The sequence below is a fragment of the Alexandromys fortis genome, unplaced genomic scaffold (genome assembly GCF_014885135.2).
Source record: "Alexandromys fortis isolate MF-2015 unplaced genomic scaffold, M_Fortis_MF-2015_v1.1 scaffold_81, whole genome shotgun sequence".
NCBI lineage: Eukaryota > Metazoa > Chordata > Mammalia > Rodentia > Cricetidae > Alexandromys > Alexandromys fortis.
The window spans coordinates 1,345,915-1,417,766 of NW_026067960.1; the positions used below are offsets into that span (position 1 = coordinate 1,345,915).

Here is a 71,852-nt window from a genome sequence, read left to right on the forward strand (position 1 = left end):
CTCAAGAAGCTGGTTATGCACTGAGCCCTAACACCAGCTGGTCCTTGCTTAGTCTAAGTCTGGCGTTAACTGACTTGTACTGTAGCCTTGCTTTAGAGTAAAGCTTTGTTCTTTCTTTCATTTTTGTTTTGTTTCTGGACAGGGTCCCACTACATAGTTCAGTTTGTAGACCCAGACTGAAGTAACCAAGAGCCACCTGGCCTGCTTCTGCTCTGAATAAAGTTTGTCCCTTTGCAGAAGTAAATAAATACATACTTTCACAATTAAATTCATTCTCTTCTTTGAATAACCTTCTTTGCTCATCCTAGTGTGTTCTTGAACCATTTCCAATACATACATGATAATTTCAGGTTTTTTGTGGTTTTGTTTCTTAGTTTCTTATTGCTTCTTATTGCTTTTTTTTTTCCCCCTCCCACAAACTACCAGAGATTCCGGTTTGCCTTGCCTGGATTAAAGAAGCACTAGGTGTAAAGGAAAACGCACAACCATGGTCTCCCGGGTGCCCTCGCTCTTGCCTAAGTCCATCTGTCTGCCCGTGTCTAGCTTGCAGAAACGTGCAGTGACCTTCTTCGACCTTGGCTCCACGCAGAGGCAAAGCTCGCGAGTGGAAACGGAACCAATCCCAACCAAACCCGGCAGTCCCTGGGGACAAAAAGTGCGGTTGTGCAATTTTCTCAGTAAGATGACCCGAGGCCAGTGGCATGTGTGCCGGTCACACTGGAGACTGTTTCTGGTGTGTTTTGGATTCTCCACACTCAGCACTTAGGGCCTGTGACCGTCGTATTTGGCGACTGTATTTTGAGAACATGTGGTGGAAATTGGGATTTTTTTTTCTTCTTCCTCCTCCCCTCCCCACCCTTCTTCAGCCTTCAAAACAAGATAAGCCTGTATGCAAATAGATTCCAAGTAACCTTAGACACATGCTTAACCTTATTTATTGAATTACAGAGTCTTCCCAAATAATTTCTATTTGCATACCTATAACTGTTATTCCTTGGAAACTACAGCTCCCAGACTTCCCTTCACCTGTGCGCGCTGGCGCGTCCAGGTGAAGACCATCACTCCCAGATAACCTTGCGCCCCCCGTTAAAAGCGAAGGTCCACGAGGTTTCCCTCCTCTTGGCCCCTCTCTTGTTCCCTTTCCCCCTTGTGTGTCTTGCACGCCCCGCCCTTATCGTGTTCCCCTCTCCCCATTAAACGCACCCACGTGGGAGCTGCGTGTCAGTCTCTTCCTTTGCGTCCGTCTATCCCGTGTTTGTCCACACACCCACGCCGCCCCGCCGCCGTTTTTAAGGAATATTAATTAATATATGCCAATTTAAAGGACAAACTAGTGAACAACTCTATGACAAGAAAACTAGAAAAATAATAAATAAATTAATAAATAGAAAAACCAAAAAAGGAAAATAAAAAGAACGACAGCCTCAAAGCGTTTGTCAGAGAGAGACAGAGACAGAGAGACAGAGAGACAGACAGAGACAGGGAGACAGAGCCAGACAGAAACAGAGAGACAGAGACAGAGAGATAGAGACAGAAACAGAGACAGAGAGACAGAGCAGGAAGCCAGCAGGAGGGAGTGTGTGACAGTTTTCTTTTCAAGAGCCCACGTTTTCGGGTGAATGAACTCCCTCTGCAGGATGTAAACACGCAGCCCCGGGATGCCTGGCTGCTCCCGGAGCTCCTGGCTGTTTCAAAAGCTTCCCAAAGCCAGTTCTTCTCCAACGCCAATTACGGCGCTTTTCTGAAGGGAAACACAGACTCCCGCATGAAATCATCAAGATTTCGAAACCTGCTTACACCATTTTCTCTCTCTCTCTCTCTCTCTCTCTCTCTCTCTCTCTCTCTCTCTCTCTCTCTCTCTCTCTCTCTTCCTCTCTATGTCAAAAGCAGACGGTAGCCTAAACCTGGAGAGACTGTTCCAGCTCAAAACCTCCCCTCACCCTGCTGGTCCCCCACGGAGGGGCTTATCGCTATTTCTCTGGGGCCTGTGATTAACTAATTCTGGTGCCGTAAACTATTTGGCCATACCCCTGGCTGGCCTCCAAGTTTCACGGGGAACTGTAAATGGGCGTGGCCCTCAGATAGGCTGGCCTGTGTTCCTGGGAAGCCTCACATACAGCACAGCCTCACCCCTTGCTGGATTTGGCCAGGCCAGAGATGGGTTACAGGCAAGGGTGTGTTTGGTTGGCTAGGGAGTACTGACTTCTTTGATCTCTTTCTCACTACTGCCTGAGCTCAGGCTAGCACTTCGTGACCAACAGCAGTCGACAAATATTTGTGTCAGGAATAATCGTGAGAGAACTGGCTTTTAGCTCAGAACAGTTTCATCCTGTCTTTTTCCTTAAGGGAAGAGTGGTTTGGGATAGTTCATTTTATTTATTTACTTATTTGTTTATTTATTTTCGAGACAGGGTCTCTCTGTAGCTTTGGGGACTATCCTGGAATTCGCTCTGTAGACCAGGTTTACCTCAGAGTCACAGAGGTCTGCCTGCCTCTACCTCCTGACTGCTGAAGCTAAAGGCTTGTGCTACCACCATCCGGCAGGATACTTCGTTTTAAATACTTAATTTTGTTTATTTATTTTTGAGAAGTGCTGTCGTGTAAGCTCAGGCTGCCATCTATAATTTGATTTTAGCTGAGGTAGGCTTTGAATTCCTGATCCTTCTGCCTTCACTTGGAATATGCGGTGTCACCTTTGGGGCTTTATGGAATGCTGAGAATGGAGCCCAGGTTTTCCCACATGCTGAGCAAACAGTCTACCAACTAAGCTATATCCCTAACATAGTTTCTGTATACTTTTTTTTTTTTTTTGGTTTTTCGAGACAGGGTTTCTCTGTAGCTTTGGAGCCTGTCCCGGAACTAGCTCTTGTAGACCAGGCTGGCCTCAAACTCCCAGAGATCCACCTGCCTCTGCCTCCCGAGTGCTGGGATTAAAGGTGTGTGCCACCACCGCCCGGCTCTTTTTTTTTTTTTTTTTTGAAACAAGGTCTCTCTATATAGTCCTGGCTGCCCAGAACTCACTACTAAGTAGACCAGGCTAGCCTCAAACTCACAGAGACCCTCCAGCCTCTGCCTCTGGAGTGGTGGGATTAAAGGTGTGCACCACCACGTCCAGACCTTAATGTGCATTCTTTACAGGATTATTTTTATCTTATGTGTTCTGCCTTCAGTCACTATGCACATTCTTGGTGCCTGGGGAGGCCAGAGGACACCAGAACCCTGGCACTGGAATTCTGCATTGTTGAATAGTTGAGAGCCCAGATGCACAGGTGCTGGGAATTTAACCTAGGTGCTGAGTCTGAGTCTCCTTTATTCTTATTTATTTATTTATTTTTGGTTTTTCTCTGTAGCTTTGGGGCCTGTCCTGGAACTAGCTCCAGTAGACCAGGCTGGCCTTGAACTCACAGCCTTTGCCCCCTGAGAGCTGGGATTAAGGAAGTGTGCCACCACTGCCCAGCAAGTCTCTAATCTTAGAACATAATTTTGGGCCAGACATGATGGTATGGACCTCTAATTCCAGAAATAGGTGAGTAGAGGCAGTTTTAGGACAGCCAGGATTACATAGTAAGAACAAAACAAGGGGTTAGAGAGATGGGTCAGCGGTTAAGAGCACTGTCTGTTCTTCCACAGGACCGGGGTTCAATTCCCAGCACCCACATGACAGCTAACAACTGTCTGTAACTCCAGTTTCTGATACCTTCACACCAATCCACATAAAATAAAGTTAAATAAATTATTTTTTAAAAAAAAGAACCAAACAAGCCAGGCGGTGGTGGCACATGCCTTTAATCCCTGTACTCGGGAGGCAGAGGCAGGCGGACGTCTGAGTTTGACAAGGTCAGCCTGGTCTATAGAGCTAGTTCATTTTCTGGAGGGGAAAAAAAAAAGAACGAAACAAAACCATATTACCTAATTTTATGTAAAACAATGAGCTGGGAGGGGGAGATCCTGCAAAGCTGAGCTGCTGAAGTTTCTGAATAGTTGGTGCTGGAAGCTTCTGTTTTCCATCTTTAGCAAAGACTGTAAAGTTCCTCCTTCTTTGGATAGCACCTTCTGTTTGCATAGCAGTGTTAAGAGGATTTCACAGAGGACTTCAAGACTCAGAGAGAAGGAGAATGCCACCCCCCCCCCCCCCATAGACGGACTAACAGTGGCTCAGAAGAGACAAAATCAGCCCTATGGGATTCCAGGACTCCAGTCTCTTCTTTCCCCAAATTTGCATCTTCTTATCTTGAAAGGGAAACCTGGGAGTTTGTGTGTCTTGTGCTCCTATAAAACCTGTGTTAAAAATTCTAGGATCCTCAAGGAAGGTTTCTGCCAGTTTCCTTTCTGCCTTGAAGCTTCCTGTTCCTCCCTCTCCTCCCTCCCTTCGCGTTGCTCTGTCTCTCTGTGTCTCTGTCTCTGTCTCTCTCTCTTCCCCCTTACAACAGATAGATCACCTGTAAGAGAAGGAAGTGGTTTAAAGTATGGGCTTCCTGTGAAATGGCTTCCTCTTTCTTTTTTCTCCCTGAGTGCATTCTGGTATTATTTATCCCGGTTCCTCCCCCTCGAGACCCTCTGTCTATTCCATCCTTGTCATCCACTAACATCTTATTAATGATCCCCACTGGGTTTTAATTTCCTTTGTGTGGGTAGCTGAGTGTTTGATTTCACATCTCTAACAGTGGTGTAAGACTTCAGCTTTTCCCTATCATTGAGGGAGAAATGAAGAAAAAGAAAAAAAAAAAACCTCATCGTTTTTTCTAGTAATTCACCCAGTGGGTGGTTATACTGACACCATGGGAAACACACTGTGGGATTTGATGACAAACTTAGTATAATGCTTAGGTTGACAATCAATGACAATCGAGGACTGGGTTGGGGGGGCTATCTCAAGTGAGCATGTAAAACACCTGGGAGACTGGACTTTTTCTTTTTTCTTTTTTTGTGGTTTTACAATCTTGGGAAGGAGGAAGAAGGCTGTGTGGGGAGGAATTCTGCCGTGTTACTCAGCTAAAAGTCCCTGTGTCCTGCCTTCCTGCTAGGCTGGGCTGGGTGGAGTCAGCCTTTCCCTCGCCCCATGGCGTTCTCTCAGGCTGTCTTCCAGCCCAATCTGCCTTTCAAACCCTGTGAAAGAAAGCTCCGCTCTCCGGTGTGTGACGCGTCCCTCCGAGGTGGCAAACCCCTCCCCGTAGTGCTGGGCTTCTCTGGGTCTCATTCGTAGAGCGCTAGCCATTTGCAGGGAAGAAGAGGGATTGTCACCAACCATTGCCTAAGGGAGTCCATGGCTTCCGGGCACTCCTTCATTCCTGGTACCATCTTCTGAGCTTCCTCTGTATTCTTGTTTGTTTGTTTGTTTGTTTTTGTTTTTTTGAGGCAGAGTTTCTCTGTAACTTTGGAGCCTCTCCGGGAACTCACTCTGTAGACCAGGCTGGTCTCCTAGAGACCCATTTAAAGGTGTGCGCAACCACCACCCGGCTTCACCTGTATTCTTTTAGTTAATTCTAAACTATGAATGTCCCCAGTCACAGAAGGGGGAATGCAGGGTACAGGGATGGCAACTGACATGACTAGGATCGTACAGCTAAACCTAACAGCACTGAGTTGATGTCTCCGGGCTGGGGTGGCCACCCCAGTCTTGTCCTGAAGGCAGAATTAACGTGTCTTTCTCCCATCTCCTCTTTTCTTCCCCCTTCCCCAGTAGAAGGAAGTCAGGGAGAGTCAATTCTAAAAAAGTAGGCTGAACAGGGAATTGGAACCCACCTGAATGGAACTTCTCTCTGTTATTTTGTTGTTTTTTTAAATGTTGATCCCACAGGCAGGTCGTATCAGACATTCACAGTGGCTCTCCTGTCAAGTCAGGTCAGCCAGAACAGCTGTAGCTCCTTTGTTAAGAAACAGTACCGATTCTATTGCTTCATCTCTTTATGTCACTGTGCTGTTGTCTAATTCTCAGTTGTTCAGAATGATATATGTTGATGAAGAAAAATTAAACACGCTTCCTTTTTATTTTATGTATTAATAAAGTAAAAAAAAAGAAACAGTACCAAGGGCAAGCAGGGTGGCTGGGTCAGTGGCAACAGACACTGGACACTTGCCTCACAACCTAAATTCCATCCCCAGAACCCACAGGGTGGAAGGAGGGAAGTGACTCTTGAGCCACTCCCATGAACAGAAAATAAGCTTTAAAAAAAAGTAAACTGTGTTTCTTTGAGGCAGAGACTCTGTGTAAGTAGTCCTGAAGCTATTGTTATGTAGCAAGCTGGCCTTGAGCTCTTAGAGCTCTTCTTGCCACCCCTCCCCCTCCCCCCATCTTTCCTACCCCCCCAAGGTGTGGTCACCACAGCCTGCCCGCATGCCTTTAATCCCAGCACTCAGGAGGCAGAGGCAGGCGGATCTCTGGGAGTTCGAGGCCAGCCTGGTCTACAAGAGCTAGCTCCAGGACAGGCACCAAAGTTACAGAAAAACCCTGTCTCGAAAAACCAAAAAAAAAATCAGCTCTAGCTTTAATATGCTTGGAGGGCTGTTTCTCTTACTTGCAGCTTCTAGTCACTCAGCCACTAATAAAGAGGTGGGTGTTTTGGGGGGAGGGTGACGGGGGGGGGGGGCTAGAGAGATGACTGACTCTGGTCAAGAGCACTGGCTGCTCCTGTAGAGGACCAAGCTTGTAGGTTTCTGTCTGAGCAGCCACATGGTGGCTCACAACCACCTGTATCTCCAGTCCCAAGGGACAGAACACCCTCATTGGGCACCAGACAACGTGGTGCAGAGACATATAACCAGGCAAAATACATTCACAGGAAGATAAATAAAAAATAAATTGTAAACGTTTTGCTTAACTTTTTATACATTTTAACTACAAGAAAGTTTATCATACGCCCTTGTAAATATTTCCCATCTGTTTTCAGTGTACAAGAAATGCTTTTTCAATCTTTAAATATCCACAATATGGCAAAAATGCTATTTGTTATGAGGTGAGGCCTGAGGCTAATCACCTCAGCGGCAGGCAAATTGACGGGTCAATTTCCTTGAAGATTTTACAAGCCTTCAGTGTTCTCTTTCTGAATCCATGTGATTGGTGCTGGTGGACAGAGTCCGGAGGAAGCCCAGTTACACACACACACACACACACACACACACAGCCCAACTTGATAGTGTTCCGGAAGCTCCTTATTCTGGACCAAATCCTCACTATCACTGCCCTTCTGCTGATCTCTCCCCCACCTCCATCTGAAGAGGAAGTGAGCAACAAAAGGTTCACTTTTACACATACAAACACTCTTTCCTGTTCTTTTAAATCTTTCTTCTTTTGTTGATTGTATTTTTGTTGTTCCGTGGTTCTGGGGATAAGCCCGCAGCCTTGATCCTTATAAACAGTCTGCCGCCCGCCAAGCTACTCCACGGCTTTCTTTGTGTGGGCTTTCCTCACTCACTTTTTTTTCTTTCCTTGAGACAGGGAGTCTATGTAGCCTGACTGGCTTGGAATTCACCAGGCTGGCCTCACCCTCACAGAGATCCACCTGTCTCTGCCTCTTGAGTGATCTGATTAAAGATATGCACCCTGCTACTCACGTTTTTTTTAAGAAGCAAAGCACCTACTATGTGAAATAGCAATGGAATTTTTTTTTGGGGGGGGAGGTTCTTTTACTTTTTATTTTATTTATTTACTTTGCTTCTGTTTTTTATGACAGGGTCTCTTTTTGTAGCCTTGGCTGTCCTGGAACTAGCTCTGTATGCCAGGCTGGCCTCGAACTCACTGTGTCACCGAGTTCAGACTGCCTCTGCCTCTTGAGTGCTGGAATTAAGGTGTGCACCACCACTGCCTGGCTCGTGCAATGTTTTATAATGACAATTTAAATTTTTTTTCCTCATATTTAACAACTTATTTTATTTTTATGCATATGACAACTTTTCCTGCATGTATGTATGTATACATGTGTACTACATGCATGCCTGTTGTTCTTCGGATCCCCTGGAACTGAAGTTAAGAATGATTATAAAGGCCGGATCATGGTGGTACACGCCTTTAATTCCAGCACTCAGGAAGCAGAGTCTGGTCTATATAGCAAGACTCTGTCTCAGAAAAAAAGAAAGAAAAACTTTTTTTGAGAGCCAGCAAGATGCACAAATATACATAAATAAATACATAAATACAATTAAGAACAAGATTTAGTCTTTTATTTTATGTGCACAAGTGCTTTGCCTGAGTGTGTGTCTGTGCACCATGACTGTGATGTCTGAGGAAGTCAGAAGAGGGAGTAGGATTCCCTGGAACTGGAGTTACAGATGGTTCTGAGCTGCTCCATGGGTGCTGGGAACCAAACCCTGGTCCTCTGGAAGAACAATGGGTGGTCTTAACTGCTGATCTGTTTCTCTCAACTCTTTTATTTGAAACTGAGCCTCAGTGAGGTAGACTGGCCTTGAATTCCCCATGTAGCTGGGGATAGTCTTGAACTCCTGAACCTTTTGACTCCCAAACAGAGTAGAGGCAGGTGGATCTCTATGAGTTTGAGGCCAACCAGGTATACAACAGAGCAAGTTCCAGGACAGCCATGCTATACAATGAGACCCTGGTTCAGAGTGGGGGTGATGTGCCTTTTGGGGGTTTCAATCGAGGTAGGAGGGTCTATGAATGTAGCCCGGTTTGTGGAGTAACTGCTTAGAACATGCATCTCAGGGCTAGGCCTGAAATTCCAGCACTTGGAAGTAGAGGCAGGAGGATAAAAAGTTCAAGGGTATCCTTCCTCGTACAACCAGATAGAGGCCAGCCTTGAATAAACCAGAGAGAGAAAGAGAGAGATCTTATTTTTTTGGCTACATTGGCAGTTGAAAGGGATTTGATCCACCAGGATTAATTAATTTATTGCTACTATAGAAAGGTAAGCTCTATTTATTGAAACATAAATAAAATATCACTATAATTTATACTATGTAGATTATTCATGGAAAAAAGACTGGTGTGTGTGTTTGTGTAAATGGAGCCTTAAGGAAGACTGGAAGCCAAACTCTACTACAGACAGGACAGAGAGGAACAAGGAGGGAGGAAGTGGAAAACCGAGAGGTTCTCTAAGCCAGGGAAGAGAATATGCAAAGACCCTGGGCCCAGAAGGAGCATGAAATGTTAGAGAAATGTAGATGAAGAGAGGAGAGATTAAAAAAAAAACAAATAAAGGAAACAGCAAGGGACTGTTGTGAGCAGAAGCAACAGACTGGGAAGAAATGAGTTCTGCTTTTGCTGGGGAGTAGGTGGAGTTTTTGGCTTTGTACTTTCCCCCCTGATTCTCAGCTTTCTTCCAAAAGGACTCTGACCTTTCAGAAGCTATTTATTTTGTCTAACTGCAAAGGCTGGGTTTGCACTATTTGTAGACATTGTTACTACTACTAATTATTATTACATCATCTTTCTCTTTACTTTTATTTTAGACAGGGTTTCCCTGCGTAGCCCTGACTGCCTGGAACAGCACTATATACCAGGCTGGCCTGGAACTCAGAAATCTACCTGTCTCTGCTTCCAGAGTGCTGGGATTAAAGGTGTGTGTTGCCACTGCCAGGCTTTTTTTTTCCTTGAGTGAATCCATGTAAGTGTGTTTGTGTTTATGTGTGTGTGTAAGCGTGAATGCATGTGAATGTTTATAAGTGTGCATGCCCGTGTGTGTGGAAGCTAAAGGTCAACCTTGGGTATTGATCTTTCTTCAGGAACTATGTACCTTATTTTTGGGTCTTTCACTTGCCTGGAGCTCTCTGAATAGGCCAGACTGGCCAGTCAACAAACTCCCTCCAGTGTCCTTTCCCAGAACTAGAAGTGTGTGTGTGTGTCTGTCTGTCTGTCTGGGTTTCAGAAATCTGAACTCAGCTCCTCATGTTTGCAAGGCAAACTCCTTACTAACTGAGTCGTCTTCCCAGCCCTGTTAGTTTATTGCTTGTTTTGCGACAGTGTCTCAAACTGGAGGCGATCCTTCTGCTCCAGCCTCCTAGGTGCTAGGATTACAGGTTTGAGGCACCACGTCTACCTGTCTGTTCCTTCCGTTTTTCTTTCTTTCTTTCTTTCTTTCTTTCTTTCTTTCTTTCTTTCTTTCTTTCTTTTCTTTTCTTTCTTTTTTCTTTTTTTTTTTTTTTTACATACATACACTCAACATTTTTATTAGGAGTTTGAAATGAGTAGCCAGGGAACAATCAAGCAGCATCCACCAACAGTGAATGGAAGAAAATATTTGCAAACCATATTACTGATAAGTAGCTAACATCTAAAATATACAAGGAACCCATGCACCGTTTTTCTTTCTTTATCTGAGGTAGTATTTCACTCCTTAGCCCAGGCTTACCTCAAACCTTCTGCCACTGTCCTGCCTCAGCCTTCTGAGTGCTGGGATTTCAGGTTTGCTTTGGCTTTTGTTTTGTTTGTTTGTTTGTTTATTTGTTTATAGGCTTCTCACAGGACAGCCTTGGCTGTTCTGGAATTTACTTTGTAGGCTGGTTTGTCCCGCCTACCTCTGCCTTTTGAGTGACTGGATTGAATGTGTGCACTGTCACTCCATCTGACCTGTTAATTAGTCTTGAAGGTGTGTAATCATTTCCTTCTTTGTTCACTCCTTTGCTAGGGGTGAGGGATGACCTCTGAGAAAGAAGTAACTGCTCATTACGTTTCTGCACGCAGAGCAAGCCAACTTCTGTGTCCTGCAGGTGCCTTGGTCTTTTGTTTGCTTGTTTATTTTTTAAGACAGGATCTCAGGTGTCCCAGCTTGACTGTGAACTCAATCTGGAGCCAGAGGATGGCTTAGAGTTTCTGAGTTTCCTACCTTCACCTCTTGAGGAGCGGGCTTCCTGGCGTGGACCACACTTGATTTATGGGGTGCTGGGATGAAACCCAGGACCTCACTTCTCTGCACACACTCTGTCAAATATGAGCCCTCTCTCCAGCCCCTCCTTGGTCTTCTTTGAATATGAGGTTTGACACGAGGCTGTTTGTATTGGTTAGTTTTGGTGTCACCCGGACTGGACTGGGAAATGCCTGGAAGATTAGCGCAGCACACCTCCGGGTGTGACACGGAGTCCTCTGACTGGATGAAGACTTTAATCCACAGGCAGATTCACCTGGAGAGGTCCCTGGGAGGCAGCGGCAGGCCTCCCTGGTTGTGGCCAACCAGGTCCCTTCCTGTCTCCTTGATGGGAAGTCCTCTGCTCCACCCCCTCACTTCACCCCACCCACCCCACCCCACCCAAGACCCAGGAAACTGCTAGAACCAGAGCGAACACATCCTTCCTCTCTCAGGCTGTCTCCGTCAAGCATTTTGTCACAATGGAAAAATAGGAATTAATGCAATCATGTTGTTACCGCTGACCCTGTGATTTGGAAGATTCTCAGAAGCCTCATAAAAATCATTTCCTTGTGTTTGTATGGGGTTGGGGGGGGGCATGTGGAGGTCAAAGGACTGCTTTTGGGAGTCTGTTTTCTCCTCCACTTACCCAGGCTCCAGGGATCCAGTTTAGGTTGTCAGTCTTAGCGGGAAGTGCCTTGACCAACTGAGTCATTTCAGGGGCTTCGAACTCTCAAATGATTCTAAACAGATAAAGAGGGTTTTTGTTTGTTTGCTTGCCTGTTTGTTTTGTTTGTTTTTTGTTTTTTCGAGACAGGGTTTTTCTCTGTAACAGCCCTAGCTGTCTAGGAACTCACTCCGTAGACCAGGCTGACTTTGAACTCACAGAGACCCTCCTGCCTCTGTTTCCCAAGTGCTTGGATTAAAGGCACAGGCCGCCACCACCTCCTGGCATTTACTTTTTATTATGTGGTGATTATGTGGGTCCACATCTGTGTATAGTGTATAAACATGTGAGTATCTGTGCCCATGGAGGCCTGAGGCTTCATTTCCCTAGAGATGGAGTTATAGATGGTTATGAGGCACCTGACATGGGTTCTGAGACCCAAACTCTGGAGGAGCAGCAGGAGCAGCAAGTGCTCTTAGCAACTGAACCATGGCTCCAATCCCATCGTTTCTTCCTTTTATCCATTCCTGCATCTCAGCTCATGGAAAGACTATGCCCTTATGCAGGGTGGTCTTCTCCCATCAACCTTCGCGTCTAGCAACGCCCTCTCAGGTGGGCCCAGAGGATAGAGAGTAGAGCCTTTACAAAACTCACAGCCGGGATCGCTTCACCACCATGATAGTCACTGCAAACTGTCAGCTGGACAAGGTCTGGAATCACAGGAGAGACAGCCTCTAGGCATGTGTAGATAGCGTGACGTAGCTTAGGCTAACCTTGGGGCCCGTGAGGAGGGACTGTTGTGGTTAGGTTAATTCTTTCAGGAAGACCCATCTCTACTATGGGCTGCACTGTTCCCTGAGCAGGGGCTCAGGACGGTTTGGAGAAGTCAGCAAACATTCGTCCTTCTCTGTTGCCAGCTGTGGGTGCACTGAGAACAGCTGGCTCAAGCTCCGGTCTTCTGGACGCTCCCTCTGTAGTTAACTGTACAGTTGAACTGTGAGCTGAAATAAATCCTTTGTCCCTTGAATTGACTTTGCTAGGTGTTTGTTTGTTTTATTTTTGTTCTTCAAGACAGGGTTTCTTTATGGAGCCTTGGTTGTCCTAAAACTTGCTCTATAGATAAGGCTGGCTCGGGAACTTGCTCTATAGACCAGGTTGACCTCAGACTCAGAGATCCGCCTGCCTCTGCCTCCTAAGCACTGAGATTAAAAGCATGCACCATCACTGTCCAGCTAACCAGGATATTTCATCATAGCAACTGTTAAAAAAAAAAAACCCAAGACATTGCTTAGGAAAGAAACCCAGCTGGAGGGGTTACTCAGAAATGAAAAGTGCTGGCTACTTTCCCAGAGAATCTGGGTTCAGTTCCCAGCATCCACATGGCAGCTCACAATGGCCTGTAACTCCAGATCCAGAAGCCCTGATTCCCTCTTCCGGCCTCTGCAGGCACCAGACATGTGCAAGACATATAGATATGCATCAAGCAAAACTCCCAGAAACATAAAATAAATAATAATTTTAGAAAGAAGCCCAACACCGGACATGGCAGCACACACCTATAATTCCGGCACTCAGGAGGTAGAGACAGGACTGCATGGTGAGATACTGAAACACTGCTGGGGGGTGGGGGAATGGGTGGTGGGTGGTGATGCATTTTGGGAGGCAGAGGCAGAAGGATCTCTGTGAGTTTGAGGTCAACCTGGTCTATAGAGCTAGTTCCAGAACAGCCAGGGCTATACAGAGAGACCCTGTCTCAAAGAAAGAAAGAAGGACAACAAAAAGCAACTAAAGCAAACCAAACCATAGGATACTGATGGAAAATACTTGCTGACTACTGTCCTCAGGGCCACTTGAAGGGCGTTTTAACCAGCATTCTAGCATTTAGCTGGAGGTTCCTCCGAGTGGAAGTCACAGCAAATTTGGAAGCCTTGAGGCAGGACCGCGTCTGACGTGTTCCTAACGAGACAAGGGAGCTCATTGTCACCAGGGGAGAGCAGTGAGGTCAGAAGGCAGAAGGGGACAAGACCACATACAGTCCCAAGTGAGAACATTGGCTCCTGGTCCTGGGAGAGGGAGCCACAGCAGCCTTGAGGTGGAGGATGCTGTAAGTGTGGCAAGTGGGTTTATTTCAACAGGACTTCTGTGTTTAAGAACAAGCTGGCCAGACATGGCGACACTCTTCTGCCCTGGCACTGGAGAAGCCAAGGACGGAGGATGGTAAGATGCAGAGTTCTAGATCAGCCTGGACCGAGATACAGAGTAACAAAGCTGTTCTGACTCAAGAGACGGCTTCGCGGTTAAGGGCACTGGCTGCTCTTGGGGAGGGTTGAAGGTTGGTTCTTAGCACCCACATGGTGGTTCACAACCATCTGTAACTCCAGCTCCAGGGGATCCACTACCTTCTTCTGGCCTCCACAGGTACTGCACCTGCATGTGTAGTAGTGTGTGTGTGTGTGTGTACATGCATGTAATACACAAATGTATACAAACACATACACATATACAGAGGAAATCCATGATGAATGTTCAAAACAAAACAAAACAGAAAGAGGCCTGGCTGTGGTGGCACACACTTTTAATCCCAGTACTCGGGAGGCAGAGGCAGGCGGATCTCTGAGTTGGAGGCCAGCCTGGTCTACGTAGATAGTTTCAGCAAAGGCTCCAAAGCTACAGAGAAACCATGACTCAAGAAACAAAAAAACAAAAAGCAAAGAAAAAACTCAACACAAAACAGGAAAAAAAAAAAAAAAAGCAACGGAGCAAGCTGAGCTTAGAGGTGAATGCAGTATTGCGCTGGAGAAGTCCCAGCAGAAAGGCTATGGAGTCCGGGGCCAACCTGGGACCCTGTCTCAAAATGATAGTCAGGTATTGTGGAGCACACCTGTAATCCCACTACTTAAGAGATCTACCACCTGTGAGTTCAGGTGGTTCTCTGTGAGTTCCTAGGCCAGCCTGGTCTTTATAGTAAATGAGTCCCTATCTTTAAATCAATAAAACAAAATAATTAAAACCCTGTCTCGAAAAACTAAAAAAAAAAAAAAAATTAAAACCATTAAGATTAAGGGGCTAGGCATAGTGGCGCACACCTTTAATCACAGCACTGGGAGGCAGAGGCAGGGGGATCTCTGTGAGTTCAAGATCAAGACAAACAAGCAAACAACGAAAAAATAAAGCAAAATAAAACAAACAAACAAAAAAAATCAGTTACTAGGTCTGTCGAGACAGCTCAGCCGTTAAGAATGTGAGCTGCTCTTGCCCAGGAAGCAAATGCCTGCCATTCCAGCTCCAGAAATTAGGGGCCTTGTTTTGGCTTCAGGAGGCACTGTACACAAAGTGTCATAAACTCCATAGACACAGACATATAAATAAAAATAAGAATATATCTTTTGTTGTGGGATATTTGCACACCTTGTGAAGTGCTGTGAGTGATGTAATTACAAAGCTGAACGGCCAATAGCTAGGCAGAAGGTATAGGCGGGACTTCCTGGGAGAGAAAGGAAGATGGAGGAATCTAGGTGTGGGAGAGAGACATAGGAACCCCAGAGAGGAAGCAAGAGGTGCAAAATGGAAGAAAGGAAACACTACATGATAGAGCTTAGATAATATAAACACGCTAATTTAAGTTATAAGAGCTAGTCAGGAACAAGCCTGAGCTATAGGCCGACTTTTTCATAATCATAAGTCTCTGTGTCATTATTTGGGAGCTGACCTGCAGGACAGAAAAAGACTAGTTACAATCTTGAAGAATATAAAACACACCAGCTGAGCTGTAGTGGTGCATGCCTTTAACTCCAGCATTCTAGAGGCAGGGATGGTTGCATCTCTAGTGCGAGGCCAGCTTGGTCTATATAGCAAGTTGCAGCTACGGTGACACAGAGAGAGACCTTATCGCAAAGCAAAGCAAGAGAACAAAAGAAGAATAAATTGAAAGTGAAATAATTTGGGGCGAGGCGGTTTTGAGACAGGGTTTCTCTGTGTAGTCCTGGTTGTCCTGGATCTCACTCTGTAGAGCAGGTTGGCCTCGAACTCATAGAAATCTGCTTGCCTTTGCCTCCTGTGTTCTGGGGATAAAGGTGTGCTATGGAATGGTTTTTAAAAGCCTGCTATGATGCCTCCCGTGTGCGTGTGCGTGTGTGTGTGTGCACATATGTGAGCTCATACATGGATGCACTGGGCACCCGTGGAAGTTAGTTCTCTACTTCCACCTTTCTGGAGACGGTCTCTTGCAGGGATTCTCTGGATCTGCTGGGATTCCCAAGGAGTACTGCCTTTACCTGTGTTCCAGGGATTCGAACTTAATCCCTCACACTTCCACAGCAAACTCTTTGCCCTCCTAGCCATCTCCCTAGTCCCCAGCTTTGTGTTATTGAGTGCAGAACTTGGGAGGAAAATGGCCATTCACAATTGAGAGCCTAGGAAACAGAATGAATCTCTTGAGACAGGTGGAGAAGGAGGCTAACCCCTTTCTTCAATTAGAAAGGTCTCCACTGTTCTGGAATCTAAATAACATGTTGCTTTACTGGGGGGTCTTTTTTTTTGGGGGGGAGCAGGGTCTCCTGGCCCAGGCTGACCTTGAACGTGCTCTGTAGTAGAGGATGGCCTTGAACTCCTGTCCCTTTCGCCTCCGTCCCCACTGTGCTGGGCTACAAGCATGCGTCACTGCAGGTTTATGCGGCAATGGAGACAGGATCCAGGACTTCTTGCATTTGAGGTAAGTACTCAAGTATTCCACAAACTGAGCTGACTGCCAGACCCTGCTTCGGGTCTTTTGTTTTTGTTTCTGCAGCACTGGAGGTGAATCCAGGGCTTTGCACATGCACAGTCTAGGCTAGCACTGTACCGTGGAGCCAGACCTCCAAACCCTACGTTGCTGTTTGCATTTTTATTATTATTATTTGCTTGTTTATTCTAAGACAGGGTCTCCACAGGAAGCCTTTGCTGGTCTCCAACTTGTTTCCCACCTTCTGCCTTTGCCTCCCAGGTGCTGGAATTACAGCCATGTGCCGCCTCCCGCAGTTGTGTGTGTGTGTCTGTGTGTGGTGTGTGTTTATTTTGAGACATGGCCTAGCTGTGTAGCCATGTAGCTGCTTTGGAACTTTCCATCCTCCTGCCTCCACCCCCTAATTGTCGGTTTTTAATGCTCACTAGCATTTTGTTATCCCAAAGGAAACTCTCAGATCATACACTTAAGAGACACGAAAAGCTCAACAACTGACAAACCTCAGACTTCCTGTCTTTCAGTCGTGTGTTTCTGTAGCTTGCCCTTCCTCTTTCCCCTTCTTTAATTTGCTAATGCTCTCTGGGGCCAAGGCTGTGTCTGCAGCAGTTTCTATGTAGATCAGTTCACGGGCCGGGCCGTCTTTCAAGCTATTCAAAACACACCTGCAGGGTTTTCCAGAGACACCAACGTTTTAATTTGATAGTGGAACACTCCAGGAATGCGATCTATGGTCCACTAGGGCCAGCCGGCACGCCCAGCTTCTCTACAGCACTTGCTCAATCATTGTCTTAAGTTACTTTTCTATCGCTGTGATAAAACACACACAAAAGCAACTTGGGGAGGAAATAGATTAGCTCATTTTACAGCTCTCAGGACACACTCCATCACTGAGGGAAGGCAGGACAGGAACTCAGGCAGGGCGGAAATCTGGAGGTAGGAGCTAGTGCCGAGGCAGCCGAGGAATCTGCTTACTGGCTTACTCCCTATGACTTACTCCACCTCCTTTCTTTTTTTTTTTTTTACAGAGCCCAGGATCACCACCAGCCCAGGGATGGCGCCATGGGCAGTGCATCAGTCTCTAGTGAAGAAAATACACCACAGGCTTGCCCACAGGCCAGTCCTACCGGGCGTTTTCTCCGCTGAGTTCCCTCCTCCAGGTGACTCCAGCGTGTGTCAAGCTGACAGGAAAGTCTCCTGTGAAACAACAGTCCCCACAACCCACGCTTCTTTCTTCAAAAGGAATTCTGCCATGAGGTGTTAGAGAAAGAGAACAACACTTATTTCTTTTCCTAAAGATTTATTTGGAGCTGGGGCGATGGTTCGGTGGTTAAGAGCACTTGTTGCTCTTCTAAAGGACGCAGGTTTGATTCCCAGCACCCACATGACACTCTCTATTATCTGCACCTCCAGTTCCAGGAGATAACCACACTCTACTGAGCCCCTCAAGAACTGCATAGATGTAGCGCGCATACATACACGCAGGCAAAATACTCACATACAAAAAATAAATAGGCGGGGTAGGGCGGTGCACATCTTCCATCCTCACACTCGGGAGGCAGATGCGGGCGGATCTCTGAGAATCTGAGGCCTGTGTGGTCTACATAGTGAGTTTCAGGATAGCCAGGCCTATGTAGAGAGACTATGCCTAAAAAAAAAAATTAATAATAATAAAATAAATAAATCTAAAACTTTACAAAAGAATTATTTGTTATTTTTATTTTCTGTGTATAGGTAGGTGTCTTGCCTGCACATCTGTTTGTGCCCGGTGTTTGTGGGGGAGGCCAACGAAGGCATAGGATCCCCTGGTACTGGAGTTAAGGAGGTTACGAATCATCATGGGGGGCTGGAAATTGAACCCCTGTCCTCTGCAAGAGCAGCAAGTGCTCTTTAACGCTCAGCCAGCCCTGCAGCCCCCGAACACATTTCTTTGAAATGTAGTCTTCTAGTATAGTCTTTTTCTGCGCACCCCCCATTACACCCTTAAGAGTACTGCTTTTTGTTTTTTATTTTTTAAAGAACACGTTTCTAATGCAATCTGTTTTGAATGCCTGGAATGAGGAAACCTTTGTGTGGACAGCGTTGTTAAAATCTAGACTGGTGCCAAGCCTTGAGATAGTCATCCTGAGTATGGAAGGAAGTGACTCACAGGTGTCCTGCAGCCGGAAGTGTTAATCACTGAGGTACCTACACAGAACGGCTCACCAGGGCCCTCCTCACCTGGCTGTCACCTGCACAGGTCCTCATTCAGGCTTTTCAGTGATACTTCCTCAAACGAGTATCTGGGGGCTCCATTTCTACTTTGTGTGTGTGTCTGTATGTGTGTATATATGTATGAATGTCTGTATGTATGGTATGCATGTCTATTTGTATGTATGGTGTATGTATATATATGTATGAATGTCTGTCTGTCTGTATGTATGTATGTATAGTGTGTGTGTGTCCCTGTCTCTCTCTTTCTGTATATATGTATGGTGTGTCTATGTATATATGTATGTATAAGTGGTGTGTCTCTGTGTATGAATGGTGAGTGTGTATATATGTATGTATGTATCTCTGTAGTGTGTGTGTGTGTGTGTATGTGTGTGTGTGCATGCCACAGTCAGATGGCTGGTGGATGTCAGGGGACAGCTGTCATGAGTCAGCTCCCACCTCCCCTTCTTTCTGCTGCTTCCCTGTCTACTCCAGGCTGGCGAGTTATCGAGATTCCAGGCCATTCTCTTGTCCCCACCTCCTGTCTCCCTAAAAAGCATGGAAATGACCGCAGCATTTGCGTGTTCGCGGGTTTAGGGGTCACACTCACTGGTCAGGTCTTCACAGCTGCATTCACGTGTTCGCAGGTTTAGGGGTCACACTCACTGGTCAGGTCTTCACAGCTGCATTCACGTGTTCGCAGGTTTAGGGGTCACACTCACTGGTCAGGGCTTCACAGATGCCGGTTTCAGTCAGTGGACTTTCTCTACTGAGACAGACCTCCTGATAGGCCGACCTCACTGAGGCAAACAGCAAGGCTCTGGTGGCAGGATTTAGTTGAAAAGGTCCTGCCACGGGCGATGTTCCTGGAGTTCATTTTAAGGTTGCTAACGTGGCCAATGCGTCTCTTTTGGCTCTGCATAAAAGCAAGAAGGGAAAACCAAGGTCATCAATTTTGATGACGGAAACACAGTAATAAATTTTCACATTCTAAAACAAACAAACAATGAGCCTAGATCTACAGGGATGGCTCAGCAGCTAAGAGCACTGGCTGCTCTGCGAAGGACCTTTGTTCAGTTCCCAGCACCCACGTTGGGTGACTCACGACAGTCTGTAAGTAACTCTAGTTCCAGGGGATCTAACACCCTTTCTGGCCTCTTTTGGTGCCTTCATGAATAATAATAATAGCTATGTTGACCAACACTTTCCCACACCTGCCTCTACCTCCTGAGTGCTAGGATTGATGGCATGTGCTATCCCTGCCAGGCAATTTTTAAAAACATCCTTAAAAATAAAAGGAAGGAAAGAAGGGAGGAAGGAAGGAAGGAAGGAAGGAAGGAAGGAAGGAAGGAAGGAAGGAAGGAAGCAGAGTCAGTGAGATTGCTGCTCCTTAAGTAACCCAGAACTTGGTGTGCAGGCCAGGATGTCTGCTTCTCCTGGGAAAGAATGGAAGGGACAGTGATGGAAGGAGGTGCCTTCTGACGGCCACATGAGTGTTGTGGCAGGTACTCCCTCCCCCACGCACACAAAGCTTTTTTTTTTTTTTTTAATTAGCAAAAAAGCTGTCTATTAAAAAAGGAAACATTGGCCGGGTGGTGGTGGTGCAAATTTTAATCTCAGTACTCGGGAGGCAGAGACTGGCAGATCTCTGTGAGTTCGAGGCCAGTCTAGTCTACAGAGTGAGTTTCAAGATAGCCAGGGCTGCACAGAGAAATCCTGTCAGAAGAAGAAGAAAAAGAAGGAGGAGAAGGAGGAGGAGGAAGAGGAGGAGGAGGAGGAGGAAGAGAAGGAGGAGGAGGAGGAGGAGGAGGAAGAAGAAGAAGAAGAAGAAGAAGAAGAAGAAGAAGAAGAAGAAGAAGAAGAAGAAGAAGAAGAAGAAGAAGAGAAAGATAGATAGATTGATTATTATTTATTCCAGGAACTTCCTAAGTGGCAAGGCTTGAGCGGAAACAACTATTTTCCTGCTCCTGTGGAGTTAATTTTTGTTCTTTCTCTTTTCTTTAGAGTTAATTTTTTACAGTCACCATCTTTAGTTACATGAACTAGTCTGTCCCCCCCAGTGTTAGTTCTGGGGGGCGGGGAGATCGCTATCTAAATCACCTCGAGATTCTGTGAGCCTTGCCCAGATCGGCTCAGTGAAGCACATACTCCATCTATAACATTTGCTAAATCCTCGGCATGCAGCCTTCCGGTGAAGTTCTTTTGAAAAGCGAAGGGGGAGGGCATGTACCTCACATGCTGAATTAGGAGTACCCCTCCTTTTTAAACATGCATTTCAGTGGCTGAATACAGGCGCAACTTCAGCTCACTCACCAAACGAGAGATAATGCACTCTTGAATCTCCTGTTTGTTCGGAGGAGAAAACTGTCAGGCTGAGCCAAAGAGAAGAGTCCTTTTCTAAATATAGCAACGTCATCTGACCCTCGCTGGTCTTTGTACTCAGAAGGCTAAGGTATTAGGCACATGGCTTCGAGACTGGAGCGTGTAATTCCTCTTGGGGAGTGGAGACAGTTGGCCATAGCAGACCTAAATGCCGGGTTTGTGTCTGTCCTGTTTGATCTGAGGAAACAGACAAGAATGTTGTTGGGGCATTTCCACATGACAGCTTGTCATTCTGGTAAACTTTCCCACTGTGCACAGGAAACAGTTCTTCCAATTTTTTGGGTTAGTGTGTGTGTGTGTGTGTGTGTGTGTGTGTGTGTAACCCAGGGCAAGTGCTCGATGGCTGAGCCCACGTTTGCTTTTATATCCTGCCAAAAAAGCACTCCATGAAGATTTTTTCTTGATTTTTCTTTTCTTCTTCCTCTTCTTCTTTTTTTTCCTTCCTCTTCTTTTTCTTCTCTTCTTCCTTCTCCTTCTCTTCTTAAGACAGGGTCTCTCTACATTTCCCTGGCTGTCCTGGAACTCACTATGTATAGATCTGCCTGCCCCTGCCTCCCGAGTGCCATCATACCCAGCATGCCTTTCTTCTACTTTTAAAGTTACAAGTATATACCCATGTCTCTGTCTGAGTGTGTGCACGTGAATGCAGGTGCCCTTGGAGGCCAGGGGCAATGGACACCCTGGAGTCCTAGAGTTGTCTGTGAGCCATGCCACGTGGGTGTGAGGAACCAAATCCCAGTCCCCTACAAGGATAATCGTCTCACATTTTGGGATTACGAGCTGTGTACCACTACATCCTGCTTTATGTGGTGCTGGAGATATAGTTCAAGGCCTTTTCCCTCTGGTCAAGTACTCTGTTCACTGAGCTACACCCCAGCCCTCCCTCTGTTGACTTCACTAGCTGTGAAGCCTCACATTGAGGCTAAGCCAGTCCCCTCAGTTATGGTTGTCAGGGCTATGTCCCACAGATCACTGTCTCCATCTCCTGCAACTAATCTGTGTTCACATTGTTTTTTTTCTTTTCTTTTTTTTTTTTTTAAGAGTCTTTATTGGGTTTGGGTAAATGGCTTGGTAGGTAAAGGCACCTGCCTCCAACCCTGACTCGCTGAGTTCAATCCCTGGGACCCACATGGTGGAAGGAGAGACTCGACTCCTGAAAATTGTCCTTTGACCTCCACACTTGCACCATGGCGTCCGCAATAAATAAACGAGTGTATTAGAAACACTGAAAGCTCTTCCCGGGAAGCCATGCAAGTTCACGCTGACCGTTTACAGTTCTCCAACACGTCCATCTCTATTTTGAAGTTTCAGAGATTTTAGGACAAATAAAAGACTAAGTGAACGAGATCCTTTGAAGAGCATTTCTGTTTGGCCGGAGGTAGGTTTTTCTAACCAAGTAAGGGTTTGTCGAGCCTAGGCAGGGACATGGGGTAGGGCTGGGGCAGACGATGATATTAAAAAAGGGGGAGATCCTGCCCAGGCTGCATTCCCAATCTTGCTTGTAGAACTACCTGCTCATCTGGAGAAAATTTTACATTTGCTCCCTGAGCCCTGCAGGATGGGGGGGGGGAGGGAAGAGAAGGAGTGGGGGGGGAGGCGGGGAGGGCAGAGGAAGAAAAAAAAACAGGAGTGTCCAACACTTCACAGAGGCATCAGCTGGCTGCTTAAACATCAATTTAAAAGCATCAATAAATAATGGAGTCAGGCATGCAGCAAACTGGGGACCTTCAGAACCGACTCTGGTTTCTGGACCTTCCCTTGCATCCCCCTGCAGCAACTCTGACCAGTCTCTGGACGGGCTTGGAAAACACCTGACATGTGTCTATTGGTTTGTTTTGGACACTGTAAGATCCTTTTTTTCCCCCTAGAAAAATTTTAATACATTCTGAATTTCTTTTTACAATTAGAATGTATTTCTATATTGTTATATACTTAGGATTGCCTCTAAACTATGCATTTTTTCTTTGTCTGTTTGTGTATTTATATAATTTTCACAGTGTTGGGATGGAACCCTGAGTTTTATGCTTGCTAAGCAAGTGGTTCGGCCCCGAGCTACATCCTGAGCTTCCAAACTCTGTTGTTGTCGTTGGTTGTTTTAGCTTTATTTTTGAATCAGGATCTCTTTTTGCTACTCTGGGTAGTCTCTTAACTCTTGATATTTCTGCAGAAGCTCTAGAATTGTCTGTGCCATCTAGCCGAGTGTTCACTTTTGACAAAAAAAAAAAAAAAAAAAACCGCCCCCCAATTTAGCTATGCAATGCTGTAATTCATTTTTGCACCAGAAACATCCACACAACACTGGAACAGATGATCAATCACTTCTCAATTCCTAATGCTACAAAAAATAAAAAATTTCCCAGAAAACACTGTGTACGCCTCTCTTCAAAACATCCCTCCCTAGGCTGAATTTTAAACTGGAGTCGGTGCCTGTGACCTTTGCTTTTGCTGCTTCGAAGTGTCCCTTGCCAAATGATAAATCATAACCATCAGCTTCCCCGGAGACTTCGGCACAAAGAGCAAAGTCCTCTAGAGTCCCGTGGCTCTATAAATTCACACTGAAGGGGAGTGCTCCCCAAATGTGCCCTTCTGGGAGCAGGGTAGTGACCCCTCCACCCCCACCCTGAAAAGGCCATTCTTTTCCCTGGGAGCACTGAAGGAAGATGGCAAGCCAGAAGCAGCGTTGGGCAGACACGGGTCATGATTACAGGGGTTGCCTGGGTTTCTTCGGGTTTCAACTTCCTTAATTGCAGAACGGAGTAACGCAGAGCCATGAGTAAGGAAGCAACAGCCTAGGTTTCAAAGTGAAGGAAGCCATTTTCAAGGCTTGTCTTTAAATGATACCTGCTTCTAGAACAGCATCGTCTCCTCTGAGTTTCCTCTCTCATGAGAATTTTGTGGTTTAGTTTATTAAACATACAATACATCAAAAAGGCAAATGATCCCCCCAAATAACACTGTTTATGAAATACACCCACTCATCAGGCAATTGTTTTGCCTGCACGTATGTATGCACACTGCATGCATGCCTGCTGTCTAAGGCATTCAGAAGACGGGATCAAGGCCCCAGGAACTGGAGTTACAGACAGTTGTTAGCTGCCCTGTGGGGGCTGGGAATTGAACTCAGGTTCTCTAGAAGAGCAGCGGTGGGTGCTCTTAACCACTGAACCATTTCTCCAGCCCAAGATTTGTCTTTCTGTAGACAGGGTCTCACTCTGTAGCTCAGGCCAGCTTGGAAGTCCCTGTGTGGCCAGGCTGATCTTGAGCCCCAAATTCGTTTACCTCGGTCTCCTGAGGACTGGGATTACAAGCATTAGCTTCCACGTCTCTCCATTTTGAAGCAGGCTTTTCCTATATATCCCAGGCTGGCCTCAAACTCGCCCCTGCCTCTGCCTCCCAGAGGCTGCACCCTCTAGCTTCTATCCCTTTCTGGAAACTCCTTGTATCAGCTGGGGCTCACAGGTAGGTCAGAAGCACAGCTTTTTCTTCTCCTCCCTAGGTAAATCTTCTCAGTGAAAGGAGGGAGGGCTGTGGAGGACTTTTTGGCTTTTCGTTTTTAGTTTTGTTTTTATTTTTTGGTTTTTCAAGACAGGCTTCTCTATGTAGCTTTGGAGCCTGTCCAGGAAATTGTTCTGTAAACTAGGCTGGCCTCGAACTCAGAGTTCTGCCTGCCCCTGCCTCCCAAGTGCTGGGATTAAAGGCGCGTGCCACTACTGCCAGGCAGGTTTTTTTTGTTTTTGTTTTTGTTTTTTATCTCACTAATTTCCAAGGACTCTAGCAATTTTCGTTTTATCTTAGATTTGTAGAATTTAATTTTCCTTTGTTCGTCTGTTTGTTGTTGTTGTTTGTGTTTGTTTTTCAAGGCAGGGCTTCTCTGTGTAGCCCTGGCTGTCCATAACTAGCTCTCGTAGACCAGGTTGGTCTCAAACTCAGATATCCCCATGCCTCTGCCTCCCCCAGTGCTGGGATTAAAGGCCTACACCACCAACACCTGGCTAGGTATGCAGAATTTTAAATCTCAAGAAACATTCAGCTTCCTTTTTTCCCTTCATGTAGTCAGTGGGAAGAAGAGGAGGAGGAGGAGGAAGAGAGGAAAACCCACCCACATGTAACAGGAAGTAAATACACATTGGACACTGTTGAAAGCATTTCGTCTGGGTGTGGTGCCTCATGACTGCACTCCCAGCGCTCTGTAGGCTTGAGGCAGGAGGATGCTGCAAACTTGATGTGTACAGCAGGTTCCCAGGCCACGTTGGCCTAGAGAGTGACACCCTGTCTCTAGAAACAAACAAAAGCAACTCAGCCTTATAAAAATCACTTAAACTCGAATCCCTTCATCTTTCTGTAGTCCCCGCGGAACATGGAACATTCCCTTTGGCCTAGGGGTATAGCCCAGTGGGTAGTAGAGCACATGCTAATACGCCAATCGCTGCAGACACAGAACTTCTCAACGTGTGATGTTTTCATATTTGTAGGTCTATAATAGAGACACACATATACTCGTGTTTATATACACATACATATAAACACATATGTACACACATATATGCACTTAAACGCATACACATGTATACATAAATATATATACTGGAACATATACAATGCATATGACATTGATATGTTTAAGTAGACACAAGTAGACAGGGAAGTTACAAAGAAAGCTGACCTTGAGTCTGAGACACTGAAAGCGCCACGGGTTTTGAGTGGGAAACTGTACAATTTTGTTTATCCCAGCTCTTTAATCATGTAAGAAGATCTTTGGGTCCTGGAGAAGCTGTTTGGTTTGCCCGGGATCTTTGAGACTCCCCTTCTGGACATGCTGTATAATTTTGCACTTAACCTCATGGGCTTCTGTGCCCTTATCGCTCAGACAGGCTCCCAGGGAGCCGGGATCCCAAAGGCAGTGAAATGTGCAGGCTTTGACTGATTTTTTTTTTTTTTTTTTGGTTTTTCGAGACAGGGTTTCTCTGTGGCTTTGGAGCCTGTCCTGGCACTAGCTCTGTAGACCAGGCTGGTCTCGAACTCACAGAGATCCGCCTGCCTCTGCCTCCCGAGTGCTGGGATTCCACCATCGCCCAGCTATGCGCAGGCTTTGAAAGGGTAAGCTTGGGAGCAAAAAAAAAGAACATTTAGGAGTGCAACTGGCTGCTGGAGACTCGAACTTGTGACCAGTGTGGATCAGTGTGTTTGGGCCCTGGACAGCTTCTAAGTGTCTTTCACTAAAAGGGTAAGAAGTGGGAGGTGGGACTTCCTTCCTCAGGGGCTCTGAACATTTTTCACCAGCCCCCAATCTCAGGAGAATCCAACTTGAACCGCTTCCTTTCGTCCAAGTGGTGGCAGATGCTACCCCATCCCCAACGGCCCTATCATGCTTCCTGCCTCCTCCAGCCTCTTCCAGCCTCCTCAGCTCCACTTTACATAGTTTTGGGCTTTGCCAGAGTGCGGCTGTTGTACTTTTTGGATTCCCCTCCCCCCAACACTTATCATTTTAGGCTGTGCTTGTATTAATGACTTAGCCAGTGAGGGTTATTAAAATTGACTACAGTCTCCGAAGAAAGGGTAGTTTGTCAAAGCTACATCCTAAGACTAATTGGATACATTTTGCATGAATTGTGATTAATGCAAGGTAATTTCGGAGGATGGTTTCTGCTAATTAATAACTCGGTCACATTTGACTCCTCTTGATAGAGCAAACTTCACAAGCGCATTGTGAACGTGGTCAGAACAGGGTCCCTCGCATACAGGTCAGTGTTTTGAGGTGGTTCTTAGGAGAGCTAACAGCTTGAGCAATCTTTTAATTCAGAAACAATTGCTTAATGTAGGTCCTCTAATAATAATAATAATAAACAAGCCCAGGACGGGAAACTGTGGAACAGCCCGGCGTTCCAACACCCTTTCATATCTTGGTTGATTTAACATTTACGACAAAGGTCCTGGTCTCAGGAAGGCTTGGGAAAGTTCGGTTAGAGGCTTCACACTGTCAACAGCACCAAGGGGACAGAAGAAAGCTACAGGGCGTTTGAGACAAAAAAAGACTACAAAGGGTCCCAAAGGCTGGCAAGAAGGCTCAGAAAGTGCTTGATGCGTGACAACCCCGAGTTCGGTGCTCAGGACCCACATGGCAGAGGAGACAACTGACTCCTGCAGGTTGGCCTTGGACCCCCACACATACACAGTGACACACGAGTGTTCTCATACCTACACACTACTATAAAAACTCAGAACAAAATAACACTGCTCTGAGAGGTTACACGTCGCATCAGAGCCCTAGGATGCTTCTAAAGCAAGTGCAGGTGAACCCTGTCCTTCCCTCAACCAAATTTTAGTGAGCCGGAAAGGCACCACAGTTACAGCTGCTGGAAGGGACATGGCTTGTGCTTTTCCCCGCAGGCCGGAAGGGACACAGAAAACAGCTGTCACTCAAAACATCTTGCTCCTCTCTACCTAAGCAGTGGGGAAGTCTGACTCAGGCATGCTCACACTTATAAACCGCCAGGACCAAATCAACAGAAAAGCAAAGTTCGGTGGCCGCTTTGCCGCGCCCCTGGACAGACTAATTCCACGCAGACCAGTTTAAAGAAGGAGTATTTTCTGTTTCCAGCTTCCAGGATTGGGAAAGCTTCCTCAGGGAGGAACAGGTGTGTAATGAATATCCAAAATACAAAAGAGGGTGGAGCCTGGAGCCCGACCCTCCCAGGGCTTTCTAATCTCAGCAACAATGGGAGAAGAACACACCTCCCTTTGAGAATGTACAGTGATGTCAGGCCCAGGACTTTGTCCACAAATTCCTTCCATACTTCAGATGGATCCCAGTTAAAATGTGACCGGGAGATAGATGTGCACAGGTTTTCTGTGGAAGGGGGTGAGGCAGGAATGAAGGGCACATAACTACATAAAGGGGAGGAGGGAGGAGGGAGAAGAAGGACCAGAAACTCAGCAGGACCCTGAGCCCCAAGCCGCTCCCCCATTTCTCCATTCATTTGACCATTCAGGTATGGGGTTTAGTTAAGTCAATTTGGTAGGGGGATGGGGAAGAGGGAGAATAAAGAAAAAGTAAAAACTAAATGTTTAAAAGAACCTGTAGAAAGTTACATTGTTTTTGAAAGGAGCCCGTTTAAATTTTTTTTATTTATTTGCACATGTACTTATTTAATTAACTTAACAAGGATCAGAAGCTTTGGAGTTTGTCCTGGAACTAGCTCTTGTAGACCAGTCTGGCCTCGAACTGGCAAAGAAAGATCCACCTGTCTCTGCCTCCCGAGTGCTGCTGGGATTAAAGGCGTGCGCCACCACACCCAGTCCTCTTTTTTTCTTTTTAAAATTATATTTATTGGTTGCATGTGTACGTGTGTGTAAGCAGGTGTGGAAGTCATCGGACAGCTTGTAGGAGTCACCTTCCACCCTCTGGGATCCAGGGTTCCAACTCCGAGCTTCAGGCTTGGCAGCTCGCTCCGAGCCATGTCGCAGGCCTGTCACTGTTCTTATTCTTGCCGGCAATCTTTTTCATTGGACTTCTCAACAACCAGCGATTGCTTTTCTCGGTCAAAGGTACTGGCTGGTTATGTCACAACCTTCAGATTTTAAGTTGATAATACCTTTCCTCCTATTTATAGCTCTATATAATGGGCATATCTCTATGGCTTGGACGCCTACCAAACAACACCCGTTGGGGTACGGGGGAGGGGGTGAGGGGATAAGGGAGGAGCAGAGTGAGTGAGGGGAGGGGTAGAGGTGGAGGGAGGGAAGGAACAATACTAGCAAGAAGTGACTTTACAGGCGCCTTTTTGTTTACACGAACATATTTAGGGCTGACCGGAATAATTAAAAATACTTGGAAACGCCTCCAGGTTCCGGGAGTGCACTCCGCTCGCGGTCCTCACCTGGGGGTCCAGGGAACAGGACCCCGGGTTGCGGAGAAGGGTGGAGTCGAAGGATGTACGAGGACGCCTCAGGGCGAAACGCAAAGGCTAGGTTGGGCTGTTAGATTCTTGTTGGTTCTCTATACTTTTTTGACCGACCCCCCTCGCCCCGGCCCCGCCCTCGAATTTTCCCCGAGTGTGCAAGCCTGTCAAGCTGCAACACGCAGCCGCAGAGCGTTGTGCAAACGGTGTGGCGGGAGGGGATGGGCTGGGAGAGAGTAGTGAAGGAGGAGATGGGGGAGGGAGGCACCACGTGATTTTCTGGAACGCAGCCTCCTGGCTTCTTTATTTCGATATGGCAGTAAACTAATTTCCTCTCTCCAGAACGAGTCGGGTGAATGGAGGAATTGAGTCGCGTTCCTCTGGAAAGGCTTTCCTTTGAATGTCGTGAAGGAATTTGAGTTTGAGTTCCTTCCTCTCACTGAAGAATCGCTCCCGGTTCAAATCGAATGATTTATTTCTTTCTCTGTCTCAGAGACGCTTTCTAGACGGGATTCCCTTTCGAAAGAAAAGCTAAAAGTTGGTGTTTTTTTTTTTTTTTTTTTTTTTTTTTTTGTCCTGCAAAGCATTTCTGAATGATGGAGGGACCAGAGAGCTTGAAAAGTCACTTTGACATACTCTGTCCCTTAGTAGCGGAATCCCAGAATCCAGAGGTGCAGGAGATACTGAGTTCTCAGTCATCCTGAACTACATAACAGAGTTTGAAGCCAGCCTGGGCAGTATGAGACCCCACCATAAACAAGAAAACATTCAACAGTCTAGAACGGAGGAAACGTAGTCCGTGATGTCCAATGCACTTCCTTCCTCAAACTCATTCACAGAAATAAAATCGCTTTATAGACAGATAACCAACCTTTTTTTGTTTGTTGTTTATGGTTTTTTTTCTTGTTTTTTCGAGAGCCCTGGCTGTCTTGAAACTAGCTCTGTAGACCAGGCTGGCCTCGAACTCCCAGAGATCCACCTGCCTCTGCCTCCCAAGTGCTGGGATTAAAGGCGTGCGCCACCACCGCCCGGCTGGAATGCCATCTTGTGTGTCATATTCTTTCATAAGAGACGTGGGTGAAAGGGAACAGTTTAGTGCTCTTAAATTATTAATTTATTTCTAAAATGTATTTTATTTCTATTTATATGCATTTGTGTATGTGCCAGAGCACATCTGTGTCCCAGCAGATGTGGGAAGACTGTGGGGAGGGGGACGACTCTGGAACCAGAATTACTGAGGTCGAGATTATCTTTCTATTAAAAGATACACACACACACACACACACATATATATATAGATATATATCCCTCTCTGGCAGTCTCGTGTAGCACAGGCTGGCCTTGAACTTAGTACATAGTGGTTGGATATCCTTCCTCTATTTCCTGACCACTGGGATTACAGATGTCCTCTACTGTGCCTGGTTTATGTGGCACTGGGGATGCAACCTGGGGCAGGCACTCCACAATTGAGCAACATCCCCAGCCCAAGAAAGGAAATATTTTATATTTTACTTTTTGTTGCTTCCGACTCTCTTGGGCAGATGTGTTTCAGCTGCCTGCTGTTGTGGCTCCGCATCTGTCTGTTAGAAATGACACAGGTTGGACTATATTCCACTGCTGGACAAGATTATGATAAGATTATGCAGGGAGTAGGCAGGCTCTGTCTATAAAACCTGGAAAGTATTTTAGCAGGGTCGTGGTGACACATTTAATCCTGGCACTGGGGAGGCAGATGCAGATGGGTCTCTGTGAGTTCAAGGCCAGCCTGGCCTAAATAGGGAGTTTTAAGAGTCAGGGCTATGTAATGAGACCTCATCTAAACCAGGCAAACAAACAAACGTCACCACCAGTCATAATCGCAATTTTTAAATTTCTTATTTTTTTTTCTTTTTTCTTTCTTTCTTTATTTTTTAAATTTCTTATTGACGGCCTAGTAAGATAAAGGTAAATTTGCCTCACAAGCCTGATAATCCTAGGAACTCACAGAAAAGGGAGGAGAAGACAACGGAGGCACAGATCGGCCTCTCAGTTCCACATCTGGGCTTTGGCACATTTATACACGAGCACATCACTAATAATAATAATACATTTTTGTTTTGTTTTGTTGTTTTAAAAAAAAAGACTTGGTGAATGAATGATGCAGCCTGTATCACCTGCTTCCCTTGCAGTCACGATGCAGGGAGAAACCGAGACAGCTAAATAATTCAGGCTTAAGATCAGTTTCTTGGATGCTGTGTATTTGTGGACTGCATTTATCGCTGTCCGTCCTTAAGAACTTTTGGACAGTGCTTTGCCTCAGGCACCCCGGAGTGTGGCGTGAAGTTGGTGCCTCTCCAACGTCCAAAACAATGTCTGCTTTATCCACCCAGCTTATTGGGTAATTCCTTGAAAAGCAGGAGCAGGCATTGTTTACTGCTACGAACTGCTCAAACAACATTTTCAAGTCTTTCTCCGGTCTGGGGTGTGTGACTTAGCAGTGAGCAGCTTGCCTAGCATGGGTGAGGCCCTGGCTTGGATCCCATGCACTGTAAAACATAAAAATACAGGTGTTTTCTTGAAGCCGAGTCAGGGTTAATGACAAAGAACTGATCTGTGTTCTTAGGTTGAACATAAAGGTGCATTGAGCCAGGCAGGCATGGTGGCTCACGTCTGGGGGCCTTGCGCTCAGGAACTGGAAGCTGAGGGGAAGGGGCTCAAGAGCTGGCTACCTGAGACCTTCTCTCAAAAACCAAAATGGACTAAACAAAAGCACTGGGCTCACCGTCTAACTTCTGAGTGCCGGCAGTGGAGGTGCCAAGAGCATAGGATGAATCGATGTGCCGAGCGTGCGTGTGGGCTGTTGGAGGAAGTGGGCATGCCCCCGCGTTGGCGGAGGGTGCTGTTCACATCAAAGGCCTCAGCTTACTGCGGTGGGCTGTTGTAAACCAAGCTCTGGTGCCCTCCACTTGGGAAACTGAAGTCCAGTTGAGCACAAAGAGCCTCGCCATGAAGTAGGGCATGAATATGGCTGCCCAGGGAGCCTTTGCTCTCCGCCTCCCCTGAACTACCTTCCTCCCAGCTTTTCAGGGTTAGTGTCTAAGCCTCGAGTCAGAGGACCTCGTCCTAACCCTGTCTTCTGCTCACTACTGTGTGACTTTGAACAACTTCTCTGGACTCCCACTTTCTCAACTGTATAATGAACAGGCTTGTAGGGCTTTCGTTCTTGTAATTTTTTTTTTATTTTTATTTTATTTTTTTTTACTTTATGTGTATGAGTGTTTGGCCTGCATGTGTATATTGTGTGCTTGCTGCTCAGGGAGGTCAGAAGAAAGTGTTGTATTCCCTGCAGATGGGGTTATTGAACCTGGGCCCTCTGTATGAGCAAGGAATGCTTTTCCGGTATTTTGTTTTGTTTTGTTTTCCGAGACAAGGTTTCTCTGCATAGCTTTGGAGCCTATCCTGGAACTTGCTCTGTAGACCAGGCTGGCCTCAGACTCACAGAGATCTGCTGGTCTCTGCTTCTTGAGTGCTGGGGTTAAAGGCATGCACCACCACCACCCAGCTGCAAGTATTCTGAACCACTGAGCCATCCCTATGGCTCAGTTCTTGTAATATTTAAAATATTAGTTTTAAATTTTTGATTATGTGTGTATGGGTGTGTCTGTGTGTGGGCATGTGCACTTTAAAGCGATACCCTCAGAGGCCAGATCCAGAGGATGTGAGATCTCTTGGACGTACATCTGTCTGATTCCCTTAAGCCAGCGTCTCAAGGACCTGGAGCTAGGCTGGTGGTCCTCCTGTCTACACGCCTCACCACCCTGCGTCATGGGTGCAGAGCCACATCTGACTCTTTAGCGCGATTCTGGGGATTTGAACTGAGGTCCTCACGCTTGCATTTATTCCCTGAAACATCTCCCCAATTTGCTTTTTGGCTTTTTTGGATAGGGTTTAGCCGTGTAGGGCAGGCTGGCCTCAATCTTGTGTCCCCAGAGTGCTAGGATCACAGACAACTGTCACCACACCCCTCCTGCTCTGGGGTTGTTTTAATCAAGTTTAATCAAGATTACCATCACCATAAGAATAGTGATGTTTGTATAGCACTGATTATTACAGGTTCTGGACTTTGACCCAAGCTTACAGGTCAAAATCTAATCTCCTGTGTGCTGGTAGGTAGGGCCTTTGGGAGGCAGTAGGTCATGGGAGTGGGGTCTCCTGAAAGGGTATGAAAATGCACTCTTTTATAAGACAGACTGTCATGTTGACCCCTGCCTGCAATCCCAGCATTTGGAGAGGTAGAGGCAAAAGCACCAGGAATTCAACACCATACTCGGTTACATAGTGTGTTTGAGGCAAGCCTGGGCTACAGAAGATTCTATCTCAAGAAGACAATGAAGGAGAGGAGGAGGGGCGGGAGGAGGAGGCCAAGAGAACTCATTTGCTTTTTTTCTACCCAGTGGAGATACAAGACGTCGGCTGGCTGCAGCCTGGACGAGGGTTCTCAAAGATGCTCCCACGCTGGTCTTGTGTTTTCATCCTCCCTGGTGGGAAGAAACAGATGCATGTTTTAGTAGAGGCCCCCGTCTATGGTAAGGTATCAGTTTGAGCCAAGGTAGGGCGTTTTATGTCTCAGATAATTCCGCACTTCAGCCGTCACTTCCAGAATCCATCGAGGTAGGTGAGTTCAGTCTGGAGACAGGTTCGCATGGAAAGATGGCGTGCACCCCTGCACACCTCCCCTCTTTCTCTTCTTCCTCTCTCCCCCTCCCCTCAGTCCGTCCCTGCCTTTTCCTGTATGCAGCAATCTGTCCACATTCCTGTCTAGGACACAGAGGGAAACGAATAAAAGAACAGCTATGGATTAGTAGGAATATAAAAATATATATAAGGGGTCAGAGAGACGGCTCAGTCAGTGGTTAGGAGTACCGGATGCTCTTGGAGAGGACCCAGCTTGGGTTCTGGCACCCACATGGCACCACACACCTATCTGTAATGCCAGTTCCAGGGGATCTAACATTTCTGGCCTCTGTTGGCGTCAGGCACACATGTGGCTCACATACAAACACTCAGGCAAAACATTCGTACACATAAAAATAAAACTTCCTGAAAAATTATTATGTTTATTTGTGTTTGTGAGGGGGCATGTGCAGAGGTCTGAGGTCAACTCGTAGGAGTCAGCTGCCTCCTTCCACCCTGTGGGTTCCAGGGAAAGGAGCCAGCTCAGGTCACCAGGTTCGGCTGCAAGCGTCTTTACCTGCTGAGCTATTTTGCAGGCCCTCAATCATTTTCCTACTCATGCTTGTGGTTATGTGTAGATGTGGCTTCAGGTGTGAGTCTCACAGGACTGAGGACCTGATGAGTAGCTCAAACCAGGGAGAAAGAAGAAAAAAGATGCTTTGTACTGCACCGGCACAGACAGCACACCCTGAGTGAGAGGAAACCTCAGCCGGGGCTGCCACTTGGTGTGAGTCAGTGCGGTAAGGGAGCCGAGAAAGTTGTAATTCAATTCTTTTTTTTTTCCCCTTCATTTTTAGAGACTGGCTTTTTCTGTGTAGCCTTGGCTATCTTGGCACTTGGCACTCACTCTGTAGACCAGGTTAGTCTCCAACTCACAGAGATCCGCCTACCTCTGCCTCCTGAGTGCTGGGATTAAAGGCCTGTGCCACCACGCCTGGCTATAATTATTAATTATAAGAATAAATATTCTAATAAATCTTTTTTAAAAAAATATTTATTTATTTATTTATTATGTATACAATATTCTGTCTGTGTGTATGTCTGCAGGCCAGAAGAGGGCACCAGACCTCATTATAGATGGTTGTGAGCCACCATGTGGTTGCCGGGAATTGAACTCGGGACCTTTGGAAGAGCAGGCAATGCTCTTAACCACTGAGCCATCTCTCCAGCCCTCTAATAAATCTTATTAACAGATTTTTTTTTTCAGTCCCACTGTGCATTCAAGTTGTTTCTGGGCTTCATGAGGCTTTAGTTTAAAACAACAGAGTTCAACTTTAAAGGAAAACACAAAAGAAAATGAAAATCACCTGAGATTCTGTCTCCTAGGCTATGTCTCCACATCTTACTGAATGTCACGCCACACTTTTCAAATGCTTGCTGGAATGTAGCAAGATTCCAGTTCAGTTCCCAGCACCTACATCAGGTGGCTCACAACCGCTTGTAATTCTAGCTCCAATTGGCACTACATGTACGTGTATACAGACACACACACATGTGTGCACACACACATACACACATACATGTGCGCATGCCCATGCATTACCCCCCCCATATATCCAATTAAAAACTAAAAATTTTTAAAAGGAAACTTTTAAAAAGGATTTTTGGTATATTAAAAAAAAAGACCTTAAAATTGGCTGTCCTGGAAGTCACTCTGTAGACCAGGCTGGTTTCCAACTCAGAGATCCTCCTGAGTGTTGGGATTAAGGGCGTGTACTATCACTACCCGGCTAAAAAAGCTTTTTTAAAAAAGACAAAAGCAACATTTACCTTTCTCCTACTTGGTTCTGTGTGGACAATGAGACTAAATTATCCTCACTCTGCATGTGAGTACTTTTATTTACTCGGTTGTTGGTTCTGAGACTGAGTGTCTCCAGAAACTCGGGCTAGCCTGCAACTCCCTGTGCAGCTGGGGCGGGACTTGATCTCCTGGCCTTCCTTCCTTCCTCCCTTTGGTGGGATGGTGCTAGGGACAGAACCCAGGCCTCCTGCATGCCAGGCCTGGGTTCTGCCTACTGAGCTACACTCCCCCAGCGCTCACCGCTCAGGAAGAAGAATGTCTCCAGCACAGCAGACGGCTTAGTTTTCCCGCTTTGCCCATGTTACCCTCGAAGAGAGATGTAGATCCGAGTTCGGTGTGACCCTGTGACCTGGAGGTAAAATCTGCCTTCAGCACTAGAACAGAGACACAGGAGAAGCCTTCTTCTTTTCCAGCTCTTCGGACACCACGAGTCCAGGAGATTTAAGATTTAATCGTGTGATGTATAATGAACGGCCTGCTCCTTCAGTAGACGGTAGTGCCTTCCCAAGTTTCCTAATTCTTTCAAGTTCCTGTATTTTTTTTTTTTTTTTTTTTTTTTTTTTTGAGACAGGATTTCTCTGTGTGACAGCCCTAGCTGTCCTGGAACTAGCTCTTTTATTTAGACCAGGCTGGCCTCGAATACAAGTGCTGGGATTAAAGGCATGCACCACTACCACCTGGCTCAAATTCCTGTATATCTTAATAAGACCAAATGAATGGGGTTTAGAGCTGTGTTCTGCACAGACAAGAGCACGCTGAACAGCCCTGATTCTCAGGAAGCAGTAGACATTCAGTTCAAACAAATAAGCAAAAAACAGTTGCTAGGCGTGGTGGCTCATTCATGCTTTTAATCTCAGTCAGTTACCCAATGAGACTCCATTTCAGAGAGAGAGAGAGAGAGAGAGAGAGAGAGAGAGAGAGAGAGAGAGAGAGAGAGGAGAAAGAGAAAGAGAGAAAGAAAGAGAGAGAAATTGTGGACCAGTGTAGGCTCCTGAGGTGTCTTAACCAGTAAAGGCACGGGCTGCCATGCCTGTTGTCCTGAACTGAGTTTGAGCCCCAGGACCCATACTATAGAAAGGTGTGCCCTGACTTTCACACTCAGGCTGGTGGCGTGTTCACTCCTAACACACACACAAACACACTGAGAATATACAAATAAATGAGTTATTTGAGACAGGTGTGTATATGTACAAGAGTATGTGTATGTGAGAATATTACTAAGTGTGTGTGAGAGAGTTTACTGAGTGTGTGTGTGTGAGTGAGTTACTGAATGTGTGTGTGTGTGAGTGTTACTGAAGATGAGAGTGTGTGTGTGAGAGAGTGTTACTGAGTGTGTGTGTGTGTTAGTCGAAAGCCCAAGGTAGAGGTGTATTCACACTTGTAATCAAAGTATTTGGGAGGGTGAAAATGAGGAATCAGGAATTCAAAGCTAACTCTAGTTTTAGAGCAAGTTTGACACTAACCTGGACAACATCCCACGCACATGCGCACGTGCGCGCACGCGCACACACACACACACACACACACACACACACACACACACTCACACCACCCAAATTGAATAAGGTAATGTCATGTCATACAGCAAAGCTAAAAAGCACTTCCCAGTTTTATCAGCCATAGTGAATGTAACGAGACAGAATTATTCAGTGACAATTAACAGGTAAGCTGTGGTATGGAGCATGCTTTAAATAGCCCCAGGCTTTGCAAAAGCCGGGACTTGTAAGCCAAGGGCTACGGGCGCCTTCTCAGGTTTGGTTCACCTGAGCCGGTATTTAAACACTTTGAAAACGGTGCTCGGCATCTCTAACGGAAGCTCCGGTTTCTGGCTTTCCTTGACAAAACGGATGTCCTTCGAGCCACGCAGAGTCCAATCCCCAATCTCTGTGGCTGTGGAGGGGCTAGGTGCACTGCCACACACACCTGTGAGGCCAGGGCCTCTTACCTGTAGCTGCCCGCCCTCTTACCTGTTTGGCCCCAGTAGGTGTTTAGACTTCGCCACACCCTTTTCAAGTTGGAAGCGTGTGCCGGGGCAGGTCTCTTTATGGCAGGCTGTTCCTGCCGCGCAGAGAAGCTGGCCTGTTCTCACTTCCACTTTGTGAGACCTGAGAGCTTGTACTTTGTTCTTTGTGTTCAGAAAACCAGCCAGGAGTAGAGAGGAGTCTCTCTCCTGCGAGTTGGTGCCATCGGGGACATTGAAATCCTGGCTCCCGAGCACATGGGGTGGGGGAGGGGAAGAATGGCAGCCAGGAAGAAGGGAGGGTGTGGGGATTAGGGAGTAGCCGAAACACTAGTACTCACCACATTTTTATGTTCTTTTTGGGGGAAAAGACAAATCTCGATTCGACTGCTTGTATTCATTTAGTTTTTTAAGTTGTCCCCTTTCTGTGTAGAATTAAACACCAGGACGTAGTTTTGCTGCTGTCAGAACAGCAGACGTTTTAGACGTGGCAGATTCTCTCTTAGATAAACACATGGCTCTGCCTCCTGAATAAATGTAAGGACAACCGCCCAGCTTCTGGCACGACTTGAAGGTGGCCTGGTTGGCCTTGCCGTATTTTCTTCTCCAGCGGTAGGTGCTGGCACCAGAGTCTGCCCTTTCCTGCTGTAATCCTACCAAACTCTGAATTTTGCTTTATGAAGAACGCACCCCCCCCATTATTATTTAGTTTGATTGTATGCTAGTCTCATGCTCTGCCTTCTAATTTAAATGGAACTGCGCAGGAAAAAATGCAAATCCCCTCCATTCAAATCCAAAAGAAAATAAATGGATTTTTTTATGGCCTAAAGGATCTATTCAATACCAAATCATTTATCTTTTCAGGAAACGCGGCTTATATATCCCATAAGCTGGAGGGCTGTCTTTATTGTCTTCATTTCCCTCCCCCCCTTTGATACATTTGCTTGTTCTCTCAAATCGCCCCAAATCTCTGCCGATAGGGGCGGCTTAGATCAGGCAGAATAAGAATGTAATTAATATCGCTGAACGGAGAGCAAAGCTTGCATAAAAAGCTGCCCGTGCTCACAGTGGAAACAGTAATAAACAGACCTAAAATTTGGTAAGGGGAACTTCCTTCTTCCTTCAGCAATCACAGTGTTTAAAGGGGCAGACACTTAGCTTTACCAGAGCAACCAGGCTGGTAAAGGTGTGTGTGTGTGTGTGTGTGTGTGTGTGTGTGTGTGTGTATGAAGAGAGGGCGTGTTTTTAACTGACTGCCTTCTTCCCTGGCACGGATCTGCAGGAGAGCTAGGAGGTAGCTTACTGTTGGGAGTCTGGCGTGTGTAAGCCAGCCTGGGTTTTTACTAAGTACTGCCTTATATTTATCTCTTGATTAAAGAATCCAATGTGGAGGCAGGGCCTGGAGAAGGTGCCCGGGCACACAAACAGCTGGGGTACACCAAGCGGTTACACACCTCTCGCCTTACTGGACCTATAGCACTTCTCCTATTATTGTGTGTGTGTGTGTAAAATCTTAAATCTCACACATATATGAATATAACAATATAGATCAAGATTTAATCTTAAAATATTTTTACTATCTGTGTGTGTGTGGACATGAAGCCAGGGCCCATATGTGCAGAGGCAACGGATCAGTTCTGTCCTTCTACCATGTAGGCTCTGGGACCTGAAGTCAGCCGACTGGGCTTGGGGGTAGTGCTTTTATCCATGGGGTATGCCATTGCAGACCTGACCCCCGTTTTTCCTTTTCCTTTTTCTCTCTTAAGACACGGTCTCATTACGTGGCTTTGGCCAGCCTGGGACTCACAGAACTCTGCCTGCCTCAGCCTCCCAAGAGAAAGGATTAACGGTATGTGTCCTCACTGGCCAGCTTGGAGATTTACTTTTATTAATTTAACTTTTGGATCTAGAAAGATGTCTCAGTGTTAGAGTACTTTCTGCTTTTCCAGAGGACTGAGTTTGATTCCCAGCACCTATGTTTCTACTCACAATTGCTTATAACTCCAGCTTCAGGGGATCCAACACACTCTCCTGGCCTTCTCAGGCGCTGTGCTCACCTGTACAAACCCACACACAGATGCATTCATATACACATAATTAAAAAATAAAGTATTTTGGGCTGGAAAGATGGTTCAGAGGTTAGGAGCATTGCCTGCTCTTCCAAAGGTCCTGAGTTCAATTCCCAGCAACCACATGGTGGCTCACAACCATCNTAGGAGCATTGCCTGCTCTTCCAAAGGTCCTGAGTTCAATTCCCAGCAACCACATGGTGGCTCACAACCATCTGTAATGGGGTCTGGTGCCCTCTCTTGTGGCTTGCAGGCATACACACAGACAGAATATTGTATACATAATAAATAAATAAATGAATAAAAATAAATAAATATAAAAATAATTGTTTAAAAAAATAAAAAAATAAAGTATTTTAACACCATATGTTTGTGGATGTGCGTGTAACCAAGTGTAGGTACCCATGGAGGCCAGAAGAGGGTGTCAGATCTCCCGGAGCTAGAGTTACAGGTGGTATCTGGCACCAGACACTGAATGCTGGGAACAGAACTCTGGTTCTCAGAAGAACAACAGGCATGTTTAACCCCTGAGCCATTTCTCCACACCCCCTTCCTCCTTTTGAGGTCAAGACGTCCTCAAATTCAGGGAGCCTCCCTTCCCCAGCCTCTGGAGAGCTAGCATTCCAGGCGGGAGCTGTCAAGGCTGGCTTCCTTCCAGAGCTGGAAGGTTTTGAGGAGAGACAGGGGGCAAGCACATGGCACTGGGTTTCATATTTTCAGCCATTCGCCTTTCTCTGTCGGAGCACATCTTAAAGTCCTATGATTGCCTTGACTTTCCTCGTTTGTGTTTCTGTAGTCACTGGGCTTTCGGCGCAGGCGCAGTGACGAGCACGCCTTTGTTCTCACTAGATTCAGCCCGATAGATAATCTGGTTTAGTTATGGCTGCATTGTTTAAATCTCACTAATTACAGCGCACTGCTATGCAGTGCCAGTGGGGGGACATTTTAAATGCTCACTGGAAGAAGGGAGAAGGTAGATCAAGCTAAGAAATGTACAGTTTCTCAAACCTGTCCCCCAGGGCCAATTTAAAGTTTGTCTTGCCAAGCTGTTTACATTGAAAGTCTTAAACACACTAGGCGTGTTTCCAAGCAGACAGGGGCTTGGAGGAAATTGGGAGATTTGGGGGGCTGATCCTGAGCTTCCCAAAATGCTTTCTGCTCCAGGTTACTCAGGAGGGAAGGACTGGGGAGTGGCCAGGCCCATCCACAGCTTCTGAGGTGAAAGGAAGACAAGGGGGCTGGAGAGATGGCTCAGTGGTTAAGAGCACTGCCTACTCTTCCAAAGGTCCTGAGTTCAATTCCCGGCAACCACATGGTGGCTCACAACCATCTGTAATGAGGTCTGGTGCCCTCTTCTGGCCTGCACGCGTACACACAGACAGAATATTGTATACATAATAAATAAATATTTAAAAAAAAAAGAAAGGCCAGGTGGTGGTGGCGCATGCCTTTAATCCCAGCACTCTGGAGGCAGAGGCAGGCGGATCGAGACCAGCTCTGGTCTACAGAGCGAGGTCCAGGACAGGCTGGAGAAACCCTGTCTCGAAAAACCAAAAAAAAAAAAAAAAAAAAAAAAAAAAAGGAAGACAAGGAGAGGGTCTGGAAAGAGGGGGAGACGGCGGAGGGAGGAGCTGGGTGTGTGTGGGGTTCAGCTGTGCAAGCACAAGGAGTGACTGAGGCTCACTGGCCTGCTGCTCTAGCATTTTGGGTAAACTTGAGGTACAGTGAGAGGTCTTGTCTCAAAATATAGAGAGTTACAGGGGAAGAGACCTGGCACGGACCTCTGTCTCCCCTACAAAAAACAAACAAACACACAAACAAACCAAACAAGAGGTGGAGGCAGGAACACACCGGGCCAGGCCACAGAACCAAGCGTCAGGAATAAACTAGCATTTAATGAGGGGCCTTGTGAAGTGCCCTGTTTCCTTGGGATTAGAATAGAAGGGAAAATAGGGGCTGGATAAAGCAGTGTTTAGCTATGCTACTTCTTTTGGCTTCTAGGGGTACGTTCTTAACCTCCTGTTGTCCTCCACTTTGTGATTTATCTGGGGAATTCCCGGGGCAGGGTAGAGGGCACATCTAGGGCTTGGCATGGGGAACTGAGCAAAGCAAATGTACATTGGAGTGTATTTAGCAGCGGACACTTTGTAGCACCGAGAAATAAGACCGAGAACAACTAAAAAGAAACACAAAGTGCCGGGCGGTGGTGCCTTTAATCCCAGCACTTGGGGAGGCAGAGGCAGGCGGATCTCTATGAGTTCGAGACCAACCTGGTCTACAGGAGCTAGTTCCAGGTCAGGCTCTAAAGCTACAGAGAAACCCTGTCTCGAAAAAAGCAAAAAAACAAAAAAAAAGAAACACAAAGTGTTGTTCTGGAATGAAAATCCTGGAATGCTAAGCCTAAGTGGGGCAGATTGTCTAGGAGCACAGATTTCTGGGCTTTGTTTTTTGTTTTTTCTATATATCATACATCATGAGGTTTAGTGGCTTTACTAGGTGGCTGGCAAAGGCAGTTGCACTTCAGGAGGAAGGAAAGAGATGACCGGAGAGTCACACAGCCGGTGCCAAGGTCGACTTGCTCACTTAACAAGTTGAAACAGTAATGCAGAAAACATTTTTTTTTTTTTAATTGGGAGCGTGGGGAGAGTTGACTTTAGCTGTCCCTGTGTTTCCAGGAATTGTCCAGGATTCTAGGCTCCAGGGGTGTCAGCTGGAGGAGGCCTCTGAGAGGCGAGATTCTGCTGCTTAACTGCTGGGCTGACCTGCTCCATGGCGCAAAACCTGGACAAACGAGTTAAACCTTCTGCACCTCTGTTGTCTAGGCTGTGAAATGTACCTGGTAACAATTCAGTCTGGCTGGCTGTTGGAGGGGCTGAATTCAATAAGGTTGGTTGGTTGAGCAATGGCTACACATAGCTTAAGGCCAAAGAAGTCTAATGACTTGCCTCGTGGGCATAAGAACCTTGACTTAATTCCTGGTACTGTCTACACACGCGTGTGAACTACACACACACACACACACACACAAGGATCTGGTATGATGTCAATGCATTTTTAATTATTCCTAGTGGAACATGCTGGCACATGCCTCTAATACCAATGTTTGCGGGCTGGAGACAGGAGGATCAGGAGTTCGAGGTCGTCACCATTTTAGGCCTGTCTGGGCTACGTAAAATCTGATCCCCCAAAAAACCAAAAACATAAAATTATTTTGGAATCTTCTACTTTGTTAGTTGACTTTTTCTTTCTTTTTTCTTTCTTTTCTTTTCTTTTTGTTTTTTGAGACAGGATTTCTCTGTAGCGTTGCAGCCTGTTTTGGAACTAGCTCTTGTAGACCAGGCTGGCCTCGAACTCACAGAGGTCTGCCTGCCTCTGCCTCCTGAGTGCTGGGATTAAAGGCGTGCACCATCACCGCCAGGCTAATTAGTTGGCTTCCGTGTGCCTGTCAGTAACCTGACATGGAATTACTTTCCCGTAAATTCATCCACGTCAGAGAAGTTCCAGTGCTCCAGAAAACAGGGTATTTAGAAGTTGAACTTAATTCCCCTGTGGTGTGTGTGTGTGTAGTTCAGAGAACCAGTGCTGGGAGGTGGTTCTCTCCTTCGACTGTGTGGGACCAGTAACCAAACTCAGTAAGACTTGTCTGCAAAGGTTTGAATTTGTTGAGCCATCTCGCTGGTTTCCACCTTATTTTCCAAGACAGGGTCTCTCATAAAACCTGGAGCTTACCAACTGGGCTAGACTGGCTGGCTAGTGAGTGCCAGAGTCTTCTGGTTTTGTCCATCCAGCTCTGGATTACAGCTGTTCAACATCAGCCCCAGCTGGGGATTGAACTCACATCCCTTTGCTTGCATGCACAGGGAACATTTATCAATCACGTCATCACCCCAGCCCCAGGCTACCTAGCTTAAAAACTTATTCTTCTTATCATTATTATTACTACTATTATTTTATGGGTGTTGGTATCTTGCTTGAACATATATCCGAGTCTGTGCACCATGTGTGCCCGGTGCCTGCAGTGGTCAGAAACGGGTTTCATATCCCTTTGAACTGAAGTTATCGATGTTTGTGAGCTGCTGGTGTAGGTGCTGGGACTTGAACCCGGTCCTTTGCAAGAGCAAGTGCTCTTAACCCCTGAGCCATTCTCCAGCCTCAGTCTCCTGTTCTGTTGTGTCAGGCTGGTATCTGAGTTGATGGTGATGACTCTGGTGGGTGGAGGCTACTTTAGACACAGCCGCACGGTCACAGCTGTCTGATGCATGTGCTCACAGACTCGGTAGGAAAGCGGTGGTTATGTATACCACCAAGGTACAGTGCTGTTACCCAGCTCCTCCCGTGGCTGGTCTTGAACTTCTCATGTCGTCCACGGTGACCTTAAACAGGGTTAGGTCCCTGGTAAGAAGAAAAGGGAGGCTGACGAGATGGCGAGCCAGTAAGATGGCTCAGCAGTTAAGAGTAAGTATTTCCTTTCCCTGGACTGAGTTCAGTTCCAAACACCACAGAGAGAGGCTCACAACCTGTAAACTCCAGAGGACCTGATGCCCTCTTCTGGCTTCCAGGGGCAATGTCTTCTCATGCACATATATGCATGCAGACACAGAAATTAAAAGAAAAAAACCTTAAAATAAAAAAAGAAAAGGGCTCATGCAATGGCTCACAGATAAAATCCCAGGATTCAGGAAGCCAAGATAGGAGACTCGCCATGAATTTGAGGCTAGACTACTTGCTGGCCCTTCTTAATTTTTCTTAGATCTGCCTGCCTCTGCCTCCCAAGAGCTGGGATTAAAGGCGTGTGTCACCACTGCCCGGCTGTTTGTTTTGTCTTTTAAGAGTATTATGGAGTATATGATTTTGTGTGTGGAATGCTGGAGAAGGCTGGTCAGGGACGTTCTAGATAAAACCCTGGTTGTTGGCCAGCCTGGTCTACTAGAGCTAGTTCCAGGACAGGAACCAAAAAAGCTACGGAGAAACCCTGTCTCGAAAATCCAAAAGAAAAAAACAAAACCCTGATTGTTGTAAAAATGAACGGAGACTTGAGGGACAACTTGGTCCTTCCCTGTTTGCAGTGCGGGAAAGAGGAGCCCAGAGGTGGTGGAGGGCATTGTGCCTGCACCATCGTCTAGCCCAGCCTGGTGCTAGCATGACTCTATGGCTCTCAGCTCTTCCAGAAGAATAGAGCCAGTCAAATTTATCCTTCTCTCCTCTGCCCACCCTTTTACTCTCCCAGCCCCAACCCCCTTGCTCCCACCCTCCCATCGTCCCACCCTTCCACACTCCCACGTTGGCTCCAAGGCCCCCAGCAGTACAGGGTAAGCGCTCTGTGGAGGCTCCACATTGCTTCTCTGCTAAAGTGTTTCCTTTAGTGTAAGAGTTACCACTGGCTTTTGCTCCTTCCATCCCTCCTTCCCCTCTTCCTTCCTTTTTTCCTTCCTTCCTCCTTCTCACTTTTTTGCTTTGTTTGGTTGTTTTGTTTTGAGTCAGAGTCTGTGTTTGCAGCAGCACTGGCTACCCTGGAACTCTACATCAACCAGGAGGTCTCAAACTCAGAGAGATCCACCTGTCTCTGCTGGGATTAAAGGTATGCACCGCTAGTCGAGTGTGTGGGTTTTTTGTTTTGTTTTGCTTTTGTCATTAAAAACAAAAAAAAAGCCCCGGGGTGGTGTCCCACACGTTTAATTCCAGCACTTGGGGGGTCAGGAGCAGAGGCAGGCAGATCTCTGTGATTTCAGGCCAATTTGGTCTACAAATTGAGTTCCAGCATAGCCAGAGCTGTTACACAGAGAAACTCTGTTTCAAAAAAGCCCAAAACAGAACAAAATAACACATACCAACCCCCCCAAAAAGAAAAATGAACAACACTCCTCCCCCAACAAAAGCAAAAACAAAAAAGCATTTATTTTTGTTTTCATGTTCCTGTGGTGGTGGTTAGGGATATAGGATCTTTCCTCCCAGTGACTTTGACAGAATCAGTACTTCAGTGTGGCTCTAGCCTGTCTCTTTGGCCAGCCAAGGTACCTGAAATAGGATGCCAAGGTGGCATTTTGGCTCTGCTTCCTATAGTGTGCAAGTTTCTTTCCTGCTTTCTGTCTACCTGAATGGAGCCGCATCACTCTGCTTCTGTCCACCATGAGGTGAAAGATCTTCTCTGCTGTGTGCTCCCATGCCCCATGTTCTTCCTTCCTTCCTTTCTTCCTTTCTTCTTTTCTCTTTTTTCTTTTGTTTGTTTTTTGTTTTTCTTTTTTTTTAAAAAAATATTAAAACATTTTCTAGAAGGTGAGGTTTTTATTTTTTTAAGACTTATTTATTTACTGTGTATATAGCATTCTGCCTCCATGTGTGCCTGCAAGCTAGATATAGATTATAGATTAACAAAACTAAGTTAGATTTAAAGAAAGAAAAGCAGAAGGACTGGAGAGACAGCTGAGCAGCCCCTTTGTCTGCCATCTTACCAAGGCCTGTAACTCCAGAGGATCTGATGCCCTCTTCTGGCCTCTGAGGGCACCCTCCTCCATGTGTGCAAGCATACACAGATACACACATTTGTTTAATTAAAATAGTAATAATAATAAGAAGAAAGGGTGCTACAGTGAGACTCTGACTCAGCCAGTCTAATAAAAGGGTCACCAGAGAACAGGCTGGGTACGGGCAAGAGCTCTGTAACAGAGGGGATCTGGGGCTTCAGTTGCTCCTGGAAGCCACATTGTAACCACCTGGTTCTGGTTGGTTTGGGACTTCCCTGGTTTTAGCACTGAAATTCCCATGTCTTAGGGAAATCCCCAAGTATTCAGCAGACTGGAATTGTTGACCACCTTACCAGGTTACCCTGAATGATTGATTGGGAATTCCAGAAGATTCTGAGATTCTGATTTTCTTTTTTTTTAAACAGAGGCTCGTGTTGCCCAGACTGGCCTTCAAGTTGATAGATAGTTAGAATGAGTTTGATCTCTCTCTCTCTTTATTTCTCTCTCTCTCTCAACAGGGTTTCTCTGTGTGATAGCTCTAGCTGCCCTGGAACTCACTTTGTGGACTAGACTGGTCTCAAACTCACAGAGATCCACCTGCTTCTGCCTTCCGGGTTCTGGGACAAAGGCATGTGCCACCCCCACCTCCAGCCTTGATCCTATGCCTCCACCATCCAAGATATAGTTGTACACCACCATGTGTGATTTTTGTGTTAAATTTCCCCCATACTTAAAACAATGATATATTTGTATTTTATGTATATGAGTGTTCTGTGTTCCTGTATGTATGTGTATCTCAGGGGTGCACAGTGTCTTTGGAGGTCAGAAAAAGTCACCCTATATCCTGGAACTGGAGTTATGGGTGGTTGTGAGTTCAAGGTTTCTTTTTCTTTTCTAAAAATATTTATTTACTTATTATGTATACAATATTCTTTTTGTGTGTATGCCTGCAGGCCAGAAGAGGGCACTAGACCTCATTACAGATGGTTGTGAGCCACCATGTGGTTGCTGGGAATTGAACTCAGGACCTTTGGAAGAGCAGGCAGTGCTCTTAACCTCTGAGCCATCTCTCCAGCCTCCCTCAAGGTTTCTTTTGGCATGCATGCGTGTGTGCACATGTGTGTTTGTGCGTGAGTGATGTAGGCGTGCCACAGAGAATGTGTCTAAGCCAGAGACAACTAGGTGGAGTCAGTTTTCTCCTTTTCCCTTTGCATCGGTTCCGAGGATTGAACTCCGTTTGCCTTGTTTTGCAGCAGCAAGCCCTTGTTTCTGCTGAGTCGGCTTGATAGCCCCATGATTTACATTTGCTTGTTTATTTGTTTGTTTGTTTGGGTCCCCTGTGCATCCTCCAACCCCCCCCCAGCCTTGAACTTGGAGTTGAGGGTGACTTTGGACTCCTGATCCTCTTGCCCCTACCTCCAGTGTGTTGAGATTACAGGCATGCTCCGCCATGTCCAGCTCTTCAAACTGCATATTTAAACCTCCTCGCTTGGTACTCATGCCAAAACCAGTTCCTTTTCCGGGTGTGGTTCTATTTAGAGACTGGAGGATACACAAGAGTAACTAACTGCCCACAGTCTCACGCTCGCCCGAGTCAGGCAAACTGTTCTTTCCTGAAGGGCGTGTTTACTTGGGTTTTCAAATTCCTGGCCAGTTCATAATTAGAGACTCAGTTTCCCTCTCGTTATCAGTAGGTAGGGGCCAACATTGAATAGTCAGTCTTTTGTTTTAGGACACACTTAGTAACTTTTCTGAGATTACATACAGCTCAGTCTCTCAAGTGTAATCAATGGAGGATAACGTTCTTTAGAATACTCAAAATATTTCACGAGTCTTAAATATTCTATTTCCAGATGGGATAACACAAGCTTCAATTCCAGGAGCCAAACCCTGCTGCTGTAGAATGTACTTCCTGTAAAAGAAGGAACCGCACCCTGCCTGCCTGCGCTTTGCTGGCTGTGTGTTCTAGAGCTGGAGGCCACTTTTTTTGCCTTCTGAGAAACGGTCTGTACGTTTCCTCTAAGCCTCTCCGTTGTGGGAGACTGGCTTCCACGGAATCAGCATTCTGCGGCAGAAACGTACTCGCTCACACTGAATCCTTTTCTGGGTGAGAGTCCAGATAGAGTTCCCTGCTGGGAAGACAGACTGCCCCTTACAAATTCCCCACCTAAGCAGGCATGCATAAGCCTCATTTGGAGTGACCTATAGGTGCATTCTTCTACTGAGTAACATGAATGACAGCCGCGTCACTTCTGAGCACAAAGGTGCAGTTCACAAGAACAGAAAGTGACTGTTTTGGGGATATTAGGGGCAGGCATGAACTTTTGACAAAGCTTTAGCCCGGGGCAGAAGAAGGGGGTTGGGAAGCCCATTCAGGGGTGCAGAAGGGGAGTCTCCAATTGTGTGTGCTAATTTTAACATAGGAAATATTTTGCATTTTACCTTTATAAAGCATAATGCATAAAACTGTGTTTTATCATTTTCATAAGCTGCGTAATGTATTTTGGCCATATTTACCCCAATACTTTCTCTTGTCCCCACCCACTCCCCATGACCCTCTTCCTCTCTCAGCCTGTCTTCGCCTTCTCTCCTGTTTTTTGTTTTCTTAGGGACTCAGTTACTTACATGAGCGTGAATGAGGGTTATTACAGGACATTCTATATCACTGAAGAAAATGTTCCCTCATTCCCTACCACCCTGAATGTCCCAGCAACCAACCTCGGGAGATTGGAAGCCTCAGGAGCGCCCCACCCCCATCTACTGATAACTGTTTAAACCCTCAGGGATGGGTGGCGCCTCACTCACCCCTCCCCTGCCACAGCAGTCTGATTTAGACTTCCCTGTGCTGTCCTTGCAGGTAGAACTGGGACAAGTTGAGTGACCGGGCCTGGCGGTGGTGGTACACGCCTTTAATCCCAGCACTTGGGAGGCAGAGGCTGGTGGATCTCTGTGAGCTGGAGGCCAGCCTGGTCTAAAGAGAGTACCAGGACAGCCAGGACTGTTACACTGAAATCCTGTCTTGAAAAAACTGAAAGCAAAAATAAAAACAAAACAAAACAAAAAAAGAGTGAAAGTTGTCTTGAGCTAGGGTCAGGGACTCCCGTCCCCTCCTTTGTCAAAAGACAGGAGGCCTCCAGCCCTTCGACTCATCCGCTTCCTCCTGCTCTTCCTGGAGAGAGTTAGACTTTCTTACCTCCAGGCTTTCTGTCTCCACTATCAAACCCCAAAGTCTCTGCTGATGCTTCAGAACTGTTTCAGAGTCCCCCATCAACCCAGGCCACTGTTCAGAGGCAAAAAAAGCCCAGCACCCCGAGATCTGAAACGGGTTTTTTTGTGAGCACATGCACTGAGCCCCTCCTTGCTACCTTCCTGATCTGAAACGAGCTGCTTCTCTCCTAAGTGATTTATTTCTTTTATTTTAGGTGCGCTGGTATTTCGCCTTGTGTGTCTGTGCTGTGAGAGTGTTGACTCCCCCTGGAGGTGGAGTTACAGGCAGTTGTGAGCTGCCATGTGGGTGCTGGGAAATGAACCCAGGCTCTCTGGAAGAGCAGCCAGTGCTCTTAACCGCTGGGCCCTCATTCCAGACCCTGAAATGACCTTCTTTAAAAGGGACTTTAGGAGTGATTTCAACAAAATGCTCTTGTCATGTTGATGGCAAGCTAATGACATGTCACAGGTGTCTTGTTCTCCAAACAGCAAACAGGGTGTTTCCACAGAAGCTGTGGAAAGGATGGTGTGTGTGTGTGGGGGGGGAGGCGGTGAGAGTACATCACACCTCCAGTACAAGGTTCTGGTTAACGCCACTATTGAAGGCCTTGCGTGATTCCAGTTTTGCAGGGAAGAGGGGCTTTCCGATTCCATGGTCCCCACTCAGTGCTTTTGGTCTGGGATGCCCTGCTTGACACAGCCACTCTAGGAGATGTCTGTGGAGCTTCTCTTCGATATTGATAATTCAAGGTCGGTATTACCAGTCTCTTGGTCAGGTTTTTCTTTGAATCCGAAGCCACATACAGGGGCTCAGACTTGCAATCTCTACATTTGGGAGGCCAAGGCAGGAGGCTTGCTTATGTTAACTCAGGTTTCTGTCAACCTGCCTGTTACATCTGGTCAGTGCTCTCTGTCTCTAAAGCTTGCCAGTATCCAGAGAAGCTCCAAGCACCTGGCTGTGCAGGGAACAGCACCATCAAACCTAAACAAGAACTGGAGGTTCAACTGGGAGGGTGCTTGCCTCTGACCCACAGAACCCTGCCTCCCATCCCCAGCCTTGCACACCCAGCACTCTGGAGGTGGGAAGTGGAAGGATTAAGAGTTCAAGGTCATCCTTGGTTCAGACTGTCTGAGGTCAATCTGGACTACAGGAGACCCTGCCCTCCTCCCCCCAAAAACAATGAAACAAAAACCTGAATTAAAACCATTGAGTCCATCATTTTACAGGTTCACCCTATGTGCGGTGCTCTATAAAAGTCCTGGCTGGGGTGGAGAAACAGCTCCGTGGAGAAAGGCACTTTCTGTCCTTTTGGAGGACCAGAGTGCGATTTCCAGCAAGTGTAGTGGGTTATAGATGAGCCCGGGGCTAAGTATGAGAGCTTATTTAAAACCAATTAACAAACTAGGAAGGGCTGGTGGAAAGAGCTAGAAAACAGACTGTGAGGCCAACAAGGGGCTGGAGAGATGGCTCAGTGCTCACGAGCACGCCCTGCTCTTGCAGAGGACCCCTGTTCAGTTCCCAGCGGCCACGTCAGGCAGCTCATGACCACCTGTAAACTCTAATAGGGGATCTGACGCCACCTTCTGGCTGCCTTGGGCATTGTACTTATATGTATACACACACACATGACATATACACAAAACTTTTTTTTTTAAGATTTATTTATTATGTATACAACATTCCTTCCATGTATGCTTGCACACCAGAAGAGGGCACCAGATCTCATTATAGATGGCTGCAAGCCACCATGTGGTTGCTGGGAATTGAACTCAGGACCTCTGGAAGAGCAGTCAGTACTCTTAACCTCTGAGCCATCTCTCCAACCCCTACACAAAACTTTTTTTAAAAAGATTTCTTTATTAATTATGTATAAAAATACCAGAAGAGGGTACCAGATTCCATTACAGATGGTTGTGAGCCACCATGTGGTTGCTGGGAATTGAACTCAGGATCTCTGGAAGAACAGTCAGTGGTCTTAACCTCTGAGCCATCTCTCCAGCCCCTACACAAAACTTTTTTATTTTTTTGTTTTGAGGTAGGGTTTCTCTGTGTAGCCCTGGCTGTCCTGGAACTTACTCTGAAGGCTGGAATTTGCTTGTAGACCAGGTTAGCCTTGAACTCAGAGATCTGCCTGCCTCTACTTCCCCAGTGGTAGGATTAAAGGGATGCATCACCACTGCCTGGCTACATATACACACACAGAGACACACGTATATACATAATTAAAAAACTATAAAAGAAAAACAAGATACACCCAGATGAGCAAGATGAGCAATTTGACACAGGATAGTAATGTTGTCATGTCTTACAGTAGTAATACACTGTCGTCTGCCGTGAGTACGGTCACGATGTCATCAGAATCATAGGTGGCTGAGGAAAATGAAGGTGTGCAGGTTGCTGTATGAACTCTGACCTACAAAACTGACAATATAGTTTCTTTCTTCTTCTTCTTCTTTGTTTGTTTGTTTGTTTGTTTTTCGAGACAGGGTTTCTCTGTAGCTTTGGAGCCTGTCCTGGAACTCCCTTTGTAGACCAGGCTGGCCTTGAACTCACAGAGATCCGCACGCCTCTGCCTCCCGAGTGCTGGGATTAAAGGCCTGCATCACCACCGCCCCGTGACAATATAGTTTCTAGAACAGTCTCTTGGAGAAGTTGTCCCCAGTTGTCCCCACCTAACACAGTCTGCCTCTGCTGGTCTCCAGCCCTGGGTTCAGCTTTTTTTTTTTTTTTTTTTTGGTTTTTCAGACAGGGTTTCTCTGTGGCTTTGGAGCCTGTCCTGGAACTAGTTCTGTAGACCAGGCTGAACTCACAGAGATCCACCTGCCTCTGCCTCCCGAGNTTTTTTTTTTTTTTTTTTTGGTTTTTCGAGACAGGGTTTCTCTGTGGCTTTGGAGCCTGTCCTGGAACTAGTTCTGTAGACCAGGCTGAACTCACAGAGATCCACCTGCCTCTGCCTCCCGAGTGCTGGGATTATAAAGGCGTGCGCCACCATCACCCGGCTCAGGTTCAGCTTATTAATTAATTACTTTTCCTTCCTGAAAGTTCCTCTTTGGAGTCCAGGCGGCTCTTGAACTTGCAGGTATCCTCCTGCTTCAGCCTAATGAGTGCCGTGACGGTTGGCTCATCTTGGAGTTGGCTTAATGTTTCTAAGGGTTATTGGCATCTTACACGATTTATCTGCTGTCTCCAAACACTGCCGTCGGTTGCAGGAGGGCGGGGACGTGGCCAGTGAGGTATCCCGATGCCTAGAGCAGTGCCCGGCACTCAGTAGGGTGTTCACTACCATCACTGACCGACTGAACTATTGGCCCTGTTACCTCTCCTTTTCATTTTTACTTACTCAGCCAGACCCACAGCCTGGGGACATAACCCCGGAAGTAGCAGGCAGTCCTGTCCCAGAGCCCTTTGGACAGATGCCAACCTTGTGCATCTGCAGCCAGCCGAGAGCCACATACTTTCCAGGTGTTTGGAATGGTGGAGCAAGGCAGGGGGTGAGTCACCAGCTCACGGCTCTGCCTTTCCGAGGATCTTGATGACACATGACCTCAATCCCAAGGTCCAGAGCCAGCTCTGACTCATGCGTGTTAAAGAAGGTCGCACTGAGGACAGTGTGTGACCAAAACAGACCCATCTCACCACCAGTGCTTCTTCCTGATGGCTGAATGAGAAAATGCTGCCTTGTGTAGTCTGCCAGGCCAGGTGGCTGCTGGCTGCTGGTTGCGTTCCTCACCTATTCCCCTGGAGAACTCTCAGCTTTTTACGGTCGTGCCTTCTTTCTTCACTTCCTTTCTCTCCCCTGGGCTCCATCCTTCTTCCTTGTCTTCTCCGAGGGCGTGACAATGATGTGTCAATCAAGACAGTTCAGATCAGCTATCCAGGCACATAGCAAAGCTTAAATCCCTCACAACAGGAAAATGAGACACTCCCCCTCCCCCCTCGGTCCTCTCTAACTACTTGGGCACTTTGTCTGAGGTCATTTGGGCAGACTGGATGAGAATTATCTATCTGATTATGTTGTAGCTGTTGAACTCTGATTCCTTACTGACTTCTGCTGGGATGTGACATCACTATTCTCTTTTTTTTATATTTATTTATTTATTATGTATACAGTATTCTGTCTGTGTGTATGCCTGTAGGCCAGAAGAGGGCACCAGACCCCATTCCAGATGGTTGTGAGCCACCATGTGGTTGCTGGGAATTGAACTCAGGACCTTTGGAAGAGAAGGCAATGCTCTTAACCTCTGGAGCCATCTCTCCAGCCCCCCGACATCATTATTCTCATGTCTAGGTTAAAGCAGCTAGGTAGACAACAACAAACTCAGAAGCATTTAGAAGTAACCAGAAAAGTGTTACAAGTGCAGGCACAGTATCCATGAGTTTGAGTCTTAGGAGAGAATCCATCACAGAAAAGCTGTCCCATGACCACCACGCGAAGACCCTGGCACACCCATGCACGCGGACACACGCAGAATCACAGACAACGTGCACACTGAATGAATGTAATAAAATCTCTTACAAATGTAAGGCTTGGGGCTGGAGAGATGGCTCAGTGGTTAAGAGCATTGGCTGCTTTTCCAGAGGACCTGGGTTCAATTCCCAGCAACCACCATGGTGGCTCACAGCCATCTGTAATGAGATCCGGTGCCCTCATTTGGCCTGCAAGCATACACGACAGCAGAACACTGTACACATAATAAATAAGTAAATAAATAAATAAATAGAATGTAAGGCTTGCCACAATATCAAGGGATACAAAGGGGTATTGGTTCTTTTCTTCCAGAGTGACCAGTATCCTTCCCTGGAGGAAGCTGGTGCTTAAAGTTTCTCACGTGCTTTCGCAGGTTTATTCCCCAGCCATCGGAGCGATCTGTGCGATGTGCGTGGGCGGGCCTCTTGTTTGTTTTCCATCTCCCATTGAAGTCTCAAGTAGCTTCCTGTCTGTGAGGCACAGCCTCAATCTTGTCATTGTATCGTAGTATTCCTTTGAAGGAATTCATGTGTGAGCCAGTGCTTCCTGAGAGGACATATAAAACCGCCGCAGGTGGCTGTGGGAACTACGTTTTGTCGTGGAGCTGGGGGAAGACGAGAAAGGAGAATATTGTGTTTGTTTATTTTCATAGCTTCGCCTAAAACACCTGACGTGACTCACTGGGGAGCGAGGCTTCATCAAGGATTTGAACAGCTCACCCCGAGGTGGGGTGTCGCTCAATGGGGGAGCAGTTGCTTAGTGTGCTCCAGCACCGCAGAATAAATGCATGTAAACTTGTTTCTCAACTGACCACAAATATCTCTGTAAAGGGGAGGAAGGAAGGCGATGCCACTCAGAGGCCTGACACTCTTGAGAACGGACTGTTTTCCCAGAGGCAACACATTTATCCCACGATGGACGCCAGAGCAGCCTCCACTGGCTCCACACGGCTTTCCGTGTGACCCTTGCTTGCAGTGAGACAGATATTTTTTGTTTTTTCTTCCATGGGAGAAAGGAGATTTGCTTACTTATTTTAAAATTATTCTTTAACTAATTAACACATATTTGAAGGGCTGGAAGATGGCTTAGTGATACAGCCCTTGTCTGTCTGCAAGATGCCCCTGGGCTGCATCCAGCAAGCCTCCCTACAAACCCCACAGGTATTTTAGATTTTTAGGTCAAATGTGTTTGTAACTACGTTCTGCCCTGTTAGAGTGCCGGCAGCCATATACAGTATGCAAGTGCATGAGCAGTCATGGTTCTTTTTTTTAGAAGGGTTTCTCTGCGAAGCCCTAGCTGTCCTGGAACTGGTTCTGTAGGCCAAGAGAAAAAGAAAAATGAAAATAGGTGCTGGAGAGATGGCTCAGTTGTTTAGAACACTGGTTCTTACAAGAAACTACCTGAGGCCAATTCTAACACCCAAATGGTGGCTCACAACCACCTGTAACTCCAGTTCCAGGGGACCCAAAGACCTCTTCTGACCTCTGAGAGCACTAGGCAGGCATGTGGTACACATACGTCCATATTTGCCAGCAAAACACTCATATATATAAAATAATAAGTCTGAATAAATTTAGGAAAATAAAATAAAGACTTAAGTGTGAGAATGCACATCGACAGTGCTGGCACGTGTCTGCAGCCCCAGGACCCCAGAGGTGAAGACCTGGCAGCCACGGTTGCTGAGTTATGGCTAAGTGTCTTACAAAGGACTTAAAGAAGAAAGGGTTAACTTGGCTGTCAGTGTTGACTGAGGTTTCTGTCCTGCCCAGTTCCTGCAGTAGTTAAGCCCCAAAGAAATCACACAGAGGTCTACATTAATTATAAACTGATTGGCATATGAGTTCAGGCTTCTTATTAATTAATTCTTAGATCTTAAACTAGCCCGTTATTCTTGTCTATGTTAGCCATGTGGCTTGGTATTTTTTGGCGAGGTAGTCACATCTTGCTTGTTCTGTGTCTGGGTGACAACTGTGGACTGAAACTTTCTTCTTCCCATAATTCTCATTGCCATGCCCCTACTTCCTGCCTGGCCACTGACACCCCACCTATACTTCCTGCCTGGCCACTGACACCCCACCTATACTTCCTGCCTGGCTACTAGCCAATCATTATTTTATTAAACAAGTACAAGAAGCAAATCTTTACAGGGTAAAACCATTGTCCAACAAAATCTCAGTTTGAGGGAACACAGTCCACCACAACAGGGAAGGGTGCAGTAGTGAGGGCAACTCTAGCTTGGCGACAGGAGTGTGAGAACTTATTCTGAAATCAAGAAGTAGTTAGAGGTAAACTTGCCACTGTGTGTGGAGCCCTGTATTCAGCACTGCCTAAAAAGTCAAACCTGGTGGTACAGAACTGTAACTTCAGCACTGAGTAGGCAGAGGCAAAAAGATTGGAAGTTCAAGATCATCCTGGGCTACACAGGAAGCTTGAGACCAGTCTGGGCTACATGGAATCCTGTTTCAAAACAAAAAACAAACAAACAATCAAACAATCAGAAACACCCCCCCCCAAAGAACCAGAATAAAAATCGGCCACCCAAAGAAGGAAATAAATAAAAATAAATAAGAAGCAGTAAGGAGGCTGTGGAGAAATAAAATATCAATAGATAGCAAGTCCACAATCCAGCAAAAATTCAAGAGAATTGCATGCCTCTGTGCTTACACAATCCTGTGCCCATGTGTTCTGTGGGATGCTTTTATACACTGTAAAGATACACTTGTATTGGTTTAATAAAAACACTGATTGGCAAGTAGCCAGGCAGGAAGTATAGGTGGGGTGATCAAACTAGGAGAATTCTGGGAAGAGGAAAGGCAGAGACACAGTCACAATCCAGACACAGGGAAAGCAAGATGAGAATGCCTTACTGAGAAAAGGTACCAAGCCATGTGCTTAAACATAGACAAGAATTATGGGTTAACTTAAGTATAAGAGCTAGTTAACAATAAGCCTGAGCTAATAGAACAAACAGTCTATATATATAATTATATATATATATAATTATATATATAGACTGTTTGGTCTATTATTATATAATAATATATATTTTATATATAATTATATATATAATTAATATAAGCCTCTGTATGTTTCTTTGGGATTGAACAGCTGCAGGACCAGGTAAGACAGAAACTTCTGTCTACATATGTGTTCACAGAGTTCCTTGTAAGAGGCAGAAAGAGTCTGTATAGTGTCAACTCCTGGGTGAGTAAAAAGGTGGATTATCTACCTAGTGGACTTTTACTTGGAAATAAAAAGGACGATCTAACACATGCCATGTTTAGTCTTGAGAACACACCATCAGGATGGAACCAGTCATGATGACTTGCCTAGTATATAATTCCTTTCATGAAGTATTCAAAAGGGGCAGAGACATAAAGACCCAAAGAGGATTAGTGGTTGCCTAGTTGAGAAAATCTTACAATAGTGCAGGCTTCTCTCTGGGGCAAAGAGACTATTCTTGAATTAAGAAAAGGTGCTGGTTTCACAACTTCCAGAACATTCTACAAACCACTCACTTGTATACTTTAATTAAAGAAGGTAACACTGGGCTAGCAAAATGACTCATTGAGTGAGGGTACCTGCCACCAAGCCCGATGACCTGAATTTGAGTCTCATAGCCCACACAGTGGGAAGAAAGAAGCAATTCCTCCACATTGTCCTCTGACTTCGATACGCATGCCTTGGCTCGCATGCCCCAACTCCCACACACAATAGATGTAATTTTAAGAGGGCGCATGTCGTTGCATGTGAATTATGCCTTGATTTATAAAAGGAGGGAGGGCAGAGATGAAGACTTGCATTATTTACTCATCAGGAGCCCCAAGGGAGGGTCCAGATAGAAGAAACACAGTACTCTTGGCACACCTGTGACCCAGGTCCTTCCACAGCTACCACATTTTGTTCTGCAGCATGATAGCTTAAACCTGTTATCTCAATACTTAGACAGTAGGGAATCAATAGGAGCAAGAGTTCAAGGCTAGCCTTAGCTACATAGTCAAATCCATGTTGGCCTGGGCTGCATGAGACTCTCAAATAATAAAGACAAAAAGGGCTTGTGGGATGGCTTGGTGAGTAAAAGGCACTTGTACCACAAGATTCGTGACCTGAGTTCCTGGAACCCACATACAGGTGGAAGGAGAGAATGCACCCCACAAAGTTGACCTTTGACTAACTCCACACAGTTGGTCTTTGACCTCAACATGCATGCTGTGCACTTGAATTCCACCCCCACTATGTATGCATTTATGTGTGCAGGCACACACACACACACACAGTAACAATAAATTTAAAAGTGTAAAAGCAACCCCATGTTTGTTGTGGAATATTTACTTAAGATATGTTGCATTTGTTTATTCTGAGGAGTATTTGTTTAATGATGCCAAGATGTGTTGTATTCTTTTGTGTTGCATTTGTTTAAGTCTGTGTTACTCTGCCTGTCTAAAATACCTGATTGGTTTGATAACAAACTGAAGGACCAATAGCGAGACAGGAGAGAGAAATAGGTGCCAGGCAGAGAGAATACATAGGAGAGGAAATCTATGCTAGAGAGAAAAAAGGGAGGAGAGGAAAGGAGGATGCCAGGGGTCAGCCACACAGCCACATAACCAGCCATGGAGGGAGAAGGAAAGATATCTAGAAAGGTAAAAAGTCCAGAGGCAAACATAACTAAAGAGAAATGGGATAGTTAAGTTAGAAAAGTTGGCTGGAGCCGGGCAGTGGTGGCGCACGCCTTTAATCCCAGCACTCGGGAGGCAGAGGCAGGCGGATCTCTGGGAGTTCGAGGCCAGCCTGGTCTACAAGAGCTAGTTCCAGGACAGGCTCCAAAACCACAGAGAAACCCTGTCTCGAAAAATCAAAAAAAGAAAAAAAAAAAAAGCTGGCTGGAATCAAGCCAAGCTAAGCCCGGAGATTCATAAGTAAGAATAAGTCTTTGTGTATTTATATGGGAGTTGGGTGGCGGGCCCCCAAAAGAGTAAAAAAACCAATTACACATATTTCGTCCAAAATGAAACAAATGAGGTTCAGAGTCTCAGAACTGAGGTGACAAGTACAGAGAATAGTGAGCACATGAGAGTTGATAGCCCAGCTCTGTGTGACATGGGACATATATGTCCTTCCTGGACATCACACACACACACACACACACACACACTGCAGGCCCTCTAGAATACAAGATGAGTGCTCTACCACTGAGCTAAACTCCCAACCATGGAGAGTGGGATAAATCATGAATTACAGCTGGATGTTGCTTACTGCAATATCTAACATGGGATTATGATCAACATTACTATGATCATTAGTATTATTTATGACACCCTGAGTTTGTGTCAAATTGACGAAAGAACTGATCTTTTTGTTTGTTTTTGTTTTTTGAGACAGGGTTTCTCAGTAGCTATAGAGCTGGCCCTGAAACTCACTCTGTACACCAGGTTGGTCTTGAAATCACAGAGATCCACCTGCTTCTGCCTCTCGAGTGCTGGGATTAAAGGCATGCACCACCACTGCCCAGCAGAACTGATCTTTTATATAAAAGATACATCCAGAATCTACGCAGCAGGGGAAGGAGAATTACGGAAAGCTGTCTTCTGATAATGACACGGCAGTTGTACTCAGGAACTCATGATAACCATGATGATCTGAACAAGACCTGCCCAAGATTGGGCCTGTCAACGTTCTGTCATGGATGAGGCTTCTGGTCTCGCTGAAAGATTCAAAAGCAGTTAGTTTTTGCTTCCTGAGGAGCTGAGTTAGTGGTTGTTGGGGGAGGGTGGGGCCCTTTCCTTCTGCGGTGTAGCCCCTGAACTAACTGCCTGTGCTCTTGAATGCAGCCCCCAACCCTCAACCCCTCAGCCCTCTAGCCTTACGTAGAGCAAGCCTAGTTAAACTCTTTTTTTAAAAAAATTTATTTATTATATATACAGCATGTTTTTCTGCACACCAGAAGAGGGCATCAGATCTCATTACAGATGGTTGTGAAGCACCATGTGGTTGCTGGGAACTGAACTCAGGACCTCTGGAAGAGCAGTCAGTACTCTTAACCTCTGAACCATCTCTCCAGCTCTTCCTAGTTAAACTCATCAGGCCACTGAAACAAAGACATGAAAGTAGAGGAAAGAGCTGGGAGAGGCTTGTGTGGGAGCGCCCTGGGAGAGGGTAATGGCGGATTTTCTGAATTTCAGTTCTGTTGCTGTGATGAAATCACCCTGACAGAAAGCACCCAGAGAAGGAAAGGGTTAATCTATCTGATGATTCCAAACATATTCATCATTTCAGGAAAGTCGGGGCAACCAAAACTTGAAGCAGCCAGTGCCATCACACACCTGCAGTCAAGGGCAGAGAGAAATGAGTCTGTGCATGCGTGCTCTCATACAGTTCTTCATCTCCGCTCTTACACAGTGCAGGATGGTTTGCCTAGGGAATGGTGCCACCCACAGTGGCTGGGTCCTTCTAAATATCAGTTAATGAAGACCCTCCCCAGATATGCCCACAGGCCTACTCAGTGTATCCAATCCCTCCCTGAAACTCTTCCCAGATCCTCTGCAAGGAGGGAGCCACAACTGAGAAAATGCTTCCCTAAGATCCAACTGTAAGGCATTTACTTAGTGATTAATAGGGGAGGGCCCTGCCTACTGTTTGGGTTGGTGGTTCTGTGTGCTATAAGAAAACCCGTTGAGCAAGTCAGTAAGCAGCACCCTCCACGGCCTCTGCATCAGCTCCTGCCTCCAGGTTCCGACCATGTTTGAATATTTGAGCTCCTGTCCTGACTTCCTTCAGTTATGAACAGTGATATGGACGTGTAAGCCAAATAAACCCTCCTTCCCCAACATGCTTTTGTTGTGGTGTTCATTGTAGCAGTAGAAATCCCGACTAATACAGCCACTTAGTTGTGTATGTCAGGGTATTTGTCATAGCAACAGGAAATGAAACCAGGGGAAACATATATGTATATATATACGCACACACACATTATACACATACATATATGTGTACACACACACGACTGTGAGACATGGATCAGTCATGCACTAAGCAGTGACTTTAATATTACAGAATTACATTCTGGAAGTCCAGATCAGCACGTGGAAACAAGCCTCTGCCTGCCTGAGACTTTGCCACATGGACGTGACGTATCTGATCTCCCCACCTTTCTCCTCTTTCCCCATCCTCTGTTCCTTCTCTTCTTCCCTTTCCTCCTTACCTTCCTTCCTTCCTTCCTTTCTTTCTTTCTTTCTTTCTTTCTTTCTTTCTCTTTCTTTCTTTCTTTCTTTCTTTCTTTCTTTCTTTCTTTCTTTCTTTTCTCTCTCTCTCTCAATTACATTGCTTGGCTGTGCATGTGTGTGAGTACCGGTGTGTACATGCCAGGCACACGTGTGGAGGATAGAGGCTTGCAGAACACGGAAGCGTGCATCCGAAAGTGCCTTGCTCCATATTTCCATCCACGGAGGCACAAGCTCCTTTAAGACATGACAAGCATCCTCCATAATTCACCCGCACACTCACCTCACACTGTAAGAGCTAAATAAGGACCCCTCTTCCCCCCAAATTTAATAATCCCCAGAAGGGAGCGTCTGCAGCCTCTCTCCCCTCTACCTCAGATCCTGGGGGGGGGGGCCAGCATGGTCAACACTGCCCTCTGGCAGCACTGCACTGAGAACACCACAAGCTCCTCACTTCTTATTCACAGAGGAAGTGCTGAGATCCTCCATTATCTATTGATCCCCCGGCAGAGTGATAGAGTCCTTAAGCCTAATTATGTGGGGGGAATGGCCGGGATGTTGGCGGAAAGGTAAAAACTCCTTTGGCTAACGCACGGCATATGCCAGAGGGCTCCGGCGAGCTCCCATATCTGTCTGTACTGTTAATAGAGTAGGTTACATGCCAATTACCCAGGCATCCATCAGCCGGGCCGGGTACAATGGAGGCACTGTTCATGCACTTATGGGCACATTCCTTCTCCGCATCAGAAGCAGCTGGGCCAGATAAAGACCACTGGGTTTCAAGATTTAGCGGCGTGTTGGGATTGAGATGAGACTGGCCCATCCACAACTCCTGCAGGCACCTTTCACCTGGATTCTTCTGGGGGGGTGGGGGGAAAGGTTGTGTTTCTCACTGTCTTCAGCCATTTCCTGCTCAGGCTGTGCTGGCTGGCTGGGTGGAGGTGCTGAGGATGAAGAGAGAAACAAAGCCACCAACAGACTCAGTGACAAAAGGCACAGTAACCGAAGTGGGTAAATAGATTCCCAGAAAGAGAGCTGACCGGCACATGCGCCGGTGTCTGCTTTCAGAATCTACAGCCTGAGACAGCTTCCTCCTAAGAGTTTGTCTTTCCGCTCTCTTCCTTTTGATGCTTCTTTTTCGTTCTTTCTCCCTCGGATGCAGAAAGGTGGTTTGGAAATCTTGCAGTATCATCAGAATAAAAAAAAATTCTGTTTCTGGTGATATTTTTAACCAAGCACGGAAACCAATGTGTCTAGAACCTGACTAGAGAAAGAAAGACCCTGCTCTCTTTCCCGAGGATCCTCGAATGTCGCGGGCAGAGAGCGCGGCACCAGAGCCTGGAGTCAAAATGGCAGATGTTGGAGATTTGGGCTTGGGGGTGGGGGAGGCAGATAATCTGAGCCTCTCCTGCAATTTCTTCCGGGGTTCCCATTCACTCTGCAGCTCAGTCCCCAAAACGAAACAGTTGCTGTCCACTTGCTTAAGACTACACAGCCAAGTGCCAGCAAAACAATAAACAAATAAACTAGTGGTGGCAGGACCAGCCTCCCTGGCCTGCCTTGGCACCCTGCTGGCCAATTACGGATAGAGCAGGAACCTCACGGTGGCCCTTTTTAAAAATCAACACTACCCACAGCTATTGAACAGGCAGATACTACATGCTAGCTGTCATTTGTGTGCGATTCCAGCTCCAAGTCTTCTCCCTCGATCTCCCAGATGAAAATACAGTAATTAACTCCACGCAGAAGGGGGAGGGGAGCTGTCCCCCCCCCCTTTCTCTCTTCCTCCTTAGGCTTGAAAAGAGATTCTAGCAGATAATTTGGCTGAACATGAAAAGGCAGAAGCTGGTTAGAGCCGCCCAAATGAAGTGCTAGGTTGGTGAGAATCGGAGGCCGAGCTGGTTATTCCACGACATGAAAAGCAGACATTTATCTGTTCCTATGGAGATGCAGTTTCTACTAGTCAGTCAGGCACGGGGCGGGGGGGGGGGGGGGGGGGGGGGGGGGGAGGGGGGGAGGAGGGGGGGGGGGGGGGGGGGGGGGGGGGGGGTTGTCAGACAATAACCAGTAGGTCCTTCTTTCATCTTGAGAGACACTCGATTCTGATTGTATTTGGGCATTTTACCCAAATGTAAAGGCATCAAAATGATTCCTGAGAAATAAATACCCGTGAGACTAAGCGCTGACAGTTTCAAGTGATCGAATTGAACTGGGAATCTCGGCTTCTCCAAGGAAGAAGTTGGGGTGTGATCGCCTCCCCCCTCTAGTTCCAAACCTGACTCCACCCTCCGGAATAAAACAGTCCAGGAGGCGATAAGAGTCCAACTTCTCCCAAGCACAGCTGGGGGGCGAGAAGGGGAGTGCCAACAGGAAAACACTCTGGAAACAGGAGAAAGACACGCTTGGAGAGAGCACAGCCCCGGAACTGCTGTCGGTTCAAGAAATTATAAACCAGCTTCCCGGTATTTCCTTGTCTGAAAACCACACAGGGACCAGGGGTGCTCTGACATTCTGTATTTGTTCCCAATCCCAGACACACACCTCGTGCTCATCTGCAGCCAGTGTTTATTGCAATAAATGCTTGGCGAGGTGAGTCCCTGCAACACATGGGCGCCGGCGCCCTAATCTCACAAGTGTCTTTCTTCCCACCCCCCCTTTCACCGTTTTTTACGCATGCCTGAGGCAAAAGAAAATGGAACAGAGGGCTTCCAAGAGCTAATTGGGGGAGGGAGAAGGCATTTCCAGAGGTCCTGTTTCTAAACGCTGTTTGCTGGTGCAGCCCCCAGTGGAGGGGCACACGACCTGATGCGACCGAAAGCACGATGGTGACGCAACAGAATGGCCCAGGCAAGACGGGATTTATCTTTAAGCCATTTCACTCTCGTTAATGGAGCCATTCAAGTGCCGCTCAAACGCACAAGTCAGGGAAGCAAACAGGAGGCTCTGTCCTGGGTTACAATCCGGAAGCTTCTCCGGCTCCCTCCTCCCCAGTCCAGGAGCCAGCAGGGAACAAAGACACCGACGGGGAGAGGGGAGAGAGAGAGAGAGAGAGAGAGAGAGAGAGAGAGAGAGAGAGAGAGAGAGGAACACCATTTGGAGCAATCCCAGTCAAAGCCCCCAAAGGTGCCATCCCAATGTGGGTGATAATGAATGACATCCCAGGTTTAGGAGGCAACAGAAACTCACCTGTGATTACCAGAAGGTGGACAGGGGCGCCGTTAATGTGGGGTATTTCCTCATGTTTGCCTGTATCTTTCATTTGATAATTTTATGATTAAACAATTATTTTTTTAAAAAAGGAAGTATACGGTCAACCTCCTCCTTAGTTCACAGGGTAAATTAAGCTCACCTCTTAGGTGTGGATATCACTGGAGATGGCTAGTAGCCACGTAACCAACGGTGACACTTCCTGATATCTCCCCAACCCGCATTGTCTTAAACAGGTACATACGCGCGTATTTAAATTTACACTGGTATCATTTAAATGCACTGTCGTGGTAAAAGTCTACCATAAGTAATTTTCAGTACACATGTTTTAAAGAATAAGCTTCTAGTTTGGGGGGGGGGGATGGAACATTTGTTACTAAGGGAACAGCAACTGTTCTTCCCCTCCCCCACAGGCAGTGACTGCCGTTTTCTGTGCTCCTTTTCAGGGTCACAAAGATTGCACCAGTGTGTATCAGACACCTTGGTTTTACACAAATATCTTTTGTCCTCATGGTAGAGAAACTTGGTCATTTTAAATGATGAAAGCCTATCTCTTTGGATGCTATTCCTTAGAGTATTTCCGGTGTCCCTCTGACGGGTTTTGAGGTGGCTCTCAGCCTTTTGATTCCGTAAACATCGCTGTGGTAAATTCTCTATTCTCTTGTGCACCCTGAGATTTTTCTGATCAAACCTAGTCCCCCTTTTCTCAGGACCCCCTTCCCCCCCAGTTCCCTGCACTTGGCTCCGAGATGTCCAAATCCAATGGAAAACTGTTCAAATGAACTTTTCGTTAAGTGACGGTATGAGCGTCCCATTGGGCAGCAGCACAAACGTGTCTCGTGGTGGTCGGTTTTTGTCTTTTTTTTATCATTTTATAATTTTTTTTTGCATTGTTCAGAGTAAAACCCAGCCCTTTAACCCCTTTAACCCACCTTTAACACCCACTCCCCACCCCCGCAGCGGCCACCTCTTCCGGCACTTTTAAATGTCTCCCCCAGCTTGGGCAAGAGAGAGACTAAAAAAACAAAGAAAGTGACTGTCCTCCAGGGGTCAGCCATCCCAAGATCTCCCTTCGGTAGCCTCTGCCGGCTTCGACTAGAATAATTCTTCCTGCCTTTCATCCCAGGCTCAGAGAGAGATCGAAGCCCCCACTAACAGCTTAGGTGTAGCTTCCCTCACTCTCTGCGCGCAAGAGTGAAGCCATTAGGATTTAGAACAAAAGTGCGTCCTTGGGAAAAAGTGGGTGGAATTTTATGCTGAGGAGGGAAGACATCTTCTCCGGGGGAGGAGTCTTCTTTCATCAAACTACTGAAAAACCTTAAAAAGAAAAAAAAAATCTCAAGTGCCCACACCTCATCCCTGGGTCAGCTGGTGAAGTGATCCTTTGTCTTCCCGTGTGTACGGCAGGTTCTCGGTAGTTCTGAGAAGGAGAAAATTTGAATTAAGGAAGAGGACCACTCCGTTCGCCTAGAAACAAATGAGCTAATTGAAAAATTCAATTCAGGAAGCAGGGAGTGAAAAGTGAAAGAGGAATTCGGGAGCCGCTGGGCCGGGCGAGAGCCCCAAGCAGCTGCCCCCGCCCCCTCCTCCCGGCGCCCCCCCCCCTCCCGCCCAGATAACGCTAGGGCTGGAAGAGGAGGATGGGAAATAAACTTCACAAGCTTGCTTGCTGTTTATTGTCAGGATTCCTGGAGCTCTCTGGACGGTTAAGAGATTGGGGGGGTTGGGAGAAACGAAAATCTAGGAAGCCAGTCCTAAGAAAGGGAGCTGTTTAGAGAGAGACCCCAGAGAGAGAGAACGGGGCGGGGGTGGGGGCGGGAATGTGTGAGTATTTGACACAAAGAAACAGGAGACACAGGGAAGCGCTTGATATCAGAAATCTTAAAAAAAAAAAAAAAAACAAAAAAAAAACACTTGAGTGAGAAAACTAGCCAAGGGCCAAAGAAGAGAAGGGTGAAAATTCCAGGAGTTTGCCTCTGCTCTGTGATGTTGCTTACTGGAGCAGATAGATGTGCGTGCGTGCGTGCGTGTGTGTGTGTGTGTGTGTGTGTGTGTGTGTGTGTGTCTGTGTGATACCAGCACCTAGGGCTTTATATATTCTGCCACCAAGGTTTGTTTTGTTGTGTTGCTCAAGTAAACACTGAATTAGAGACCATGTTTCACGTCTTGCTTCATGGCATAACCTCAAAGGCTCCCTCTAGGCCAACATGAACCTTAGGATAAGATGGGGCTCACCTGGAGGCCCTTCCGCCCTACTGTTTGGATTTTGAGATTGGAACCGGAAGGGCACACACTTGTCAGGAGCATAACCGCTCTCTCTGCAGGGCAGAAGTGCCCTTCTCCCCAGGCGCTCAGTGTATTTGGGGCATTTAGATCTTTCTGCACCGCACCTGCCCTTTTCCTCCCACAGCCCGGAACCCACAGCTGCTTAGGACAGTGGGACCAGGCTCTGGAAGCCCGCAGGGAAGCTAAAACCAAGTTAAAGGCACTGGTTAATGGAAACCACTTCCTTTGGGCCGATCGCTTCATTTCCCTACTGTGAAGAGGGCAACAATAATAATGAGGGACAGTTTATAGTGTGTTTTATGCACAGGCCTGTAAAAATCCTTTTAGAATATATTTATTTTGTTTTATGTGTACGTATGTGTGTGTGTGTGTTTGTTGTGCCTGAGTGTCTGCATGTGTACTATATGCAACCAGGATCCTGGGAAGGTCAGAAGAGGTCCTTGAGTTCCCTGGACCTGGAGTTGCAAACAGCTGTGAGCTGCTTGGTGTGGGTGCTGGGAATTGAACTTGGATCTTCTGAAAGAGCAGTATGTTTTTTTAACCTCTGAGACCAGTCTCCAGTCCCCCAGTTTTTTTTTTTTTTAATCTTAATAAAGAATGATATTGGGCCTGAAGAGATGGGTCAGCCATGAGGAGAACTGGTTATTTGGCTGTTCTTCCAGCACCCGCATGGCAGCTCACCACTGTCTGGATAACTCTAGTTTTAGGGATCTGACACCCTCACACAGACATGCATGTAGACAAATTACTAATGCACATAAACTAAAAGTAAATAAATCATTTCTAAAAATATGAAGAAAAGATGCCTTTTGCATTCTAGGTCCTGAGCTGAGCATTCCGAACACTTTATGTCAACAGGTGTCACTAAAATAAATTGTGTGTGTGTGTGTGTGTGTGTGTGTGTGTGTGTGTGTGTGTGTGAGGCTCGACAACAAGAGCCCTTACCGATGAGTCACCTCACCGGCACCTCTCATCTTTCTTTCTTTGGTTTTGTTTTGGGAAGCAGGGTCTCTGTGACCCAGACTTTGAGCTCATTGTGTAACTCAGGATGACCCTGAACTCCTGAACCTGCTGCCTCCTTCCAGACAGCGGGATGACAGGCAAGCGCCCTCATGCCTCCTGACCCTTCTGCTTTCTAATGCTGACGGAGAGATGTTGAAATTTTCATATATGTCAGCAGTTAAGAGCACTTGCTGTCCTTGCAGGAGACCCGAATTCTGTCTCCACCATCCACACCCGGTGGCTTCCAGCCATCTGTAACTCCAGCTCCCAGGCCTCGGAGGGCAGCTGCACTCACATTGGCATACCCTCATACAAACACACACACACACACACGCGCGCGCGCGCACACACACACACAATTTATTTTAGTGACAATGTGTGCTGTATTCCTATCTCCCCCAGTTCCTCCTGTGTCCCCCCACCCACAACCGCTCCAATTCATGGCCTTTTTTCTTTAATTAATATATATTTAAGCATACAAACACAACCTATTGGGTTTGTTTAGTGTTGCTCATATGTATATGTCTTTAGGACTGACTGCTTGGTGTTGGGTATATGTCAGGAGCCATTTCCCCCCTATCATTACAGGAACCATCACCCTGGGGAGTCTGCAGGGAACCTCACACCCATAATTATGTTCTATTGACAGAATCTGCTTCTCACCAATTAACTGTTAATCTATTAGCAGAATACACCTCACATTCCAGCTACCCAGGGAACCAGGTGTGGCAACTCGTGACTTCCTGGCCCTATCTGTCTGTCTGAATGTAACCTAGCCTACGTGACCTGGAACACGCGGCAAGAATCCAGTACCCTGCCCCCCATTCCTTACCATATATAAACTGTAACCCGTCCCTAATAAACTGAGGCTTTGACAAAACTGCTTGGCCTCCTTCTTCTGTCTTAGCTCATTCCCTTCCAGGTAGCGCCCCTCCGAGACCCTGGAGTAACTTGATTGAGGGGTGGGTTACTAACCCCTAGACTGAGTAGCCCACCCAACGCAATCCACAGTGGCGCCCGAACCAGTGACTCGGAGTACGGTTAGCTATCGGACGACACGCGCAGTCCCGGGACAACAAGAAGAAAAAAGAAGGTTCTGCGGCTGGAGTACTCGAACAGACTGCAGGACAGGAGGTAGGCGCAGGTTCACGTCGTCCGACAAGGGATGGGACAATCACTTTCAAAGGAAGAGAAATTCATACAGGAATTTAAGCATTCACTCAGGGACAGAGGAATAAGAGTAAAAAAAAGAGATTTAGTTGCGTTTTTCTGTTTTATTGATGAAATATGCCCCTGGTTAACTTTAACCGGCCCAGAAATAGATCCTAATGTTTGGGATAAGGTGGGTAAAAGTCTTAGTAGATTGATTAAAGCAGGTGATTCTGTGCCAGACGTTGTTCTTACTTACTGGTCCCTAATCAGAGACATCATAAATAGCCCAGAATGTGGAGGGGACGGTTCCCGCCTCCTGACAATAGTTACAGAATTCTTAGAGGCATCCCGCCCGCCATCTCGTAACGAGAAGGGGTGTCCTTCACCGTGCCCTTCAGTTATTATTAGTATCCCTGAGGACCCCTCCTCAGAGCCTATTAATCCCACGGCAGGTCCTCAAGAGGAAACCGTGCCGGCTGGAGATAAGGGTCAAAAATCACCTAAAGGCATTTATCCATCGCTGGTTGCTTTTAAAAATGAACCCAAACCTAGCCAGCAGGACTCGGATCACTGGATTCGACGTCCGGAGGAGCTATCAGATTCAGAGTCCGAAAATGAGCTAGAAGCGGCTGGATTTAAGGACGGAAAACATGGCAGAGGAGAGAGGGTTCCCCGCGTCTTCCTTAGTCAGCCAAAAAGGACTCTGCAGCCGCCGCCCTATGCTCTGACCGCCCCTGATAGCCTGCCTTTACCCACTCCTTTGGTTCAAGAATTAGTTAATACAAAAGCTGCCCTTAAGGCGCAAATAGGAGGTCTCAAGCAAGTGCTTACATTGCAGCATGAACTCTCGGACCTTTCCTCTCAGATTCGGGACTTGCAATTTACTATGGGAAAAGGCTTGATTTTAGACAAAAGATCAAACTCTAGATCTGGCCGTAAAATGGTCTATCCAGTTATGACGCGGTCCCGAGCTAGACAAGCGGAAGCCGCTGAGCTCCACCCTGATATCACAGGAGACCAGGAGGATTGTGACGAAGTTCAGGAAACCTCTGATACTGAGGAGGATCCTGAGCAAAGTGAAGGCGACACCTCTCAGCCCACATTTAAAAAATTAAAAATTAAACATATTAAAGACCTTCACTCAGCCGTTAAAAATTATGGAATACATGCACCTTTTACTCTTTCCATATTGGAGGGATTGTCAGGGGATGGATTTATGTTGCCCATAGAATGGGGCAGAGTGGTTCAGTCAGTGTTAACTAGAGGACAGTATCTAACCTGGAAGATTGAGTTTCTTGATAGGGCTGAGGCCTTTGCTAATAACAATAGAAAAAACCCACTAAGTCAGACTGCCTCCTGGACAGCTGATAAAATTGCTGGCCAAGGTCGATTTGCAGATGAGAAGAAACAAAAGGGATTGTCACCAGGAATACTTTCGCAGACAGCGCAGGCAGCCATGGCGGCCTGGAGGGCAGTTCCCTCCGCTAGCGGCTCTACCACCCCGCTCACTAAGATCATTCAGGGGCCTCAGGAGCCATATGCCCAGTTCATGGGTCGGCTCCAAGAAACAGCAGAAAGGATCTTGGGGCCTGAGGAAATGGAGGGGACTTTGGTCAAGCAACTAGCCTTCGAAAACGCAAATGCTGCATGCAAAGCTGCATTAAGGGGAAAAATGAGGGACATTGATGTTTCTGGTATGATTAAAGTCTGTAATGATGTAGATGCTTTTGGCCATCAGCTATCAAAGTCGATCAGCCTGGCTGTTGGCGCAGTATTTCAGGAACAAAGGGGACACTTTCGCCCCCAAGGGAAGACATGTTTCATCTGTGGTCAATTGGGACATTTTGCAAGGGAATGCCCCTCGCGACAAATGGTCGGGAATAATCAAAATGGTCCTGGGAATAGGAGGAATGGTCCCCCGGGACCCTGCCCCCGATGCAAGCGCGGTGCACATTGGGCAAGTGAATGCAGATCCAAAATTGCTGTATTGGGCAACCCCCTAATCCCTGCCTCTGCTACTGCGGTTCAGGGAAACGGGAAAGGGGCCCCGACTGGGGGCCCTTACTCACCAACTTTGTACCAGCCAGCTCAAACCCCGGGACCCCATGTGAGGGAGATGACCCAAAGTCAAAACCCCTTTTCCGGGCCACCCCAGGAAGTGCAGGATTGGACTTGTGTCCCTCCTCCACCCGGATTATAACCCCCGAGGATGGGACCACAATTATAGAGACGGGTCTATATGGCCCCCCTCCTCCTGGCATGTTTTATCTCATTATAGGGCGAGCTTCATGCTCTCTAAAAGGGCTTTCTGTTATCCCCTCTGTAGTTGATGCTGATTATAAAGGAGAAATTAAATTACTTGCTACTGCTACCGAGGGTCCCTTAACTCTTAGAGCTGGACATCGCATAGCACAAGCCCTGCCATTGCCTATGATAGGACAATTCCCCTGCCAAGGAAATGAGCGTGGTGCCTCGAGCCCCGGCTCTTCTGATATATATTGGGTGCAACAGCTGTCTGATACTCGACCTATGATGACATTATGGTTAGATAATAAACAATTTCAGGGTCTTTTGGATACGGGTGCGGATGCCACTGTTCTATCATCTAAATATTGGCCTAAGGCATGGCCTGTGGATTCCACCGCCACCCATTTACAAGGTATAGGACAGACCCAGAGTACTTTGCAAAGCTCCAAGCTGTTAACCTGGAAGGATAAAGAAGGCAATTCAGGAACCATTCAGCCCTTTATAGTCCCAGGCCTCCCGGTTAACCTCTGGGGAAGGGACATCTTAAAACAAATGGGAGTTATTATGCTTAGCCCTAATGAAGTTGTCACTAAACAGATGCTTAATATGGGATTCCTCCCTGGTAAAGGATTGGGGAAGGAAGAACAGGGGCCTACCGGCCCTGTCACTGTTAAACAATGCACAGATCGCTTAGGCGTAGGTGCAGACCTTTTTTCATAAAGACCACTGATCCCCCTGCACTCCAGGCTGATAGGATATCTTGGAGAACTAATGACCCAGTCTGGATTGATCAGTGGTCCATGCCTCAGGAAAAGGTTCAGGCTGCCCTGCAGTTAGTGCAGGAACAACTTGAGCAGGGACATCTTGAACCCTCCACATCCCCATGGAACACCCCCATTTTTGTTATTAAAAAGAAAAATGGGGATTGGAGACTGTTACAGGACTTAAGGGAGGTTAATAAGACCATGATGCCCATGGGGGCTTTACAACCAGGCTTGCCGTCACCGGTTGCTATTCCCAAAGGATTTCATAAAATTGTTATTGATATCAAAAATTGCTTTTTTTCTATCCCTTTGCATCCTGCTGATTGTAAACGATTTGCATTCTCTATTCCAATTATTAACCATGCTGGCCCAAATCCACGATTTCAATGGCGAGTCCTGCCCCAGGGCATGGCTAACTCGCCCACCCTGTGTCAGCGTTTTGTAGCTCAATCTGTGAACCCCATAAGATTGCTATATCCCACTGCCTACATTCTGCATTATACAGATGACGTATTGATAGCTGCTGATAAGATTGAGGTAGTAAATCAAATAGCTCAGGATTTAGTTTTAGCCTTACAAGATAGAGGTTTTATTATATCTCCAGAGAAAATTCAAACTTGTTACCCCTTTTTATTTCTGGGATT

At 46.5% G+C, this 71,852-nt stretch overlaps 1 long non-coding RNA gene across 1 annotated transcript; it reads right to left on the minus strand.

Moving 5' to 3' along the window:
• Nucleotides 1-29,187: 29,187 nt before the first annotated feature.
• Nucleotides 29,188-37,410, minus strand: LOC126508095 (uncharacterized). The gene is made up of 3 exons (XR_007593711.1): nt 37,132-37,410; nt 31,412-33,167; nt 29,188-31,175 (listed from the first exon to the last, which is right to left on the minus strand). It is a non-coding gene; the product is annotated as an uncharacterized lncRNA (long non-coding RNA).
• Between the last annotated feature and the right edge of the window lie 34,442 nt (nt 37,411-71,852).